The sequence below is a fragment of the Silene latifolia genome, chromosome X, assembly GCF_048544455.1.
Source record: "Silene latifolia isolate original U9 population chromosome X, ASM4854445v1, whole genome shotgun sequence".
In the NCBI taxonomy this organism is placed as follows: domain Eukaryota; kingdom Viridiplantae; phylum Streptophyta; class Magnoliopsida; order Caryophyllales; family Caryophyllaceae; genus Silene; species Silene latifolia.
Window position 1 is genome coordinate 335672099 of NC_133537.1, and position 72089 is coordinate 335744187.

General features: G+C 40.2%; 2 protein-coding genes, 2 long non-coding RNA genes and 1 other non-coding gene across 5 annotated transcripts; 3 read left to right on the forward strand and 2 right to left on the reverse strand.

Annotated features, from left to right (window-relative positions):
- Window positions 1–5008: 5008 nt before the first annotated feature.
- LOC141622453 (uncharacterized) lies at window positions 5009–5655 on the forward strand. Its single transcript, XR_012532970.1, has 3 exons — window positions 5009–5162; window positions 5275–5394; window positions 5499–5655. It is a non-coding gene; the product is annotated as an uncharacterized LOC141622453 (long non-coding RNA).
- A 3380-nt stretch (window positions 5656–9035) lies between these two features.
- Window positions 9036–17519, forward strand: LOC141618990 (CBL-interacting serine/threonine-protein kinase 1-like). Its single transcript, XM_074436036.1, has 12 exons — window positions 9036–9500; window positions 9660–9722; window positions 14833–14904; window positions 15056–15163; window positions 15375–15455; window positions 15558–15737; window positions 15845–16057; window positions 16165–16269; window positions 16360–16476; window positions 16599–16661; window positions 16922–16996; window positions 17105–17519. The coding sequence occupies exons 1-12, from the start codon at window positions 9312–9314 to the stop codon at window positions 17207–17209; spliced, it is 1371 nt and encodes a 456-aa protein (XP_074292137.1). The 5' UTR covers window positions 9036–9311; the 3' UTR covers window positions 17210–17519.
- Window positions 17520–18833: 1314 nt separating this feature from the next.
- On the reverse strand, window positions 18834–20841 carry LOC141622454 (putative pectinesterase/pectinesterase inhibitor 21). Its single transcript, XM_074438493.1, has 2 exons — window positions 19783–20841; window positions 18834–19599 (listed from the first exon to the last, which is right to left on the reverse strand). Exons 1-2 carry the CDS (start codon window positions 20807–20809, stop codon window positions 19385–19387), a joined length of 1242 nt encoding a protein of 413 aa, XP_074294594.1. The 5' UTR covers window positions 20810–20841; the 3' UTR covers window positions 18834–19384.
- Window positions 20842–39080: 18239 nt separating this feature from the next.
- LOC141622455 (uncharacterized) lies at window positions 39081–41593 on the reverse strand. Its single transcript, XR_012532971.1, has 3 exons — window positions 41100–41593; window positions 40848–40931; window positions 39081–39438 (listed from the first exon to the last, which is right to left on the reverse strand). It is a non-coding gene; the product is annotated as an uncharacterized LOC141622455 (long non-coding RNA).
- Window positions 41594–70868: 29275 nt separating this feature from the next.
- On the forward strand, window positions 70869–70974 carry LOC141625110 (small nucleolar RNA R71). The gene has a single exon (XR_012534907.1). It is a non-coding gene; the product is annotated as a small nucleolar RNA R71 (small nucleolar RNA).
- Window positions 70975–72089: the final 1115 nt, after the last annotated feature.

The following is a 72089-nucleotide window of genomic DNA, read 5'->3' on the forward strand; positions in this document are numbered from 1 at the left end:
CTGCTTGAATATTAACCAATATGTAATGTGAACTTATATTATACTTGTTTGCTGGCTAGCTAGACCAAGGTAATAAACTCAAATTCAAAAGATACATGATAGATGTTGAATACATAAATCAAACTTGTATAATGTGATACTTTTATTAAGTTTTAATATGGAGTAATTGAAATGCAACCGAAATAAATTGAAGAAATGTTGGAAAATAAGGCTTATAGTACCCAAATGGCGATGATTTGAAATAAAACAACTTAAACTTGATCTAAATGACGCATTTAGCAGGACTAGTCACAAAACTACTATCGATGATGACATAGCTAGAGACTTCGAAAGCTTAATACGCTAAATAATAAATTCAGGTTACATCCATATTCCATACTCGACTATGACCTTTTGTTATGATTTCAGGACTCTCCAATGCAACACCACACATTCAAATAAGTCTCATATTTAGATAGAGTGATAGACCCAAAATTAAATTTTTGAACAAGAAAGCATGGCTTAATACTTAATAGCCATCGAATGACTTCATAACACAAACCGCCATAAATTGCAAGACACTTGTAACCTTCAACCTTTATGAGGAAACAAAATACCATACGGAGTCATATTTTATATCGAGTTAGAATATTAAATTTAGATAATTTGTAGAGTTCTTATAAAATAAAATACGAGATTACAGTAATAATATAAATAAAGGTCGATTAATGTGAATAAGATGATGACTTAAAAAACCGATCCCATAAACCTAAAAACCTTTTAGATAATTTGTAGAGTTTCTTTCTTGTATTTCTCTCTAGTAAACGTGTGTTTGGTGCATAGGTATGTGACATAAGCTCCAACAAATGGGGTGGCATTGACAAAAATGTATGCCAAATAATTAACTACCAAGTCTAAAACTCTATTTGTTGATGGACAATTTTATTTCATTTTCATATAACTTTTCTCACTAACTTCTGGCTTGTGAGCTTGTCTCACATAATATGATCATGTGTATGTAGAATAAATAATTCTAAGTGAAAAAAATATAAAAAATGTGTTAGATACCACATCAACTTTAACCACATCAACTTTAGAGTAGGAAATGGGCGGTGATGGGCCGGCCCGCGTGCCGGCCATCGTGCCTTCCTCCAAAATTGACCCGGCTCAGGCATGGATATTGGGCTCCTCGGGCCGTGTCGTGCCAGGCCCACTGATTCAAAACTACGCCGCGGCCCGCTCAAGGCACGGTCATTTTCGTGCTCGGGACGTGCCTGGCCCATGGGCTTTTTGTGCCTTATTCGTGGGCCGGACCATGTGCTTTAATATTTTTTTTATTTAAAAAGAAAATTGATATAATTGATATATTATTAGTACTTTTTGTTTAATAAATGATAATTAATGGTTTAAATATATATTTTATTAAATATTAATGTATTTTTTGTTTAATAAATGATGATTAATGGTTTAAATATATATTTTATTAAATATTAGTTTGCTTTTTGTTTAATAAATGATGATCAACGGGCTATTCTTCGGGCCGGGCCGGACCAGGCTCGCCGTGCTGGGTGCGTGTCGGGCTCCATCGTGCTTGGGCCGTGCCGTGCCTGGGCACGGATTTCTGAAGAAAATCGCGTCGGAGCCCGTCTCAAGCCTAGTCGTGTCGTGCCCGTGTTTCCTCGATTTTCTCACCGGGCCGGGTCGTGCCTGGCTGTGTCGCCCACCAGCCCGCAACCCTTTATGCCAACTCTAATCAACTTCATGTTTTGGTCAAAATTGTGATTTGTGTTCTTAGTGATACTTAGAATCAATGAGGAGTTTTAAAATTTGGTTGATTTTTTTTTTCTTTTTTTTTATGTAAAAGGAGTCAAAAGAGCGATTTTGATGCGGATGAAATTTGAACTCAGGTTATAAGCACTACTTTTCATGACTTCTTCAACTAAACTAGTTGACATTTGCTTATAATTTTATTGGTGAAAAGGGAATTTGATGTTTTTTGGGGAATAAGGAGATATAAGGATAGTTATGATACTTTGTGCCTCAAAACAAAGGTTTTTTTTTGTTGTGCAAGGAGGGTCATAAGTTTATTTGATGAACGAAATTTAAAGACATGTTATAATTTGTGAGTACTGTCTTTGCTATTTTACCAACTAAATTAAGGGTGGTCCTTAATACACTTAGAAAATATCTTGGGACACTAGATTTATATTGTATATGACTGATTTGTCCTTTAATTTCTAACTTGTCACTATAATATAATTAGGGGTATTATTGTTCATTACATATAATTCTAGTGTTTCAGTAGTTTTTAAGAGTGTATTTATATGCACCCATTGACACTAAGTTTGTTTTAATTTGAGACCCACATTAAACATAAGTTGAATGAACCTTCTACATATTCAAAACCTGCAAACAACCAATGTTTTACCATCAATTTATGTTTCACTTATACTCACTCCCTCCGTTCAGTAGTTTATATTTACTTTGTTTTGTGAGGCGGAAATAAAGTAAATTTAAACTATTAATTGAGACGGGGGAAGTAGTAAAATCTTATCTTAAATAAAGACGAATTTTTAATAAATCATGTAAATATTTGTCTTACCTTTTTATGTTGTATAAGTGACCAAACGACTGGCAATTTTCACCTATATCTAGGGGGTGTTTGGTAAACGGCGGATTGAAAAATTTTCAGCATATTCAAGGCTTTTAGCATGTTTGACTCACCAATCTACTATTTTGAGTGTTTGGTAAATGGCATATTGAAAGAGTAGATTGGAGCTCAATCTACTGTTTTTCAATATGCTACTCTACCCAGCATATTCACATTAGTAGATTGTGAAATATGAATCCGTCAACAATCTACACATAGATACAACATTCTATTAACCAAAATCTGCTAATTACCAAACACTTCTACTAAATCTGCTAATTGAAATATACTAGTCAAACCTGTTAATCCAATCTGTCATTTATAATCTGCTTGACCAATCTGCTTCTGCTAATATCAATCCGCCATGTCTTAGAAGATGTATGAAAATTCAACTTAAACCGATGATGGACAAATGATGAGATTGATTAAGGCTAATCTCACTCGTCATCCAATCCTAATACACAAATTCTTAAGAGAGCGTCTCTCATTAGGCTTAATTATTATTTTTATTTAAAGTTTCTTTTTTTAGTTATTTTTTGGTTTATTTATTGATTGTCTCTCACTAATGTAGTAAAAGACAATTTCTTAGGAGACTTACTGATCCTAGTCATACCCCATTAATTGAAGATGTTCTTTGACTTTAAACGGATTAAAGATGTTCTTTGACATTAAAATGGGTCACAAGGACAAATCTGTTCCTCATGGAATTCGAACTCATCAACGTCATGAGTGTCTAATAAGGCTCCGTTTGGCACGATACTTTTGGTAGCTTATTTGACCAAAGTAGCTTATTTGACCAAAATTTCAGCTACCTGATTTTTTTTACAAGTGTTTGGCAAGTAGCTTATTTGGTCAAATAAGGTACCTGAAATGAAATGTTACTTCAGGTAGCATTTGAGAAATCAGGTACCTGAAATGACTAATTTTCCATTTTGTACCCCTTTATTCTATAATATTAAATAATTTTCACATCTTTTTACGTCATTTTACCAAAATCAGCTACATTTTCAGCTAGTTTGTCAAACACATTTTTATATAATCAGTTACCTTATCAGCTCCTAATTTTCAAATACCTTTATCGATTCCTTTTCGTTTTGATTAGCTTTTTCAGTTTTCAGCTACCTTTTCAGGTTTCAGCTACCTTTTCAGGTAGTTTTGCCAAACAGAGCCTAACTTTACCAGTTAAATTAATCTTTTTTAATCAATCCAATCATCTCAATTCCCCTTTTTCTTGGGTGGTTATTCTCATTTATCTTCACTAGTAGCCGAGCCATATATTTAGTCGAAAAGTATTGATTTATATTAGACTTGGCTAGAGGTGGCAATCGGGTCACTCGGGTCGGTTACGAGTTGGGTTGAAGCGGGTCGAGTCATACCGGGTTCGGGTTGTGTCGGGTTAGCAACGGGTCGGGTCGGTTACAGTTTATGTCGGGTCATCTTCGGGTCGGGTCATCAACGGGTGGCAAGTTGGGTCGGGTCAGTATCGGGTCAGATTATAAGCATATATTTTCTCTTGTATATTTAGTTTTAGATGGGTAATTTTATTTTTAAACAACATGTAGGTGTATTAATTGTAATTTTAAGTGAAAATAATTAAGATTAATGTCAATTTGGTCTTATTTACACCATTATTAAGCTAATTCATTATCCGGTCATCTATCGGGTTGAGTCAATATTGGGTCACGGGTCGGGTTCGGGTTGGAAAAAATAAGGATGTTATTGAGTCGGGTTGGGTCGGGTCGGGTCGGGTCGGTTTCGGGTCACCCAACTTTCGGGTTGTATCGGGTCGGGTCGGGTTCCTCGAGTCGGGTCATCTTTTGCCTCTAGACTTGGCAAATAGGTCTTGTACTCTTGTTGTGTTGGGTTCGTGTTTTGTCCCATATATGAATGGGTTATTAATCCCTCTACCGTAACCCACACTACAAGAATAACTAAAACAGGCGACCGAAATTTGGCGACTGATACTGGTAGTCGCCAAATTGGCGACCGATTTACAATTTGGCGATCAAATCGATCAATTTGGCAATTTGGCGGCTCGTCTTTTTAAAAAGGGAATCTAATTTGGCGACTGATATATCAGATTTGGCGACGGATTTTAATGTAGTCGCCAATTTGGCGACTGAACATCAGTCGCCAAATAAAAATTCAGTCGCCAAAATTTTTTATACAAACCAGACCCCCCTCTCTCCTACTTTACTCTTTCGAAACCAAAAAAAAAAAAAAAAGGCGATTGCAGCGACGACGACGAACGGCGACGAGACTACACTACCACCACCACTTCCACCGCCATTTCTACCGCTATTTCCACCGCCACTTCCACCCTCTTTAATAATATCAGTAACTTATTAGTTATGATTTCATATGTGTAATTGCAGGTGACAAGTATGAAGGCTTAATACAGCATACCAAAACTCCCGCTTTTCAGAAGAAGTCTAAGCAAGCATCCCTCAACAAAAGAGGAGGAAAGGAAGACGCCGTGAACGAGCCTACTCATTTCGCGGGTTCACGATCGTTCTGGAATCGTATGTTGGGGGTAAGTTTGTCTATTATTTCACACTTTTTTTTTGTTTTCAATGCAACATGTTTATTTTATGTTACATTTTTTGTTGATTTTCTAACATGTATGTTTTTTTTTTTTCATTCAGAGAGGAAAGAAGAAGTCACAGCCGATTGCGTCGGTACCAGAACTGTTTCTGGACACGCATTCCAGGGTTGACCACAAAGGGGTTAGAATTTGGACTAAGCCAAAAGACAAGCAATTATATGTAAGTTTCCGTAACACTTAATTTTTGTTAATTTACTCTCTTTTAAAATGTCGTATATAAGGTGGTTACCATATTAACTTACAACCATTTGTTTAATATTGTAGGAAGCATTTGAACAAGAAAAAGCCGCCAATCCAGAAACTCCGGATAATGACATATGGTATAAGTTGGTGGATGGCTTCAAGAAAGGGAACGTGTATGGTACCGGAAGTTCAACACCGGCTTTTTATGAGAAAACGCGTAGGAGATCGACTTCAACAATTCCCAAAGAACACGTATCAACCAGGAATTATTAGTCAACTTCAAAGTCAAATAAGAGAGCGTGATGAACGTGATACCAAACGTGATGAAGAAGATGCCAAACGTGATGAAGAATTGCGCCAAATGAAGGAAAGAATGGCAATGTTTGAGACTTGGTGGCAAGGTTGTAACCCCGGACCTAGACCCAACTACGATCCAAATAATCCGCATGGTCCACAAGGGGGGAGTGGAGCCGGTGTTGGCTTCCAAGTATGATGATTTTAGCATGTAAGTTTGGTAAAACTTGAACACTTTAGACTTGAACATTTAGAATAGCTTAGCTTGTAAAACTTTCATTTTCAATATATGAAATGAAGTTTGAGAAATTGGGAGGTGTTGGGTTGAAATGTATGGTGTTGTGTGTTGAAATTTGGGATGTATGGTGTTGTGGAACATCGGTTTGTATGCAGGTTGTAAATATTTGGCTAGCAATGAAAACGAAAAAAACCACCAAAACTTACGAAGAGCTTTGGCGATGATTTGTGTTTTGCGCGTCGAAAGCGATCGCCAAATTGGCGATCGATTGACAAGGTAGTCGCCAATTTGGCGACTGATTGACAAGGTAGTCGCCAATTTGGCGACTGCCTTTCAGTCGCCAAAACACAAATCAGTCGCCAAAATTGGTCAGCCAAACTGGCTACGTCACCCAAAAAAGGCGACTGAAAAAGCATTTGGCGATCTAATCGATCGCCAATTTGGCGACTACTCATGTCGATCGCCAAATTGGCGACTACCCTATCAGTCGCCATTTTTGACATTTGGCGACCGACTTTAGTCGCCAAAGCTAGAAAAGGCGACTAAGGTCCGCGACTGACATTTGGCGACTGATTTCAGTCGCCAAATTGATTTTGGCGACTGATTTCAGTCGCCAATTTCAGTCGCCTGTTTTAATTCTTTTTGTAGTGCCAATCCATTTATTTAAACAGGTCATACAACTCAACCCTAACCCAACCCATTTAACATTCTTATAACCCAACTCGACTTGTTTAACCCACTTATTATTATATACCTCCTATTTAACATTCTTATAACCCAACCCGACTTATTTAACCCACTTATTTTAATATACCTCGATTTTATCATACTCAACCCATTTAAGTATTTACCTCATTTAGGCTCTGTTTGGCTAATAGCATATTGGCCAAATTTCAGCATATTGGAGAGGTTTAACATGTTTGACTTACGAATATGCTAATTACAACGTTTGGTTAATTGCATATTGAAATAGCATATTGGGGTCCAATATGCTATTTTGCAATATGCTGCTCCTACCAGCATATTGGGTTAGCGGATTAGAAAGAAAAAAAAATTGTCTTATTTACCCCCTCAAAAAATACCAACCTTCCTTTTATATATTTAATAAATAATTTATTCTTATCCTTATTTGTCATTTTACAAAGGATCTAAACAATCTGCTAATCTAAAACTGTCAATTACCAAACACCCTAAAACAATCCTGCTAAATAAATCTGCTAGTCAAACCCGCTAAATCATTATGCTAGTCAAATCTGCTTTCTAAATCTGTTTCTGCTAATATTAATCCGTTGTTTACCAAACATGTCCTTAACCCAAAACGAGTAAACGACCTAGTTAACCTAAATGACATGTTTAAACCCTTTCACAACTAAGAAAACTTAAAGCATGTTTGGCCCCGATTCTCAAAAATGAGTTTTTGTTTTTCAAGCTTAATTTTTTAAAAGTGTTTTTCAAAAGTAGAAGCAACAAATTGATGCTTCTATTTCTATGGGCAAAAATATGGAATTTTAGCTTTTGAGAATTTTTTGTTTAACTTTTAGAAAATGATGTGTTTGGCCAAAAAGTGTTTTTGAGTCCAAAAACACTTTTACAAGCTAGACCAAATACACACTTAATCAAGTGTGAAAAATAAAACTAATACTTTTCTTTTTTAAAATGTTACTCATATGTGGTAGTTTAGTAAAAAATGTGAGATTTCAGCATATCATTTCGATATTTCTTAAACTTGATCTAGCATTGTATATGATATAAGGTTATATGGGTTAAATAGGTTAACAGGTCAATCCAACTTCATTTTAACCATTTAGATTAAATTGGTTATTCTTATCGGGTTCCTGTTGTAAGACTCTAACCTTAACTCTACTTATTTAACTTTTGTGTCGATCCAATTATTAAATAGTAAGTCTCCTTTAAGACGACACTATCTGTCTTAAGTTTAAGCCCGGTCAAGTACATACCACGTGTGTATATAAGAATGCATAAGAAAAAAAACAATATTATTATCTTAGGGATATACACAACTACACAAGTGGTATGATACTTAATCCGTCTTAAATTTAAGATAGATAATGCCGTCTTAGGCTCCGTTTGGCAAGACATTTCAGATACATGTTTTGACTAAACTAGCTTTTTTGATAAAAATTTTAGGTAGCTTATTTATGGAAGTGTTTGTCAAGTAGCTTATTTGCCCAAATAAGATACCTGAAATGAAATGCTACATAGAGTAGCATTTCACATTTCATGTAACTGATTCTTGGTAATATTACTTTTTTACCCTTCAAATTTATAATATACTCCCTCCATTCAACTCCACTTTGCAACTTTGGTTTTTACACGGATATTAAGGAGCGGATTAAAAAAGTATTAAAAGTACATGGGGAAAGAGAAAGAAGAGGTTAAAAATATTAAAAAAACATAAAGGTGGGGTTTTATGGTGGGTTAGTGTGGGGTTTGGGTGGCATTTTTTGTAAATAAAGATTTTCAATAAGGATAGAATTGTCATTTTTTTAGCCAAATAAGGAAACCTGTAAAGTGGAGCTGAATGGACGGAATTGGAATACATGTAAAGTGGAGTTGAATGGAGGGAGTATTAAATAATTATGATATCTTTTTACGTCATTTTACCAAAATAAGCTACCTTTTTAGTTAGTTTGCCAAACAATTTTTTATATAATCAGTCACCTTATCAGCTCCTAATTTTCGATTCCTTATCGATTCCTTTTCGTTTTCGGTTAGTTTTACCGCCCTAATTTTCGATTCCTTATCGAGTTTCGATTAATTTTTCGGTTTTAGTACCTTTTCAACTTTTCGGTCGATTTTTTCGTTTTACCAAACAAAGTCTTAGATGAGAATCTGTGATTATTAAATAGGTGAAAATCTCAATCTAAACCCACTAACTTCTTGTCGGATTCGTGTATTGTTACCCGACTGGGTCACAATTTGCCAACTAAAAAATGTACTCGTAACACTATTTTTTTTAAATAAAAAAAAAAATAAACGGAAAGTCCAAAGACGTCGTTAATCTCGTGTGCCGTGTTGGCCAATAATTCGTAGTACAAACATCCAACCTTCCTTCAACTCTCCCCATCATTCTTCTCCTTATTTATACCCCTCACTCCACACACCAATTCTTCTCCCTAAATTCCTCAAAACAACATTGATCATCAATTAAAATAAACAATTCAAAAATCAAATATACCACACATTTATTTTTATTTTTTGTATGCATTCATCCAAAAAAATCAAAAAAATTCAACATTTTTGGGGGATCATTTTCATTTAATTTTTATTATTTCCTCCAAATAAATTTTGCTTGAAAATTCACTTGTAGGTAAAAAAAAAAAAAAAAAAAAAAAAAGTAGATGGTGAAAGAAGTCGAAGAACATAGAGGAGGGAAAGGTATGCGTTTAGGTAAATACGAGCTTGGTAAAATTCTTGGTGAAGGTAATTTTGGTAAGGTTAAATTTGCCAAGGATACTGAAACTGGTAAATCTTTTGCTGTTAAAATTTTGGAGAAGAAGAAGATTCTTAACCTTAAGATTACTGATCAGGTAGGTGATCATTTATCAATTTGATTGATTACCCATTATTTGTTTTCGTGTTAATTTTAATGGGTATTTGTTATTTTTTTAATTTAATTTGATTTTTTGATAGAATTTTTTAGGGTAATTGGTTTGCTTTAATGGTGAAATTGGTGAAATTTGTTGCAGATAAAGAGGGAAATTGCTACCTTGAAAGTTCTTAAGCATCCCAACATTGTTCGTTTGTATGAGGTGAGAAAAATTAAAAACTTCTCTTTACTCATTCCGTCATTCTTCTGTTTCATTTGGTTGTATACGTTTTTTAAGTTACGTGTTACGGAGGAGTCTTATATCCAAAATACTGAAGATGTCTTAGCCTAATGGTTAATCGAAAGGTATCGTTGACATTCGGTCCTAGGTTTGATTTTAGTCTGTTCCATTCGATTGTATACGTTTTTTTAAGTTACGTGCTAGAGATTTATTAAAAACGTAGATGTATCCAAAATAATGATGAACTGGTTGATCATATTATATGATTTAATATGCTTTTCTTGCAATGGTGGGGGTTGATCGAATCCTTGTAACCGATTGTCAGAAAAGTTTTTAAGTTTTAAATTATGGGAAAAGTAACGCCTTTCTTATCCACTATGTGTAACTTCAATCAATAAGTATGAATTAGGTATCATAATAATGTTAAAATTAATTAATACTTTATGTAATTAGTAAGTTATTTTTCAATTTTCCATGTGACCTTGCTTAGATTTTTGTGGGAGTAAATTAAGGGAGGTAGCATAAATGTTTGTGTCTTTGTGCCATAGAAGTTTGAGCTTGTATGTGAAAATTATGGCATTTTCGGATAGCGAGTCTTGTGTTAAACGATTATATGCGTATTACCATTTCATACGACTTTTAGTAATGAGTCACGGACAAAGCTTATGAAAATCGGTATTCTTCTATATAAAGATAGCAAATTTCTAACGTTTTGATTGTGACGTGTTTTGAACTAGTATCTCTCAAGACTTTATTAGCTAAACCGTCCAAACAATGCTTAGGGACGGTTCTAAAAGATTGATTTATGTCAGCCAACTCCAAATCAATTTAGGATTAAGGCTCTGATGTCGTTGTTGTATTAGCTAATCCGTTTGGTTACGCCTAATATCTTGTTATGTACATGTAGATATTGTTGCTTATGGTGCAAACCATAGTCCATGATTTGGCTATAAACGTAATTGTCACTAGTGGCATATGTAAGTTTTAGGCCCCCACCCCATGTGGTTGTGCTTACTTGTTGGAAACTCTAATTATCTCACAAATCAAAATTACTCTTCATTATTATCTAAAAATAATAATTAGGAAGACTATTTCGCGGTCCCTTATTAGTATATACTTTGTTTTTTTATAGGTTAATTGTGATTTATGTCATCTTTTGTTGAAATATTCTTCCACTTTTTGTCTAATGAGAAAAATGACCTTCTCACTTTTATATGTCATTAACTCATTAATGATGTGTAAGGCCAATTTGATATATATTCTTAATGTTTCTTAGAGAATGCTTTGTGAATCATTTATCATACTCTTTTTGCTTTCTTTACAAGGAAATTATCGTATTTAAGACGTACTAATTAACACTCTCAAGACATTTCCGAAGATATAATTTGAAAATCAAAAATGTTTTCTTAGAAATAAAGGAACTTGAACATTTCATCACTTTTTCTTAAGTAATACTTCGAAAACAAGATTTTCTCAAGATCACCGTGTAAAACATTTAAACATGTTTCTTAATCCCTCCGCCCCAGTTAATAATATACCCTCTCTTTATTTCCCTCTCACAAAATAAAGCAAGTATAAACTATTCACTGGGATACAGAAAGTAATATTTATCAAATAATTAGAGCCGAGTATGAGTCGTCGCTAGGACACGGGGACAATAGTACTTGGTGACTGTTGTCATGTCCTTTTTTTACATGCTTTACACATTTTATTTTCATGGCTTAAAATAATGTTGGGTTCACACTCTGACTTAGTCTGCCAATTAATTTGGAGTCATATGTATGATAGACAACTTCAACCAAATGCCCAGCTAAGCTTAAACTTGTGGTTAACACTTAATTGCAGGCTTAAGGTATATAATATTCTACTTTTAGCCGACCCACTATATAATTGTCAATGTTTTACACTTAAGATTAGATGAGATTATATCACCCTTCATTTTATTAAATATCGTCTCATCCCTTTAACAAGTGGTCAGAGATTCGATTGCTGACTCTTGCGAATAAATAAATCAACTTGGGAGGTGTCTGCCCATTAAATAAACTTTAGTATACCGAAGAAGATTGTCCCAAGTGTCGGTAGAGAATAATCCTTGTTAACACCAGAAAAAGAATATTGTCAAGGACAATACTCTTGAAAAGAGAACTTTATTTAAGAAATAGGACCAACCAAATGCATATATTTAATACTCTTTTTAAGGATCTTTGTTGATCTTTTTGTTGCTAAATAATGCCAAGAGAGTTGATTGCTTGATCTTAGCTGACATGATCATGAGCACTCCATGTCATCTTACTCATACTTGCTCTTTACTAATTAGTTTGTTCAATTATTGGTTTTCGAAAATTATTTCTTTAAGTTTATGAGCTTTTAAAACGGAATTGGACTAACATAAAAAATAAAGGGTTTTTGCAGGATGGTTCATTTAGTGTGGTGTATATCTTAACTGATTATTTGTTCAATTATTGGTTCTCGAAAATTATTTCTTTAAGCTTACGAGCTTTTAAAAACGGAATTAGACTAACATAAATAATAAAGGGTTTCGGCAGGATGGTTCATTTAGTATGGTTTATGTCGTTTTAAGCATGATGTTAAACTTCCGACACAATTTATTAGTATGGTTTATGTCGTTTTAAGCATGATGTCAAAAGTCGATCACAGTTCAGATTCAAAAATAATTATCGCGGCCCGTCTAATCTCGGATACAATTTCGTGTCCTAATTGTATACCAGATTTTTATGTCACTAATTGACAGAAGGTTAGTTAGGAGTAGATTGTGCAGGAATGGTGGAAATAGATAACTGCAGGTCTGCATGTGGGTTGCTGGGAAATATTATAGGGTTATTTAATGAGAATACTCTGAACTATGGAGGTGCTTCTCAAATTACTCTAAACTATATTTTAACTACCAATAAAACAAACAATTACATCCTTTCTCTTATACTAGAATTAGTTAACCGGCTACCTATAAAGCAGGTCAACCATTTTTTTTACACCTCTTTAGTCTTTAACCCTTCTTTTTTAATTCTCTGTTAACCCCTTTTTAACCCTTCCCTTACATCTCATCTAATTGTCCATTTACTCTAATTGATTTTACTCCTAATAACCACTACCAACTCCATCTCCATCTCCATCTCCATCTCCAACTCCCTCTATTGACCCACCATTTTTCACATCTTCAGCCTCCGACCATATTTTTTTATGAACAACCACCGACCCGTCTCATTATTGACGTTCGTCGTTCTGGTCGGATCAGTGTTGTCCTCATTATATCGTAAAAGATGTGATATGTGATAGATTGTTAGTTGTTGATGTTTGAGAGAGAGAGATTAAGGGAGATATACCATAGACGGAAGCCATTAATTCCGAATCCAAATTAAATAGTTAGGGGAGATAAATTACAGTTGAAATAAAAGGAAGATTAATTTGCAGAAAAAAAAATTACAGTTGAAAGAAGGATGGGGTTACAGTTGCAATTTGAAGTTGATGATGGAAATCAAAGAGGAACTTGGCTGTTAGATTGAAGTTTGGTCATAGTGTACCGAGTATGACGAAGCAGGGGGTTTGGATTTTAGCAAAAATCAATTGTCAAATTTTACTTCGTCCTTTGTGTATTCAATCCATTTGACTTTGTTTTGACCCGTCTTATCACTGTTTTATTTGTCTCCGCTTCCCTTAGTACTAACTTAATGCATTTATTCCGGTTAAATAAGAGATAAAATATGGGTTTAAAGTACGTAAAGTATTTAGTTATCAATGGGGGCAAAGGAGGAAGATGAATAATCATAAAAGGGGAAAAAGTGGGTCCCGTGCTCATACTTACCTGCTACAAGAAGTAAAAGAAGCACCAATTCTATTTATAGAGAAGACGTACAATTGTTTGTTTTATTGGTAGTTAAAATAAAGTTTGGAGTATTTTGAGAAGCAACTCCATAGTTCAGAGTATTCTCATTAAATAATACCATATGGCAAATTATAGTTGCATGGCTCTAGGTTGGTGATGTGGGACCCATATGGGCCTTGGGTTTTTTGGCTGGAGTATGACTTGTGAGATTGAGTGAACCATGGTATTTTGTTGAAAATAGATTCAAGAAATTCTGATAAAAAACAACAGAGTTGGATTCTTTGTGTTGTTTTGAGAAGTTGCCTATCATTGTTGTGAATTGTAATAGATGGACCCCATTAATGCATCATAAGTCATACGGTAACATACTCCAACCGTCTCGGTCAATAATTTACGTTTGCTTTATTTACTGGGACAGATGGAGTACATAGAACTTATTTGGCAATGGTGAAATGATCTACTTGGGGTATTAGGTGAAATGATTAGGTCCATCTACCCATACAATTGGGAATAATCGGTGACGGAATGGGTTGGATTCGGGTTTAATTGTATGGGCTCAAGGTTGGTGATGCGGGACCGATATAAGCTATATGGGTCTTTGGCTAGACTGTGACTTTGAAATTGAGTGAACTATAATGTCTTTCTGAAAATAGTTGCAGTCTCAATCTTGATAATAAATACAAAAGGCCTTTTATTTTGTGATGTTTCAAGAAGCTGCATATCATTGTTGTGATTAATGGGCTCCATTAATGCCAGTCCACACATTACTAGGACCCTCCATGTTAGAATGCTTGAATTTTGACATCAATTTATTTGATCTTAATTAATTGAGAAAGCTGTAATGTTCTACCTGGGGGAAGCTTTATTTGTCTAGGCTAGCATACAGCATTACAACAACCATATCAATTATGAAAGCGGCGTAAAACTGAATATATATTCCGATCTCTTAACTTGGTATAAACAATTTAATTGACGATATGTCGAGATTTCGACATATCTCAGCACCTGGTATAAACAATTATTGAATGAGGTTCATTGACATTCTACACAAGTGAATAATGCTAGAATTTAGAATGTGTTTTTTTTATGAAGTCTTCGTATGCTGTGATTATCTGTCAAGTCTTCGAGTTGATATATCAAAGGCTTGCCTCGAAATCTTTAATTTTTTGACTTTGTGATTTCCAAGGTTTGGTTTATAGCTACAAGCCTACAAGTACTAATGGACTCAATCTTAACATTGTAAAAATGCAGGTCTTGGCAAGCAAATCGAAAATTTATATGGTCCTAGAGTATGTGCATGGCGGAGAACTGTTTGATAAAATCGTAAGTGTCCTTAACACCGCATGCTATTTTAAAGGACCCCTTGAAAAACTAATAAAAAATTGTGAATGTGCCAGAGGTTATTGGCTACTCATAGTCAACCCGTATATTATCGAGGATTTTGCTGTTCCTTATGCAGCTGATGTTCTTGTAGGCAACCAGAGGAAAACTTCCAGAGAAGGAAGGTCGGAGGCTGTTCCAACAGCTTGTTGACGGTGTTGGTTACTGTCACGATAAGGGCGTTTTCCACAGGGATTTGAAGGTTAGGTTTTGTCTAACATTTTATCTCAATTAGATTGGTTGATTTACAGATATGGTTTGCACAACTGATCCATAATGAAACAAACAGTCATTTAATTTGCTGATTTGATATGTTTTATCATATGATGCTATTAGTGAGTCACTGGCACCGTTAGAAACGGAAACAACCAGTAATTGTATTTGTGCCTTATTCGTCTTGCTTATATTTGCAGCTAGAGAACATTCTCATAGATGGAAAAGGAAACATAAAAGTATCTGACTTTGGCCTTAGTGCATTACCTCAGCATTCCAGGGTAAGGAAGCTACAAGTTCTCGTCTCATCATGTGGTCGTATCATCTTCTATTTATTAGTCCATCCCCTAAATCCTTAGTATCTTTTTCATTCTTTTTTCTAGAGTGATGGCTTACTACACACGACTTGTGGAAGCCCGAACTATGTTGCTCCTGAGATTCTTGCTAACAGAGGATACAATGGGTCGACAGCCGATGTTTGGTCTTGTGGTGTAATCCTTTATGTGATTCTCACAGGTTATCTACCTTTTGATGACCGGAATCTTGCTGTCCTCTATCAAAAGGTCTTAATTTCTTTAAACTCAATACTTCTGCATTCCTCATTTAATTATAAGGTTAATGAGTTGCTCTCACATATAAGATCGTCTCATTTAACCTTTATATGATTCAGATTACGAGAGGGGATGTTCAAATACCAAAATGGCTCTCTCCAGGAGCGCAAAAGATGATAAAGAAAATCCTCGATCCTAACCCTGTCACACGGTTAACTATTGCTGAGATTAAAGTAGATGAATGGTTTAGGCAAGGGTATATTCCTTCGAACCCTAATGATGATGACGATAATGTATACGTTGATGAGGAAGCCTTCTCCTTAAAGGATGTGGTAATGAGAAAAGATTTTGGTTCTGTCGTATGATTATGATTATGATTTATATTCTTCAGCTTTTTCCATGTAACTAATACCCGCATTGTTTTCATCATCTCTATCAGCAATCTGAAGGGGAGTTGAGTCCCGGACGTCCTACTCTTATCAATGCTTTTCAGCTAATTGGCATGTCCTCATTCCTCGACCTTTCAGGGTTCTTCGAGAAAGAGGTATGTGAAATTTAAATGTTCAAATTCTTCTACTGAATCATTTTATGGAAAGAAAACCGAGAACAAATTGTCTTTGGGGAATGATTTCAGGATGTTTCAGAACGGAAGATCAGATTCACTTCTAACCTTTCTCACTCAGAGTTATTAGAGAGAATCGAGGATATTGTGACGGGTATGGGATATCGTGTTCAGAAGAAAAATGGAAGGGTAATATTAAAAATCCACTTCTCTGATTCATAATTTCATATAATTACCTTTTAACTACATTATATTTACCAGTCAATTCAATAAGCATGTTTTCTAAGATTTCTAAATGATGTCTTTTTCAGCTAAAGGTGGTGCAAGGACAAAAAGATCAGAAATATTCCGGAAACCTTTCAGTTGCAGCAGAAGTAAGTCGAGTCCTTTCTTAGGAAACAAATTGCTTGTCAGTTGTCACCTATCACCATCTTTCGAACTGTTTCTCTGAACCAAGCTTTAGCTTGGTCCGGCAATAAGGCTTAGACCCTCCCTAACCGGGCACTGGGGCCCATAATCACCTAGAATTGTCGCCTATGGCGAGATTAGAGCTGATCAGATATACCCTTTTTACCCGTCTAGAAAAAAAAAAGTTGTCGATCTTTCTGTAACATTGTTCAAATGATCGTTGCAGGTATTTGAGATTAGCCCAGCATTATATGTAGTTGAATTAAGAAAATCATATGGAGATTCTTCAGTTTATCGACAGGTTAGCATCGATTATTGGTAGTTTGGTACTCAATTGTCGATCATCATGTCGTATATAAACATTTAGTCCTTGCCAATATAACCTAATTCAAGTTTCGATTATTTGCAGTTGTGTAAAAGGTTATCAAACGATTTAGGCGGATCAGGAAGCCAGGAGTTGCTAACGCAACAATGTTTAATTCAGGCTGCAGAAGCAGTGCCTGAGGTTTGTTAGTTTATACAACAAATACAAATACTAGATGATTATATTGTATAAACTAGTATTATATACGGAGTTACGGAGTATATAGGTTTATTCAGGGTAAGAGTAAAGTAAAATCTCCTTTTGCTTGGAGTTTAATTTACTAGCAATTTGTAATTATTATTATTATTATTATTATTATTATTATTATTATTATTATTATTATTGTATTTTCTGAATTCAGTTCAGATCCCCCAAAAAATAATAGAAAAGTTGTACAAAAGAAATGATAGAATGCAATCAGATTGAGCTTCAAATTTTTCCTATTTTGAAGTTACATTAACTTTGTCCCACTGCTGTCAAAAAAAAAAAAAAAAAAAAAAAAACCAAAAAAAAACTTTGTCCCACGAAACGTTTAATGGTTCATGTTAGCCGGCCTTGGACATCGGACTTGTGCCGTTTGCCCATCCAAATTTTTTTTGGATTGCAACCTTGTCTTAGAGCATCAACCAATGCGCGGAGCTTTTTCTTCATGTGTTTGTTTTTTCTTATTCTTTGTATTTACTACACCTCATCTGCCCGTCCGTCTACCTTATTTCGATTATATTTATGTAGAAATTCTCTCGTAATATGATGATTGTCATAAGACTGATCCGTCAGGAAAAAACATACATCGTACGGATGTCTACATCCAACTTTTTTATTTTTGAAAGATATATGTATTTTTCTTTTTTAGAAACATACGCCTCAAACTTTATTTGTTTTTGAGCATATGTATATTTCTTTGAGCATATTAAGGTTTATAAGTTAGATTTTAATATTTTTTCCGTCAAAACTCAAATTTAACTAAACTAATATGTAATGTTTTTGAGTTTTATTGTAATTTTTTAGAGCTTAATTTTTAAGTGAATAAACTCAGAAACTTTATATTGAAACTCAAAAACTTTAAAATAAAACTCAAAAACTTGATTAGAATACTCAAAAATTATAGAATTGGAGGTAATACATCAGATGTATAATCCTCTTACTGGACTGATCCATCGCTCCCACATTTCTGATTTCTCCCCGATCCGTCTCCTTTATCCATCAAAGAACTTCATCAGTCATCCGAAAACCCAACCCAAGCACCGGCGTCTCCACCAGAGTCCTTCGACAACCCGTTCCCTATTTCCCATCACAAATTCTTTCCCCTAGCCAATTTTAAAATATTTTTTTTTGTGAAGATGTTGTGAAGGTAAACAATATTTAGAGCCTTAATCCCGAATTGATTAATGTTAGCTAAAGTGAAACAAAAAGAGAAATTGTCAAAAAGATATTGTGCTCTGTGCCCCTCTATCTATACGGGGAAGGAGGCTGTTTCCGAATGATCCATGATGAAAATTGCGTATACTGTTATTGTAAATAATTGAAACTAAGGAAGTTCCCGAATCGATTAACTTCATTAGTTATATTGTATATAATTGAAACTAAGGAAGTTCGAGTTTGAAATAGAGTGTGAAATCATTTGGGTGATTTAAGGACACCATGGTGAGACTAAGAAAGTTCGAGTTATTGTCATTATCGTATACAGTTATTGTAAATAATTGAAACGATATCGATTGCACCTCTATTAAGCATTAAATAAAAATTAATGAATAGATGATGACAACAAGAATATGCAAATGAAGTTAAAATGTTTCATTAATTTATGAGAAACTTCATAATCAAACCATCATAATCATAAAGTTTTCAAGGCTTCAAGCTAGGAAGATACGGAGTACCCGTAAATCGAATCCACATATTTCCTTGGAGGAACGGATCGACTGTAAATCTCAATACCTGATTTCTATTTGTAAGAACGTGATATCCTTTCCATCTAACCCTTCTACTTGTAATTGCACCGGGACCTCGATTTTCGAATTCCGCGTAAAACAATGTATCCAATGCAAAGGTTCCGGCCCATGGCATCCACCCGGCCGGTTGGATAAAATCAGCGAGCATGGTTTGCATAATTACTGTTGTTGAGTATTCTTTCCATGGGCGTCCTAGGAACGTGTTAATTTTGAATCGGAGAGGAAAGAGTAATTGTTCGGGTACAATTCGACAATTGTGTATAACAATTCCGGTTGTCTGACGCTTGTCTTTTTTACCTTGGGCGATTCTGTGTTTTTGTTGTCCGTCCATCGGTTTACGTACGATTATGAGGGTGTTTTGAATTATGCGTTACCGTCACCAAATATGAAATCGACCGTGTTCAAACCACGCGAGCTTGTAAAATTGGCGATGTGCTTGTGTGTAGAGTGTGTCTTGGTACCCGTCCATTCTACAATTGTAGAAGGTTGACATATCGGATTGGACTCGTAGTGCTACGGCTTGGTGACCTTCAGGGCCTGCTGTGTTTCGGAATCCCATCGATTTTCCCACGAACCCGTTTCCAATTACCGCTGTTCGACAACAAAATAAGAATTTTTGATGTTAGTATCAATCTTGTACTAAACATATACATGTATTACATTAGGTCGTAATAGATGACATAGGCGATGTGTGTGGCGTGTGTGTTACACGTGCCACAATCATCGCTCCATGACATTTTTTTGTGCAAAAAAAAAAAGGTTGAACAAACTTACCAAATGTAGCTGATTGATAAGTAGTAGTTTTGGTACCGTTAACGCTTTGTCTTCCGGTGACAATGGTTCGACGAGGACCGTCACCAAACATGAAAATATTCACCTGGTCTTTTGTGATAAGAACTTGTTCATTATATATTCCCGCTTTCACATATATAACATATCTACCGCGTAAGCCCTTTGGATATGCTCTAAGGGCCGCGTTAATTGTCCTAAATTGACCACTTCCGTCTTGTGCCACTATAACATTAGGCCTCGGATTATTCATGTTAATTCTTCGCAATAATTTCCGATCTCCACTAGGAAGCCAAGACGGATAACCCTCATGATCGAGATCATTATCATTATCATTATCGTTCTTAGGCACATGAAGAAGTCGACGATTTAGACTCACATTACTTGTTTGAAGCCCAAAACTATTTAAAACCGGAACAATTTCAGAAATAATAGCAAGTATATTACTACTTAGATGAGATGCATCCTTAAGATTAATTGCCATTTTTTCCTTTAATTCATCCTTATTAATACCATCAATGCATGATTCTTGATAAGCTATAGTGGCACTTAGCCAATTTTTCAATTCATACTCCCTTTCATTTATAGTATGCAATTGATCACTAACAACGTTATTAAACGCGTCGTTTAACTCATCAATTGCAAATTGCAACAATTCCTTGCAATCATTGAAAGCCATTTGATTAAGAGGGTCATTAGCCTCTTTACTCAAATCTTTCGAGTGCTCGATACTTTGAATAATGGCATTAATAGTCGCGTTGATAGCCCCTTGGATATAATCTTTAGGGCTTGCAGTCTTGTTATAAGCAATAGGGGTAAGACTACGTACACACGCTTCTTTGTAATCTGTAGGATTACATATAGCTTGAATCGCCTTCGATGTCGTAGAAAGTGGGTTATTAGGGACATGATGAGCATTCTTATTAGCACCTCGAACTGTGACTACTAGAAGAGCACCTAAACCAACTAGAACTATTATGGAAATTACTAATCCAATTAACTTTCCTTTCATATTGAAAATATTGAAAATTGCTTTCTTAAGAAACTTTCTGATTTACTATGTAATTAATGGTTAATTCACTCAATGGAGGAGAATTTATTCTAATTTTTAGATTTTTAGATAAGATTAAGGTGACCATCCAATTCATTTATCTAAATTTAGTTTTATGTTCCTAATTATTTGGATTCTATGTTTAAACATATAACTAATATTGACAATTGTGATGATAAAACTATGGCTTAATTTTTGAATAAATGTGTGTGATTTGGCTAACTACGGGTTAAAAGTTATCTATGGGTTATCATAGTGTTGTTAGTGATTTGTGATCACAAAAGTTAGCAGTGTTAGTGATTTGTTTTATTTCTAAATACAGAAAAACGTCTTCACATGTTGGGAATTGGGATATATACCAAGGACTCTAGTGGCTAAGAATATATGCTCTTCTTGTATCACATGGAGTATTACAAATTGTATTACAAATAGTATGGGATAACACTCATAGAGAGCTAGTAATGAATCTCTCTTAGCCTCTTAGGATGGGTATATTCGTCACAAGTTTGTGACGGGTCAAATATCACATATATGGGTAGATAAAATAAATATTAAAGTGCCTAGAAAATCACAAATGATTTGTCTTATTTACCCATATGGATTTTACTTGACCGTCAGAAGCTTGTGACGGATATCGTCCGTCATAAATGAGAATTTGTGCCTAGAGAAAAAGTAATATACATCGGATGTATTACTTTAGACTTTTTTTTTTTAGCATATCTGTATTTTTTTGAGCTTATTATCTCAATGTTTATTTGTTTTTGAACATATGTGTATTTTTTTTAGCTTATTATAATTTATAAGTTAGATTTTAAAATAAGTTAGATTTTAATTTTTTTTTTCCTTCAAAACTCAAATTTAACTAAACTTATATGTAATATTTTTGAGTTTTATTGCAATTTTTTGAGCTTAATGTTTGAGTAAGTAAACTAATAAACTTTATAATAACTCGTAATTTTTAAAACAAAACTCAAAATTTTTATTATAATTCTCAAAAACTATAAAACTCGTGGTAGTACATCGGATATATAATCTACTTACTGCACTCGCTATTCCAAATTTTAATAGGTAGTTAACATTATCAATTTTGGCGATTTTAAAATTTCATTGTTGGCTATTTTAAAATTTTATTTTTAGCTACGTCTCTGTTAACTCTAATGATGGCTTAGACTTGACTCCTGAATATAGTACTATTTGGTTCGAGTTCTGCGAGAAAGAGTTTAATATAGTACGTACATTATAAGAAGTTTGTAAAACAATTTTTTTGGTTTCGAACTTCTCATTTAATGAGTCATAAATCATAACATTGATTTTAGTAGATTTGTTTTACACAAATTTTCTCTTAGGCGGCCTTATAAAAGAACAACTACCTTAGTAATTTGATGTCATTGAATGAGAATGAATGAAGTTTTCTCTTGGTGGTGATTGAGCCAAGTTATAGATTCTGAATTCAGATATGTTGTTTTGGTCCACTACTTTTAAATCGAGTTTATAAAACATCTACTCCATTAGAAATGGTATTTTTTATTTCCGCCTTCACTGATTTCAAGTAATAAGCTTAATTCAATATGTTTATAATCATCAAAGTTTATCTACTTCTCCATACATCTCTTGTCTCGGTCATTTATTTACTTCTTTTATTACTGATGGGGCATATTCTGCACCACTGACCAAGTCAACATACTGAGCAAGGTCAAGGGTATCCGCAGCAAAGTCAACGACTTGGACAGCCTAGCCGATGAAGCCCATCGACCTGTCACACCTGGGTCTCGGCCGCAACTAGGCAAAATGGGACACATATCCGCGTACTCATATCCAAGACCCCTCGGCCACTGCGCATAGGTCCATCGGCCGAGGGTAGAACTGTCTTTCCACCGCCACCACTTGGCCACTTGGCCACTACGTGACAAAAGGTGAAAGTCTATAAATACTCCTCAACCTTCATTGTGGAAAGGATCCACAAATTAACCTAATAACCACTATTCATCCTGGTAATATCTTCCTTATCTCTACAAATACACGTTTAGTCAAGTAACAACAACTTACCTCTCTAAGTTTATTGACTTGAGCGTCGGAGTGAGTACGCTCGGCAAAAGCCGAGCCCTCGCCTTGTTCATCGTTTCAGGAGAGATCAAAGGAGGATTCAAGCAAAGACGTCATTCTACAAGCTACGAGTGGTAACAAATATCTCGCTTTCTGGAATTACACCCTAATAATTGGCGCCGTCTGTGGGGGAAAGACACTAGAAGCTAGTCACATTCATTCCCAAACAAAAAAAAACAAACACAAAAACCCACCCAAAAAGCTAAGAAGATGTCGAAACAACAAGAAGTAGTCGCGACCGACGAAACCGCATTCTACCAAGACGATACCTTTCACAATTCTGGAGTGGTACAGCCCTCCACCGGTGGAGTAATCCAACCGGAATTCGGGATGCCAATAATACCGCACACGCCGCGCCCCCAACCAGGTCACCATCATGGGACATGTGGTTGACATCTAAAATCAAGATGCTCCTGGACCCAATGGGAGTACGCCGGATGACGCCGTCACGCCGACAAGGGCGGCGGTAACCGTCCCAGAGACCAAGGCCGAACGTGACTCCCGAAATTTGAACGGAGCACTAGGAGAAGCCGACCACTAAGACACCGGAGGAGCCCAGAGTGCTAGTGGTAGACCCGAGCCCTCCCCGTACTCACGAGAGGACAGCGTCGCCGCGCGACCGACGAGGCCTGCCACGGAGAAGCCGAGAAGTCCGACTCGGCGAGTCGGAGAAGAAGCCCGAGTCGAAGAAGAAGTCCTTTCCGTTACGAGGAGAGGAGCCGGACCAGAAACGCGGGGAGCCGATCGCCGCGTGTCATTCGACACGTTGTCAGACAGCCCCTCAGTGCATTCACATACAAAGGAGACAGTGATCCCACCGACCACGCCGAGGCTTTCGAGTCTTACATGTCGGTATGGGAGCAGCCCGATGAGGTCTGGTGCCGAGTCTTCCCAACGACTCTGCATGGGATGGCTCAAAATTGGTATAAGGGGCTTCCCGACGGCTCGGTATACTGTTTCGCCGACCTAAAGGATGCCTTCATAGCCCAGTACTCTTGCAACAAAAGGAGGGCCGTGGAGACGTCGGACCTTCTAACTATCAAACAGGAGGAGGGCGAGTCTCTACGAAGCTATGTGAAGAGGTTCGACGGCAAGGTTCAGCAAATTCGGGAGATCAACCCCGAACTGGCGGCTTTCGCACTGATGAAAGGCCTCCCAAGGGGAGACTTAAAAGACGAACTCATCAAGTACGGAGGTTTGGGCCTAGATGCCGCTAGGAAGATGGCCGATCAGGCCATCAAGGTAGAGGACTACCACAAGACCTGGGTAGGCCCCAGCGAGGCCGAGCCCTCAGAAAAGAAGAGCCGCCGGGATGACAACCCGGATGAAAGACGCCGTGACAATAACGGGTCACGGTCCGATGAGAGACGCCGTGACAATAACGGGTCACGGTCCGATGAGAGACGCCGTGACAATAATAAGTCACGGTCCGACGATCTGCCCAGAAACGGACTCGACGGGCGCTGGGGGGAGTTCGGGAACGTTTTACCAAAGGCATTACCATGATAAAACCCCTCCGGTCATAACGGCCGCCGAGGTCTTCGCCCGAGCAAAAGGAGGGGCGGACATGGGAAAGGCCCCCAAAAAAAGGAGACGGTGACACGAGCCAAGATCTGCGAGTACCACGGTTGCACCCGCCACCTCATCGACAACTCACGGCATCGAAGAATGCCATTGAAGAGCTAATCCGGAAGGGAAGCCTCGACAAGTATGTGGCCAAAGGCCAAAAGACTGACGCCAGCGGTTCAGATAAGAAATTCGTCTTCCAACGGATAGGAGTGATCCATGTGGTCATCGGGGGAAATGAGAACGGCGGGTCAGCTCATGGGCACAAAACGGCACCTAAACGAGTCATCGGGCCATCAACTTTGTGCCCAACACAACGATCGCCCCTGACATTCCCGATATGACTATTGAGAGGAAGTACTACGAGGGAGTCATCGCCCCTCACAGCGACCCGCTTGTAGTCAACTTGGACATATCCAACCACCTGGTGAAGAGGTGCCTGATTGACACAGGCGCTTACACAAACATCATGTTCAGGGAGTGCTTCCTTAGCCTCGGCCTGAAAGTCAAAGACCTGAGCCCCTGCACCAACCCACTGTACAGCTTCTCCGGGGCTGGCCTGGTACCCCTGGGTTCAATCAGACTGCCAATGATGCTCGGCGAGGGGAATGCGGCTAAGAATGTCCTAGCTGAGTTCGTCGTCATTGACGGCTCGTCCGCCTACAACGTCCTCATAGGCCGGGTTACTCGAGCGAGGCCGACGCAGTGATGTCCATCCGGCCCGACACTAATGTATGTCTCGGACCGGGGGGAAGCGCAAAGCTCGTCTCCAAGGACGAGAAGGACGAGGTGGTCAACGCGTCCGGATATCTCGCCGGAGGATGCAACATGCAATCCCTCAAAGTGGCAAGACAGTCAGAGAAGGGGAAAAGCCCATCCTTACAACAGGAGGTCGACCTCATGGATGCAACTGACGGCTGACGAGGGAGGTGTGCCTTTAGTGAGCCATTAGGACACTGGCGATTTTGTGAAAACATTGTATAGCGGCGGAGGTGCCCAAAACAGTTGTGGGCACCCCGACGCATATTTGTATCTAACGTAGAATAATCTAAGTTTTCCCATCAAAGTGCTCATTTTTCCCGCAGTCTCTACCAAGAAGCCGACGCTGGCTCACACTGTCATCCCGACAAGAGCGGCAGTCGTTATGAAGAGGCGACGCCACTCACACTGTCATCCCGACAAGAGCGGCGCTCTCTACCAAGAAGCCGACGCTGCTCACACATCATCCCGACAAGAGCGGCAGTCTCTACCAAGAAGCCGACGCCGCTCACATCATCATCCCGACAAGAGCGGCGGTCGTTATCCAGAACAGACGCCGGCTCACATCAATCCCGACAAGAGCTAGCGATCTCTACCAAGAAGCCGACGCCGCTCACATCATCATCCCGACAAGAGCGGCGGTCGTTATCCAGAATGTACGCGGCTCACACTGTCATAGACAAGAGCGGTGGTCTCCATCAAGAAATGTAGCGCCAGGAGCGATCACCCCAAGTAGTAGACGTTACGGCAATCACCCCCGAGGTGTGGCGCCGTCGCGATCACTCCAAGTGGTAGACGCCGCGTAACACGCTATCCGAGAATCGACGCCGCTCACACTCATAGACAAGAGCGGTGGTCTCCATCAAGAAATGTAGCGCTGTGGCAGTCACCCCAAGTGGTAAACGCCGCGCAACACGCTATCCAGAAAGCAGACACCGCGACAGTCGCGGCCGGCACAGTTGATACTCGCAAAAATATTCAAAATACCTTAGAAGCGTTAAACACAGTTGAGATACACACTCTAAACTGCCTTCGCCAAGCCGAGGCGGAAACAAAAAAGAGACGCTCAATTAATAACGTAAGAGGGCAACTCAGACAAAAACGAGAAAAGACCTCGGCCAAGCCAGAGGCAAAGTGGAAACGCTAAATACAGTTGAGACGCTCAACTTTTAAAAAAGCGCAAGTAAAAAAAATAAGGTAAAGGCCTCGGCCATGCCGAAGGCAAAAGAAACGAACTCTTATTAATAATAACAGGTTACAGGTGAAAAGAATGCAGACGACGGCCGTCCCCATTGGGATAAGCCAAAACACAACCTACCAAAGTTGTACAAACTACAAGGAAAGAAAAGCAAAAGTTACAAATATATCATTTGAAGCACCAAAGGATGGCAGGGAGGAAGGGCTTAATATTTGGCTCCCGAACAGCTGAAGAAGATCTGCTGTAAACTTGTTCTCATCAAGCAGCACATGGTAGTGTGTGAGGGGCTGAGGCTATCCGAGACGCCGGGTGAGCCTGGTGACAACCGCCCGTCTCCCTATGCCTATTGCTGCTTGCCATCAGCAGCGGTAGCCGCATCTTCTTCAATAGGCAACCAAAGACTTTCCTAGCGACCTCGGCCTTGGCCTCGGCGGATCGGTGCCTCATCCTCTCGGCTTCCTCCTTGGCCGCCTTAGCCTTCTCAGCAAGAGCTGCTTTCTCCGCGGCCGCCTCCTTCTCCATCTTCGCCCTCACCGCCTCCTTGGCCTTCTCCGTCACGGCTTTCTCCTTAGCCTCGAGCTTGTCATCAAGCAGTTCGTCAAATTGACCCCACGGAAAGGAACCATCAAGAGGGAAAAGCTCCCCGATCACTTCCCTAGCAGCTTCTTCGGCCAAATCCCGGAATTCAGCGCACAGTTTGGGGAGCATGACGGTTTGGAGCATCTCAATATCCTCCTCCTTTTGCCTAATGATGGCCTCTTTGCCCCGAATCACCTCCGCCTGGGCCTTAAACAGGTCCCTGGATTCGTTCCTCTGCTGGAGATAGAGGTCGGCACGCCTCTGAACAAGGTTACATTTCTCCAAAGAGCTTCGCGATTCGGCCGCCGCGGCCTCGGCCTTGGCTCTCTCGCAAGGACCTCCTTTTCGGCGTCCTCCCCGAGTTTTCTCTCGGCAAGAGCGCCTTCTCGATCTACCCTAAGCCTCTCGCTCATTGAGGAGATCCAGCTTCGCCGACGCAGCCACCGCTTAGTGGCATTACGCTCAAAAACACTCGAGCCACGGCCTTCTTCTGCTCCATGAGACGAGCACCGGTAACCACGTTCCACCTCGCCTCCTTAATCGACTTCGTGCCTTCCTCTATAAGGCCGGGAGACGGAAGCCTTCTGGATGAAGGGACGGTGGTGACACTTTGACCACCAGCCCACCAGTGAGAGAGGAAGCCTTAGGGATGAAGAGTTGACGGTGACGCCTTGATCACCAACTGCGCAGAGATCCCCTCCACTTGCGCCCAATGAGAGCGAAAGCCGGCAGCGGCTGGTCTACAAAATTTAATAAAGGCATCAGTATCAACATATTTCGACATATCAGAAAGCCTGTCATCAGGAGCACCTAATGACCCGGCTAAATTTGAGCCACAGGATAGATAGGTACCATGTTTGGCCTTCTTGGCCGGAGGAGGCACTTCCTTGCCAGCGGTAGAGGCTGTCTCTTTCCTCTTACGGATAAGGGGAGATCCCTCCGCATCAGAGTCCCCCTCATCGGGAATATCAACAATCTCCACCTTCTTAGGGGGGGGGGGATGGGAGGTGGAACCGGTGTCGACGCCGTCGCCGCTGAAGACTTTGTTTTCCGCGTCCGACGCACTACGCCGCTAACAACCTTCGCCTGGGCCTCCTCCCTGCTCAAGCCCTTCAGCCGTTGTTCCATAAGATCATTCGGCGACGTCCTGCAGTCATGGGTTAGAGCCTTGGGATGCAAGTTAGCAACAGTTTTATCTTTGTGCAGCCCCATTCTCCGGAGGATATCCTCAGACAGGTCCGGTCCAAAGTGGTCTGCGAAAGAAACAAAGCAAGAGTTAAGTAGAGGAAATAAATCGAAATTCGAGAAACAGGAACATTGAGGGCGGTGATGGGCCTCACACCGACCCCACTCACCCCGTGCTAGGGCCGGTATGAGGCCGACATGGCAAAGCGGCTCATCCTGAAGAATGATCTGCGTCGGGGGAATCCATCTTTTCGGCACCCCACTCTTGTCCACCTCAAAGAGCCTCATTGCCAGCCTCTCATCCTCCTTAAGAAGGACCTTGCTGGCATCCATTTTAAGATGCTTCCGGGTGACCCATCTGTCATGCTCCGCCTTAGTCTCACACCGCAAATTAACTTGGTGCTGGAAGGAGCGGGGCAGCGGATAGTCATCCGGCACCTTAACGTACACCCACCGATCTTGCCAGTCCTTGCAAGAAGAAAGTTTGTCAACAGAGACATAACCCTGCTCCATTTGCACACTGTACCATCCGACGCGGCCAGAGATTGATGGTTTGAGATGATGAAGCCGGCGGAATAAATTCACCGTTGGAGCCTCTCCCTTGAAGAGACAAAGCCAGACAAAACCAATTATGGTTCTCATAGCCAACGGGTGCAGTTGGGCAACGGCAACGTTCATGGCTCTAATTATGGCCATAACGTACCCATTCAGCGGAAACCGGAGCCCATACTCCAAATGCCGCATGTACACGCCGGTGTAGCCCGATGGAGGACAACAAACGGCCTGACCCTCCTCAGGGATAACAATTTTGTATCCCCTACCAAAGAAAAAATGGCCCTCGAAAAGTTTCTCGCCGGAACAACTGGCAAGCTTATGGGACCAAGCACGGTCAAGGCGGACCTTACAGGCGTCGCCGTGATCCATGACGTACTGTCTCCCCTCATTAGGACGAGACCTTTCCGCATCATCACCGAAATCATCACCAAAATCACCAAAAGAATCGTCATCCTCCCATTCCTCCAGAATTTGAGGATCAACTTCAGGAGAAGGAGACCTAGGGCCCCCGACGCAGTTTACTAGGTCCAAGATCAGAAGAAGACATGTTCACAACAAATTACTAGCAAGATAAAAGAAAAATTTGTTTGTTTACCTCGAAGAAAAACACTCGCCGGATCAAAGACTCTGAAGATTGGAAGAAAAGGAAGCTCTTGAAAGTTTAGAAAGATGAAGATTTTGGAGAAAATTTAAGAAAATGAAATTGGTGGCCAAAATCACGGAATAACTGCCCTATTTATAGGAAAAAGCCCATGAAGGACCAATCAGGGAACAGCCCATGAAGCGTCAGCCAATCAGCGAGCAGACACGTGTCGGACATGCAACCACGGAATGTCAATCGTTGCAACAGTTGAACGTCAATCAATGCAACAGTGACCAAGCGTCTTCAACACGCCCATTCACATCTCTTCGCCTATTCATCTTCCTCAACAAATTCCTAGGTATCTGGTCTCCGCCGGCCACCTGATCAACCAAGCTAGGAAGCACGGCCGGGGCAATCAAAAACAACCGCACTCTCAGCCCTGGTCTCGGCCAGCGTCATATTCTTTTCCACATCGGATGCCCTTTACGCATCCATGTGGAGGGGGGATATGGTACGGCCTAACAAGAACCACGCTGATGCATCAGAAGAAGCCGATGCCAAAAATTTTGCAAAAATACTTGCGCAGAATATACGCTCAACATACATCGGAGCTCATACCACGGCATAGACTACGCTGGGGGCAAATTGATGGGGCATATTCTGCACCACTGACCAAGTCAACATACTGAGCAAGGTCAAGGGTATCCGCAGCAAAGTCAACGACTTGGACAGCCTAGCCGATGAAGCCCATCGGCCTGTCACCTGGGGTCTCGGCCTGGCAACTAGGCAGCCGGGACACATATCCGCGTACTCATATCCAAGACCCCTCGGCCAGCCTGCCATAGGTCCATCGGCCGAGGGTAGAACGGTCTTTCCACCTGCCAGCCACTTGACCACTTGGCCACTACGTGACAAAAGGTGAAAGTCTATAAATACTCCTCAACCTTCATTGAGGAAAGGATCCACAAATTAACCTAATAACCACTATTCATCTGGTAATATCTTCCTTATCTCTCTACAATACACGTTTAGTCAAGTAACAACAACTTACCTCTCTAAGTTTACTGACTTGAGCGTCGGAGTGAGTACGCTCGGCAAAAGCCGAGCCCTCAGTTTGTTCATCGTTTCAGGAGAGATCAAAGGAGGATTCAAGCAAAGACGTCATTCTACAAGCTACGAGTGGTAACAAATATCTGCTCTGGAATTACACCCGGAACAATTACTTTTTAAAATGGTATTTTAATCAAAAATTAACAAAGGATTAAAACATAAGTATTACCGAGCAACACTTAATAAAGTTAGAAAAATTGTTAACCATTTTGCATGTCATTAAATTCCTATATATGATACTGAAGAAATTTAGCCTAGTGATCAAAGATGACTGAAATATATAAAGACTAAATCAACTAAAATTCTCGTTATCACCCTTCAAAAAAAAAAAATTCTCGTTATCAAATATTAAAATAGTATGGGATATTTCTTTGAATCTCAATGATACCGGATAATTTTAAATAATCTTGACAAGGAAAAAGAAAATACTAAATTCTTATTCTCCATCATTTTTCTTCAATCTTAGACCCTATTCTTTTGGACTTAATGTCAGCTCATTTCAGTTCAGTTCAGCTCTTCTTTTCATAAATTAACTCTTACTTCAGTTCAGTTTAATTCAATTCAATTCCACTAAATTCAGTTCAGTTCAGACAGTTTCAGTTCAAAAGAACATGACCTTAGTCGTTAATGAAACACGGAGAAGAGTTTGTACTACTATAAGAATGATGTCACCTAGAAAATAATAGTCCTAGTTCTTAGAGTGTTAACCCAGTAATGAGATAAAGCTAATCCATAATGAAATATACTTAGTAGCTAATTAAAACATGAAAAGAGTCTGATTTGTTGGGATGATAGCGCTAAGACAATGGTTTTAGGTCCACATATGATACGAATATGGTTGAACATGTGAAGTTGATTCGAAAAAGAAGAAAGCAAAGACAAGATCGACAAAAGAGGTATGCGGACTTACACGTCGGGACATTGAGTTCCAAGTTGGGGACAAGGTTCGTTTAAAAGTGTCACCTATGCGTGGGGTGATGCGATTTGGTAAGAAAGGGAATCTAAGCCAGAAGTTCATTGGTCCTTATGAGATTTTGGATCGTGTGGGAGTGATGCGCATTTATTTGGCCATTTTCCCTCTTCATTTTCATGCATTTTGACTCCTTTTTGAGACGGTTTTTGCATATCTTTGCTCGTATTTTGTATCCCGGTTCCCTAGTTTAGGTAATCGTACAAGTCTTACAGGATTTGGGGAGGAAGTAAAGGAATAGGAGCAAATAAAGTGTTGAGAATTAAGAGCTAGCATGAAGAGAAGAAGGGGAAAAAGCTGGAAGTGCATTTCCAGGCGGTAGGCCAAGAATGCACCGAGAACCCCATCCCTTAGAATACTTGAAGTTTTGGTGAATAATTTACAGAGAACTCCCAGCCGGGTAGTCTACCGGCAGCCGGTCCAACGGCTGGGAATGCATGAAGAAGAAAGAAGTCAAGAAGAAGTCAAAGGAGCTCCCAGTCGGCACCCCACCAGCGGCCGGTCCGCCGACCATGCATACCTGACGACTTAAATTAATTCACAGACTTACAGAGAACTCTCAGCCGGGTGGGGCATTGGCAGCCGGCCCACCGACTGGGATGGGACACCCCTTCCGCATGTTTGACCTTCTTTGTAATTTTTGACCTATTTTCTTGTAAATTATAAATACCCCCTCTCTTAATCATTTGTAGACATTAACCTAGATCTAGAATTCTCTCCAAATTTATGCAACCATCCTTAATCAAAGTCTTAACTTTTCCTTAATCAAACCTTAATTATCTACTTAATTAGCTTAGATTTACTTAGTCTCATTAGTTTACTCTTGAGTATTTAGGTTGTAAATGAAGTAGATTGAAAGATTTATTCCATTATTAATACAAGACTCAACCTTTCTTCATTGTTGGTATAATTATTTCTCTTGTTAAGTTTATTTATCAGTTGTTTACATTTCTAATTTCATCTTTATTGTTGTTTCAAGTATTATCATTTTTACCATCATGTTTGTTTGCTTCCTTTCAATTGTTTACACTTGCTCTTTAAATATGTATGAGTAGTGACCTCCTAGATTTTATGGGGAACCAAGGATTAAGAGATGAATTTGGTGTGTTAATGTTGGTAATTGGGTAAAATTATTTGTTTTTTGTTAACATGCATAAAAGGTGTTTGTAGGATTGTGTGAATGAAAGTTCATGTTTTTCTCCATCATATGCTTAGTGTCTTGTAGAATGAAAGTTTGCATAGATGCTTGCTAGTGTGTTTACATCAAATTTGGATGCTTTGTGAGAGCTTTGTGTCCTTGTTTAGAAAAGTGTAAGAAATTAACTTTCTTGACCAATAACTACCCATTACCCTTCAATATCGATTCTTACCTTGTCTTGCTTACGGGAACCCGACAACCCTAGTTCTTTAATCGATAGTTTACATATCATCATCTTATCTTGCTTGTTTTTCGGTTGTTTAGTCCTAGCTTAATCAATTTCATCAACCTCTTTATTGTTAGGCTAAACTTAGACTTAGACAATTTAGGTATAAATCCACCTCATCCTTGTGGTTCGACCCCGATTATACTACTATAGTTGAGTTAATTTTTTGGTGCAAAAATCGACGACTAAATTCCGTTCATTAGGGAGAGGTTGCTTATCGGTTAGCTTTGCCATCAGCTTTGGATAGTGTACATAATGTGTTTCATGTATCTCAACTACGGAAGTATGTGAGTGACCCTTCTCATGTGTTAGAGGTTGAGAACATTGAGTTGGATGAATCCTTGTCTTACCTTGAAGTGCCAAAAGAGATCCTAGATCGCAAGGTTCGCAAGACTAGAACTGGGGAGACAGTGTTACTAAAGGTTTTATGGTCCAACCACAATGTTGAGGAAGCAACTTGGGAGGCGGAGGAAGCTATGAAGGAACGCTACCCGTCTCTGTTTGATCAGGTATGTGTGGTTGCGGGGACGTAACCATGTTTCTTTTAGGTGGTAGGAGATGATCGCATAAGGTTTTGGTACGGTTTTATATCAGTTTTGGTAAAGTTAATGTTTATTGGGACATAGTGAGTTGTGTTTGAGTTTTGTTTTTGAGTTTTAGTTGTGTCGTTGAGTTATCGTTGAGTTAGTAAGTTTGTTTTTTTCGGTATGGGTTTGAACTTCGGGACGAAGTTCATTTTAAGTAGAGAAGACCGCAATACCTCGATTTATGAGTTGTTGGGTACTCTATCGAGTAGGGCTTACTCGATCGAGTAAGTTAGTTTTGCGTTAAAGTGTGTTCTCGCTGGTGGATACTCGATCGAGTGAGGGCAACTCGATCGAGTAGGCGGTACTCGATCGACTACCTCGATTACTCGATCGTGTAAGTCGGGTTATATGGGTTTTTGGCCGGGTTTGATAGCAACCCGTGAAATGTTATATAAAGTTTTTCCGTCAGTTCTTTTTACTTTTTACCTAAATTCTAAACCTTTTTACAAAGAAAGCAAACAACGTAAGTTCTTCTCTCGCATTGCTATCAAATCCAAGGGCTAGAGTCGTCGGATTTCGGAGCTCTTTCTACCGTTGAGATCGTCGTATTGTGGGTAAGGTCCTTGTACCATTTTTATGTCAATTCGTTAGTTTTGTTTAAACCTAATTGAGTGAATTGGGGATTATTGGGAGTATTGTTAATTATAGATTGTAATTGTATGATTATGTGATTATAGGAGGTGATTTTGTAGAGGAACACTTTTGATCCGCTTCTTGTGTTGATTTTGGCGATTGCATTCCGGGTAGGGTTTTCCTACTCGCTTATTGTGTAAATGATTATAAGATGGTTGTTAATTGATTGGCATGTGATTATATCGTAATTGGTTTTGGTATTGTTGGTATTGTAATTGGTTGTTGTTGATTGTCTGTGGTTCGCGAGGTGCGCCTTCGGCTGAATGGAGTCAGTTGCGGGAGTGGCTTCACGCCTTTGATTCGCCTCTTGTGGTTCCCTTCACAAGAAGGATGTACACATTAATTGACATGGGTTATTCGCTCGACGGAGATGAGCGAGGCTTAGGTGGGAACGGCTGCGGTCCCCACTTGGCGGTGTTGAATATCTATTGCGATGGATACTCTGCGGGGGCTACACACTTTAGTGTGTAGTCAGATGATTGCTGATGTGACGGTATTGGAGATTGTGATTGTGTAATTGTTGTTGTTGTTTTATCTTATATTATTTATGCAGTAACTGACCCCGTTTAAATGTTTTGAAAACTGTGGTGATCCATTCGGGGATGGTGAGCAGTTGTTTAGCAGGTATGGCTTGGACACGCGCGGGTTAGCTAGGGATGGAGTCACCACGAGTCAGATAGTAGTCTTCCGCTGTTGTGTCATGACAATTTATTTATTTTAGTTGGTTTTGGTTTGGAACACTTGTATCGTACTTTCAGTTTCTATTTTGATGTAAACACTTTAAATTTATTTACTTAAAGTACGTTTCTTGATGGTCACTTTTGATTACTATGTCTCGGGTAATCGAGATGGTAACATTCTCATGCACTAGGTGGACTTAGTAAGGCACCTTAGTGTATGGGGGTGTTACAACAGTAGTATTCCGTGGATGTCGCCTTTAAATGTTGTTGCTGGATTACTTTCGTTATGCTCAGAAATACAATCACAAATCTAATTTATTCCATACAAATGCAAATAATCACATAAAAACATCTTGTTGTGCTCAGATCTGGTTGTTTCGAAGTTAACCCTAATTCCGATTTGCTTCTGCTATCTCGAAAGTCAGTAGCTTCCATATCATTAGAACTCTCTTAGCCACTCATCTTGCCTACCATACCCACAGACTCCATATATAATCCATTCAGTAGCTCCTTCTCAAAATTCCTTATGACATTCTCTCATCTTATTTGCCTTTAATTAATTTTATCTGTTTTTTTTCCTTAAAATTTTGAGATTAGACCTGATCTTCATCATTATAGGTACATACGGATCTACTCTCGCTCCTAAATGCGTCGGTTACTCGGTTTTGCAAGGGCACTGGTAGAAGATTTTTTTGTTAGGTATCTTCATTTTTTTACCCTCTCTTTTTTAAATTTAGTATGATTACTGGTTGATTTGGTAATTTGTTTGATCAATTAGATTGTCCATAGTTTATGATGTTTGAGCTGTTTCCAATTTAAGATTATCCATAGTTATTTGATTTTCTTGTTTTTTGATTGATTGTTGATAATTCTAATGGTTAGGTGTTGTCTATCGTATTAAATATAGATTATGATGAGACCCTCACATATAAAAATTAGTGAGCAAGAAGATGGGGGACTTCTTTTGTTCTTGATGGAGGTGGGAAGTTTAAGTATACTGAAACTTGACGATATTTGAGTAGATATCAGTGGATGAAGGTGTTCCGTATTGTTTGTTATAAGAACTGGCTCAACTATTGCCCGATTTTGTGAATTGACATGGTAGGAATGTTAGAATAGGTCTTAAGGTACTTAATTCTATGTCTCATAGAATTGCATGGTAGATAACTATCTAGTGTAGATGGATGTGGCAGAACTAGAAATAGCCATTGGCGCATTCCTGTATTTTAGAATGATAAGAAATTCCTTTCTCTTTGTTCCAGATATCGTGTGATAATAAACTGGACTCTAAAGAAGTGTATTTCTAGGATTAAGCACTCATTAAATTAAACAGAATATATCCTGCTTGAATATAGACTCGGTTATCGGCCTTATGCAACCTTTATGTATAATAAATAAATACAATAACTATTGAGAGTGGAATTAGTGTTCAATTACGAAACATATTTAGTTTTTTTTTTTCATTTTTAGTTTGTTGAGCATTTGGGCTTTTTCACGACTAACAAGTTACCTGTGACTTTGAGGGTGTGAGTAGTCTAAGTACTATTATGATGTGGCTAAAGTGAGAGTTCCATACTTTAGTGGACAAACCTCAAGAGTAGGCGGTATGATAAAAGAGTGTTCTGTTGAACTGATTCGCTGATGTTTTGCTTGCGCAAATATATATAGTTCTATTAATTTGACTCATGACAGTTAAGCTGTTATGCTCTCCTCTGTCATCCATTTGTTTACATATTCCATCAAAGTCCTTTATTTACGTTTCCTATTTAGGCAAATTTTTTGCGTTTGAAAGACTACTTCACAATCATTTTTTCTTGAGTTGTACCGGTGGACCGTCGTGTCATCGGACCTGTAAATACTTTGAGAATTATGTACATAACTCGGGGATGAATAGTACAGTGGTGGAGCTAGGGGGGGCTAGCAGGGGCGGTCGCCCCCCCTGGCGGATGAAATTTTCGAAGTTTTTAGTTAAATTTTTCGAAATTTTTTTTGGGTGCCTTATGAAATTAGTCGTTCGCCCCCCCTAAAATTTTTCGCCCCCCCTAAGTTCAAATCCTGGCTCCGCCACTGGAATAGTATTTTAAACTAATCCTTATATACATGTAGGTTAGGGACTTTCATATAGCCCAAGAAGAGGCGGATGCAGGGTATTATGATGGTTTTGTGGGTAAGTACAATCCCTTCTCAACTATTTTAAGTGTAAGAACTTGTCCACCTTACTGTTTCGCTCATGTGAAATATGTCGAAGGATTTATTCTTGGAAGGACATTGACATCTTTTTATGGGGGGGGGGATAATTGTTGATCGATATGGTAGAAAAGATCATTATTATCTTCGGTACAACATCTGTGTTTGTATTCTGCAGTTTCTTTTCTGAAATCTGTGTATATATTTCTGAAAGTTATCATTGATTTTTTTGGTCAACTATACGGAGTAAATTCTCTTATATGTTATTGTAATTTTCTAATTTCAAAGTTTTTCTTAACGCACTTTCTGGTCTAAGTACAAAAGTTTGGATGATAAAGTGATGAAGTTTTTTTGGAAAATTTCAATGGATTATTCGGGCCTGTCAAGGTATATAGGCAATATCGTAATTACTGAAAAAAATATCGAAGGAGTGAAGATTCATTGTTTTATTATCTAAATATGTTCTATTACTGAATTACAACTTCATTCACCCATACGATTTTTTGACTTTCATATTGTCAGGCATATATATTTGAGAATTGTCGGGAGGAACATCAAGCTACATGCATGTCTATGGTAAGCGTTTGACTACTATGTTATGCAGACTTTATATTATCTGATATTTGGACACTTGACAATATGACATAGGCTTGACACTTGGGCATTACAATCAAGCAAAAAAACACTAGGATTACATAAAATAGTTGAGTTGTGACACTTGGACCAGCATCATATCATACTTCTAGCCGAATTTGCACAACATTGTTCTGATAGTAATTAGTATAAAATAATCAGTTCCAAGCTTTCCAACTGATTATTATCAGAACAACCTTTCCAACTGATTAGTCCCAACATCATGAACTGATTAGTCCCAATATCATGAACAACATTTAATTAGTTTATAACTTATGGGCTTTTCTCCTTCTCTCTCTCTTCATAAAAACCTACCACGAAACCTTCACATCTTCATCTCCTTCATTATTTTTCTGAAATTCTCCTCTCAACAAACACCATTAACACTCATCTTCCATCAAAACCTAGATTCATCATATCTCACTCAATTATTCACCAATTGGAATTATTTTCGCACCATTCTTCTCCTTATCTCGTCCTCTTTCTTTCTAGGTAAGAAAGGTGCAACCTTTCCAAGTTTATCTACAAATACGTCTTTCTAGGGTCAGAACTTTTCACTCTTTTCCTTGGGGTTTTTGTTGGGGAACAAGGTTTGAGGACTCGGGTATGGCTATTTGATGATTTAAAGTGCTAAAAGGTAACAGTGATAGGTTACTCGATATTATGTCAAAATTATGTGCTTAATTGTTGTAATTTACTCTTATGTTTATTAAAGATTGAATCTTTTCATGTTTTTTTTACATGTTTATTATTGGATAAGTTGGTGTGTGAATCCACCATATGACTGTTTGATGAATTTCTAGTCTTTTGCTACATGAATATTCACATGGATGAAATGGGTTGTTTACACATATTAAACTAGTTTAGAACCCGTGCAATTGCACGGGGACATATATAAAATATGTTCTCTTAAAATATTATGAAGTAAATTTTTTAGTGCCTGTGTATATAAGCTCAGAAAATTGATGTCTTATAAAATTATGGTCATTGTATTGAGTTATTGTTTAAAAAATGAATGTGATGACTAAAGTTAAAAAGTCGTCATCTCACTTAAACATATATTTGAAAATAACTACATAAACTAAGTAGAGATGTATAACTTCGAGCATTGTTTCAATAATAGGTACAATATTTAGATAATTAAAGGTATAGCTATCCACACACAGATCAAATGTAGTATTTTATAAGATAGCAAAAAAATTAACGTTATTGCTATGGTACCTCGATGACCTTAGACACAACTCAGATTTAGTCAGAGGCATAAACCCTTGCTACGACTAAGGGAAAATATTTCAGATTTATAGATTAAAATTGATTAGAGGATACGAATTCGAATTAGTGACTAATAGCATCAATTGAATCATCTGAATTAGCATGAGATATCTAAGAAGTTTATACCATAAAGAGAACTAAATAAGGGCATAGTATATTTTATATAAGGTAAACTGTAAATTATTTTTGTACCATATATGCCAAGCAGCTAAAAAACCTCAAATTTACACTATCTACTAAGAGGGTGAAAAAAGAAAAAAAACATGAGGTAATTTCGTCTTGCTATTTTGTGACGCGCCAATATGGAACATAAAGCTTGAGAAGACTAAATTGTTCTATAATTTTGGAGAAGGCAAATACAAATTGATGTGTCAGGTGTTCTTTCAAATGTTCCATACAACCTGTGTCATAAAAAGGACTCAAGTGCTCAACAAAGTCTTCCATAAAACAATCTTCCCAATAGTCTTGCCAAATTTCTAGACTACTACGTGTAATAGACTAATAGTCTAACGCTTCTCAATCGTCTCAAATATAAATCCAAACCCTCTCCAAAGATACGCTTATATCTGACGAAAAAAAAGATAAAACAAATCAAACATTGTCCCAATAAAATCCATTCAAAAACCATGCATTAAATAAGCAAGCAAAATAATAATAAGACAATAACCTTAAATATTTCTTCTATGTAATGAGACTTATGCTCTGTTATTTTGAACTTAAGTCATACCCTTTAAATTATCTTTAAGTTCAGTTTTGCTCTTATAAATTCAGTTCAATTCAATACCTATTTTTCTATAAGTTCAGCTTTTATCAGTTCAGTTCAGCTTTTATAAATTCAGTTCAACAAAATTAAGGCCAAAAGAACAGACCTTAATGTCACTACACTTCCTCTAATAAACAAAATCACATAAGTTCTTTTAGATCGAAACTAATGTTTAAGGTTTTGTACGACAAAGTAAGATGAAGATTAGAGGAAGATATGGTAGGATGCATAGGTAATGTTACTTCAACTCTTTAATTTTTGGATTATACTCCCTCTGTCCCGTTCATTTGTTGTCCTTTTCCATTTTGGGGTGTCTCAGTTATTTGTTGTCCTTTCTATTTTAAGAATGTATTTGATGAGTAATTTGATCATTCACACTCAATTTATTCCACTTGTCATTTAGTGATTGACCCTCTCCTCTTTCCTTAGTCTTTGTGCCAAAATCAAAGGACAACAAATGACCGGAACGGAGGGAGTACCTTTTACTCCATACATATTTTCAATTTATTACGGAGTATATGCTTTGAAAATATGTCCCCATTCTATATCCTATCGTTTTGTGACAGAATTCTCATGCCTCAAATTTTGAGTCAAGGTGTCAAACGCTTGGATATGTATATATGTTCAATACCCGTATCTATGTCTAAGTAAAATAAACTATGATTAACGACTCGTAAATATCAATTACTGTAAATGTTGCTCTTACCCTATATACACCGGTTCTAATGCTCTTACTCTATAAAAATCAAGAAAACTTGTGTGCCAACATCATCTGACGCCTACATGATTAGACAGAGGTAACAAAATTACATTTTGGGTTAGTAGAACTATGTGAGTATGTGTTAGTCATATTATCAGCTGCTACCATTTCAGTCCCTTTATGTCACCTATTTTCCTAACTAATCAAACGATTAGTCCCTTAGCATTTTTCTCTAAATCCCCAATGCGCATAGAGTAAATCATTTTATCTACAACTAAACTAACAGTTAAATTAAATCAGAAGTACTACATTAAAAGTGAACCAATTATTAAGAAAAAGAATTATTACAAAATTAAAGCCTAAATAGAAAGACGAGATCAGGTAGTTTTATATCTAATCAACTACTCCGTAAATGATAACACAACAGTAACAGTTGATATACACAGTATATTAGTAGCATCAATGGCAATATAAGAATAACGTCAATAAGCCATCAGTTAAGAAAAACGTACTTCATAGATGTTCCCCATATGTTTAAAGGGTCGACTCATCAATCTCCCCAGAAGTAGGCAAATCTAAATTACCAAACTTTGAATCTGAAAGCATTCAAATATCAAATTAGATGCAGGGAAAAGTTATTTAATGATGAAAACTAATATAATCGATAATGAGATAACAATTACAAAAAAAAATATAAAATTTGATGAAATTTTGTAAACCAATTAAGGAAAATTGACGGAGTCTAAACGATAAATGAAACATACCAGTGCAATGATGCAATGAACTTAAACTCCAATAGTGCACGATTCTGTAGAAATTGTGGGAACCGAAGCATAAATCAACAAAAGTATGACAACAATAATAATGATAAAAAGAAAGTTCAATGATTTACCCAATCCAATTAATCATAAAAGCAAGTAAAATGAAACAATACAAAGGTAAGGGATGTCACAAACTCAAAACTCCATCGTCATATAGAGTATTGTTCAGGTGCTAGTAACGTTAGCACATTAATGGAAAAACAGATGTAAATAGAGGAAAATTAGGGGGTGTTTGGTACAACTCATAAAGGTATGAGGTATGGGTTTGGAATGAGCCAAACCCATACCAAGTGTTTGTTTGGCAAAAATAGGGGTTTTATACCCATACCTCAAACCCATGAGGTATGGGTTTCTCATACCCAAGGGGGGAGGTGGGTATGAGATTGATACCCATGGGTATCAAGTATTAAAACCAAAAAACATGAAAAAAACTTAAATGGAACATTTTAAATGATTTTTTTTTTTACATTTATTTGATTAACTCTTCATTTTCATGATTTTTTAGTATCAAAAATAATTATTATCAATGTTGTATTTTAGATTTTTTTTAACTTTGATGAAGTTCGATCTCATTCCACCCGAAATTGAAACAAACACATGATATGAGGAATCAAGTTCCAAACCCATACCACCCGGGTATGATTTCTGATTCCAAACCCATACCCACGCGCGAACCAAACACTCCCTTAATTGCATAGGAATGATAGGAGAGTAGTGGGTAGACTAGTGGCTACAAAGATAATGTCGATTTACATAATTTTAGGGTTAGACGTGTGTAGGGCTTCAGGCATTGGGCGGGAAATTTTTTGCTGTGGGAAGGACACGTGTCCAGAAGTATAGATAGTGGTTATTCTTTTATAATTATAATAATATAGATTAAAGCATATTCCGTCTTAATTATGTCATGGTAACATGTTTAGTTGGGTCATGAGAATTTATTGCTTGGAAATATTGATATTTGGAACAATTGGGTAAAGTTGTTATGCTGGATAATAATTTAATTGATTGAGTTTGAATCAAATCTTGTGTTTCAATCCATCTTTTATGTTTTAATTTCACCCTTTATACTTGCATGAAGTTACTTGGGTAATATATAATGGAATTGGGATTGAAATGATAAGATAAAATTTATTTAGGGATGAACATGAATTTTGTTGTGTTGTGAGAATCAGTCAATTGCGCAGGTTGCGCACCTCTGCGCAGGCTATAGCTGGACCAGTTTTCGTAAAACGGCCATAACTCCTTCATTACTCATCTGTTTGAGGCTTATGACCTACCATTATAACCTTAAGAGGATAATCTATCACCTTCAATTGGTTTCACCTTATTCTCGTGTCTAGAACTAAAGTTGTGACCGTTTGAAGTTGACCCTTGTTGTAATCGAGTTCTAAACTTATTGTTTCGAATTGGGGTTTTGGTTTCTTGTTGGGTATGCTCCTTAACCTTGGCTCTAATACTTATACATGGTATATTAGCACTTTTTTAACATTATAATGCCTTAACTAAGCCTTATTCACATGTTAAATGACGGTTTTGATTGTTTGGCTTAAGTGTGACATTCTACATGGCGTGTCTAACTTGCTTAATTTATTTGTTATCGTATGTTTATTCTTTATTCGAGTAACATGTAAATGTGAAATATAATGCTTATTCATGTTATAAAAGTATGAAATGACGTTGTATAATTTATATTCGAGTTCTTACTTATTCATCATCGATACTTTATCATTTGTCAAGGGAGAAATGCTTATCTTGAATGCTTACGTATGTTGAGTCATATTCTCATGGACATGCTATTAAGCTATTCATTTGAACATAGCTTCTTATATATTGAATTTCATTCACTCATATGTCAAATGATGTGGTATATTTCACATTTGAGTTCTCATTTGTTCATTATCGATTCCCCATCAATTGTCAAAGGTGAAATGCTTAACTTGATGACTATTTGTGTTGAGTCGTCTTCTCATGGAAATGTCATTATGTTATACTTTCTTTCTTGACATGTATTTACGCCTTCTCATGCCGTTCCGCCGAGATTTGGTTAACTCATTCTTTTTCGTCTCATTTTGGGCCTCTGGCCATGTTGTGTGGGCCATTTTTCCAATTTGAGATTGTAGTGTTCGTTTGCTATGCTATGCTTGCCTAGAATTGCTTATCCGCCTCATTTTGGACCTTTGGTCAGGTTGTGTGGGCCATGTTGCCAATTTGAGGTTACTCTGCTTTTGGTCAGGTTGTGTGGGCTATGTTTTGGGTCTCGGATGCGATATGTTTATGTTTGTCGAATTGGGAAATGTTCATTCCGAGAGTCTGGCCCCAGGTTTAGACTAGAACCGTCTGATATGATAGACGGCTTACAGGGAAGATTGAGTCTTGTCTTGTTTTGTCTTGTCTTACCTTGCTTAGTTTCATATGCTTTATATATGTCTTTTACCGAGTTGTTTATGTCTTGGAATATTTGGATGGTAAGAGTCGTTTGGTCCTATTGAGCACTAAGGGTGAGATGCAAGCCACCTAGTATCGATATGATTAACGGAATTGATGTTCTCATAGGTACTTATGGTGAGATGCAAGTTATAGGTATGCATGTGACATTAGTAGCCACGTCCCGTTCATTGTATGTTAAAATGACTTTCAAGTAAATGGCTACGATTTTTACCCACATGTATTGTATTGTTGGCCTCTAGTTTATCTATGTTACATAGTGTTTGTATTGACTTAAGGTTGTGTTATCATTGGTGGATTGATCGGATTATCTCATATGAATGTCTCTTATGCCTTTGTTCATGGTTGATTTCACATGCATTGAATACTATTCTTATTTCATAGTGCTTATGTCAATTGGTTATGTTTGTTTTGACATAATATGGCTGGGAGAACCTTGAGTTACTCCTCACTGACTGTGGCGTTCATGTTTACATGAATGACAGTAGTCGGTGCTACTTGGGGTGAAGACTAGTGTGAGCTAGCGAGCGTTGTGCTTACAACGAATGACCTTCCTCGTTGTATTTTAGGATCGTACTTAGTTTTATAATTGTGTTTTTATTTAGGGATTAAGATCCCACTAACCTAGCTAAGTTGTATTTTGTATAAAAGCTTTATTTAAACTCGACTTTTCGGTTTAGATAGTGACTCATGCGTTTTCAATATCAAAGTTTTTAAAACATCGCTTTTTCCGCTGCAAAGTTTGCATTTTCTTTTCATAGTAATCCGGGGGTGTCACACTTCTTGTAGGTGTTTTTTTAGACTTCTTGTTGTATTGTCAGATTCTCCATTTTTTGTAGACCAGATCCTTGTTTACATAGTAGTGTTAGATGAAATACTCCAGATGATTAGTTGATTACTTTTGGGGTTTAAGTATCTTTGCTTACACATTAGATTTGTAGGCTCGAGACTTGGGGAACATAAAATCTTGCTTTGGGTTAGAGGAGACGAAAAGAGACTTGGATAAGAGTGATAGAACATGATATGAGATTTCTTGGGCTTGAAGAGGGTATGGTGACGGATAGGGCACAATGGAGGCAAGTGATAAGTGTGCGTGGATTTTTAGTATATGCTCTTATTTGATATATTTATTATTTTGATTTTAATTTTTTTAAAACTCATTTCTTCTTTTCGGATTTATTAACCGTTTTACAAAAAAAACTTTCTTGTACAATAATACTTGGTATACTTTGAAGGTATTCCGTAACATTGATTTTTATTTCGATTTTCCAAAAATCATTTTAATTTTCCGCCGTAGTTTTCAATTCCAACTTTTATAAAAGAAATCTGAGTTTTGATTTTCAACCTATAAATTTAACTTTGACTTTTTAATCTTTTCACTCTTCTTTTTCTATATCCTCGCATTTTGATGGCCCTAAAAGATGAATCATGTCAAGGTGTCAGGCGATCCCAACTCATTTTGGATTAAGGGTCTGATGATGATGTTTTATTTTAGTTTTGTAGGTGCATACATTAATTGGGACAAATCACGATTCTCTTTACATAATTGTGTTAGTTTTGCCAATTTAGTTAGTATGATCAAACAGCAAGGTTCTCGAGGTAGTGTGATCAGTTCGGATAGTGGTTGCCTTATCACAACTAGAGAGTGAAAACATGTATTCATGGTGATCGTATAGCCATATTGATTTTAGTGAGTGATAAATGAGATGTGTTTAAGAAGTTTGATGCATTGTTGCTTGTTAGGCAGCTAAGTCTAGTTAAAGTTGATGGATTCGCAGGTTATGGAACCTTTGGATTTTAAATGAGATTAACTTGTCGTATTTAGTCAAGTATTAACATTAGTTTTACCTATTTATTTTATGGGCCTATGGTTGGAGTTGATGGAGTCACAGGTTATGGAACTTTTGGATTTTAAATGAGATTAGCTTGTCGTACCAGTCAATATTAACATTAGTTTTGCCTATTTATTTGATGGGCTTATGAACACTACTTCCGTTCTATTATTTGAGACAGATTTAATATTTGTTGTTTTATGAGATTAAGGGTGTTGACCTAGAGTTTTAATGAGGATTGGATTTTTTTTAGGGGAAAACCCGAAGGTTTACTGCATTAAGGATAAATAAAAAGAAACAGCATTGTTCGCGACCGGTGGCAGAGTATCTGACCACTCGACTCTACCGATAACCCTAGGAATTACATGAGCTAAAGCATGAGCTACACTATTGTTTAAACGACTAGTATACGATCAAATAATAGAACCAAACGAATTGCTAAAAGCTAAAATGTCTTCAATGACTAATGATGGAATACTTCGTCCTTTGGCTTTCCTCTTCAGTGCCTCGATAACTTGTAAGCAATCACTTTCAATGATAACCTTCGAGTGACCTTTTGCCAACGCTTCACGCACCCCTTCAAGAACGGCAACAGCTTCAGCGACTTACGGCTCCCAACATTGTTCCTGCGCACAAGAGATGCCCCACAGAACTCGATCACCAACATCACGACAGACCACCCCGAGGCTTCCTCCTTCTCCCTCTTTAACCTCCGCATCCACATTGACCTTCACATATCCTTCTGGTGGGACCACCCAGCCCTCCACTCTCTCGCACACCTCTCTTCTCCCCCCTGCATCTCGCTGTTCCAGCTGCCTAAAACCCCGATATCGATCTCTTCCATAACATGTAAGAAGTATTAATTCTCTATTATGTGGACCTAATTACTGATGTTAGTCACTTTAATTAGAAACGGTTAGAAATAATGTTTCGGGTTTTTATTGGGAGTAATAGAATAAGTGGATTACGGTTAATGTTTACAGGCCATTAACATATTAGGCCCACTTATCTATTTAAGCCCCTTCTGCCACCTATATAAATAGATCACACCTGTTTATGGTTTTTAACCTAATTCATATTAATTGAGTGAAAACACACAGAAAGAGAATTAGAGACTAAGGAAGGCAGAAGAAGGCAAAACATTAAGATTCATCTTCTTATTGTTCTTAAGAAACCTCCTCATCAGATCTAATGACTACTCCATGTATGTATCTATCAGTAATTATCGCTGGAATCAAGATCCTATAATTATTGTTTACATGTGGTATCAGAGCAGAATTATGATTGCAGTTATAGTTATGATTAATGTTTTAATTATGTCTTTTAATTTGAATGAAATTAATGTTTTAATTATGATGTTATTATTTTCATTCATGGTTGATTATATATCCTTTGATTATGATTGTTTCCGCTGCCCTAATCGAATTATTTCGATTCGTATGATGTTTTTGATTGTTGATTGCGTTTCGTCTGTCGCCTGTTTTTTTTTTTTTGAGGAGTACTCGATCGAGGGAATTTTTTATCGATCGAATTAGTGCGTCACTCGATCGAATTAATGTGTCACTCGATCGAGAGACATCAAGAGTGCACATCACGATCGAGTATTAAGGTCACTCGATCGAGGTGTTTTATTGATAATAGTTCTCGATCGAGCTAAAGTTTCACTCGATCGAACATCTTCCGCATGAATAGTTTTGTTCTCGTATTATAGTTTACGATACCTCATGATTGATTATGTATGCTCGTATGATATTAATATTATTATGTCAGTTAAGTTTATATAAATTATCACATTATTGTTGTAAGCATACATACTAATTATGTATATATATAGTTTTGGTATCGAATGAAAGAGACATTCGCATTATGACGAGTTGAAATTCACCACAGTGATTTCATCTCGTACGCGATCAAGTCTCATAAAGGAATCATATTGGACATTCACATTAGGTTGAGGTTCACCACAGTGGACTCAAATTATGTAGTGAATATCCGACTAAGCATCTAAAGGGGTAAATTAACTTGTATTAAGGTTTTACCCACAGGTAACCTGACATTAAAGTGAAACACTCATTAAGAAGAGTATATTCGATTATGCAATTAAGCATGTGTAGGTTGTCCACAGATATTATACTTGCCTAATGAATGTTTGTGAATTACTCATTTAAGTTTCAAGTCTTAGTCATAATTGATATTGTGTGTTAAGTTCAAAGCCTAATGTTTTGAGCATTGTTCATAATGCTGTACCGTTGCAAAGCTCTCTCAATAACTGTGTCCAAGCAGTTCCACAACTTGATGGTACTAATTACTCATAATGGAAAGAGCATCTCGAGTTCTATTTAGGGATCCTTGAACTCGATCAAGTGCTTATCAGTGATGACTCCAAATGAACCAAACTTCCGATGCGAGTAAAGAAGTACTTGAAGAATATAACTGGTGGAAGAAATCTGATAGTCTTTGCCTAAAGTTTTTACGTCTTACCACTGCACCAAACATTAAGTCTTCCATTTCGGAGACAGGCTGTAACACAGCCAATAAGTACATGGAAATCATTAAGGAACGCTTTCAGACTACCGATAAAGCGGTAGCAGGAAGACTTATGTCTGAACTTACCACTGCTAAGTATAATGAGAGTGTGACCACCATGCAGCAGCATATGTTACACATGATGAATCTGGCAGCTAAGTTGGGAAAACTGGGCATGAAAGTTGAGGATCCGTTCTTCGCCCAGTTTATCATCAACTCTCTGCCTAATAAGTTTGATGCTTTCCATCTTCATTACAACACTGTTAAAGAAATTTGGAGTGTCAATGAATTGACCAATAAACTGGTTCAGGAAGCAGCAAGAATCAAACAGAAAGATGAGGCTGATGCCTCAAGTAAGAGTACTGGCTTATCCCAAGCACATCATGTGCATCATGAAAGCGGAAAATCTAAGGGTAAGTTTGGAAACAGAAAGGGCATGAAGTCCGCCCTTCGATAAGTCTGTCTGCATCTGGCATAAAGAAGGATATTAAGAAGCAGGAAAGTTGCTTTTTCTGTAAGAAACCTGGGCACTTTCAGAATGACTGCATAAAGCGTAAGAATTGGTTCGAAAAAAAGGGTAAGCCTTTGGCTTTAGTATGTTTTGAATCAAATTATGCTAAAGTTCCTTCTAATACATGGTGGCTAGATTCGGGCTCTAATGTACATGTTTCGAATTCCTTTCAGGGATTCCTTACGACAAGAACCATAAAGCCAAATGAGGCCTCCTTATACATGGGGAATAAAGATAAAGCCTCCGTAGAAGCCATTGGAAGGTTTAGCTTGGAATTAAGCACTGGATTTAAGTTGAATTTGGAGGATACACTTTATGTTCCCTCTTTCGGACGCAATTTAATTTCAGTTTCTAAGTTAGATAATGATGGTTTTAGATTAAGTTTTGGACAAGGTTGTTTCAAAGATGTTTCGAGACAATGTTTTTATTGGTTCTGGGATTTTGGAAAACGGATTGTATCGTATTTATTTAGATAAATTGTTTTCGGAATCTCTTTGTGTTTCTCATAATGTTTCCCTGCATAATAATGTTAGTTCGAAACGTGGAAGGTCTAATGAAAGTTCCTCTTTCTTGTGGCATAAATGTTTGGCCCATATTTCAAGAGAAAGGATGAGCATGTTAGTTAAAGACAATATACTACCTTCTCTTGATTTTACGGATTTTGGGACGTGTGTGGAATGCATTAAGGGTAAGCAAACCAAACACACCAAGAAAGGGTCCACAAGAAGCACTGCTCTTTTAGAGATTATACATACAGACATATGTGGTCCATTTGATGTTCCCTCCATGAGCGGAGAGAAATATTTCATCACTTTTATCGACGATTATTCACGTTATTGTTATCTTTACCTTTTGCATGAAAAATATCAATCAGTAGACGCTTTAGAGGTTTACATTAAGGAGGTGGAAAGACAATTAGGAAAGAAAGTGAAAATCATAAGGTCAGATAGGGGTGGTGAGTATTATGGCAAATATGATGAATCAGGACAACATCCTGGTCCTTTTGCAAAACTCCTTGAAAGTTTAGGTATTGTCCCTCAGTACACAACTCCTGGTTCTCCATGGATGAATGGTGTTGCTTTGAGAGGCGTAATCGACCCTATTAGAGGTCAGTGAGGACAATGATGAGTAATACCAATCTACCCATGAAGTTGTGGATGCATGCCCTTATGATCGCTGTGTGTATGTTGGAAACCGGTTCCCAGAAGGCGCTTTCAAAGACACCATTTGAACTGTGGAAAGAGTGGAAACCGAGTCTTCAACATTTACATGTATGGGGATGCCCAGAAGAGGCACGCATTTATAATCCACATGAAAGGAAGCTTGATCCTAGAACCATTATTGGGTTCTTTATCGGCTATCCAGAAAAGTCCAAAGGGTATAGGTTTTACTGTCCTACACACAAGACTAGAATTGTTGAAACCGGAAATGCCAAATTCCTTGAGAATGGCGAAGTTAGTGGGAGTGATCAGGTAAGGGATGTCGTCGTCAATGAAGTTAGGGTGGCAATTCTAGTTCCTTTGCCCCCAATTTTTATTGATGAAGTTCCACATAATGATAATGTTGACTCAGTCGATATTGTGGAACCTAATGTTGATAACCCTTCACTCCAGAATGATAACATCGCCACTGAGATTGTTGATACAGCACCTGAAATAGTATTAAGAAGGTCCACAAGACCTAGAAGGTCAGCTATTCCAGATGACTATGAAGTATATCTACAACAATGTGAATTAGACATTAGTATGGATACTGATCCGGTTACGTTTTCACAAGCTATGAACGTTAATGATTCCGATAAATGGATTAATGCCATGAAAGAAGAGATGGAGTCTATGGCTAAGAATGAGGTCTGGGAGTTGGTCAATTTACCAATAGGTCATAAGGCTGTTGGCTGCAAGTGGGTCTTTAAGACCAAGCGCGACTCCTTAGGTAATATTGAACGACATAAAGCCAGACTGGTAGCTAAAGGCTTTAATCAGAAAGAAGGCATTGATTATAATGAAACCTTCTCTCCAGTTTCTAAGAAGGATTCTTTACGGATCATATTAGCTTTAGTAGCTCATTTTGACTTAGAGCTACATCAAATGGATGTGAAAACGGCATCCTTGAATGGGAGTTTGGAAGAAGAAGTCTACATGGCTCAGCCTGAAGGCTTCGTTATTGATGGCAAAGAGGACAAAGTCTGTATATTAAAGAAATCCATTTATGGGCTTAAGCAAGCTTCTCGGCAATGGTATATTAAGTTCCATAATACCATTACCTACTTTGGGTTTCAAGAAAACACTGTTGATCAGTGTATCTACCTGAAGATCAATGGGAGTAAGTTTGCATTTTTGGTCTTATATGTCGATGACATACTTATCGCGAGCAGTGATTTGGGACTACTACGTCAAACTAAAGATTTCTTTGTTCCGAGTGTAATTCCGGAGCAGTGTTATGACCACGTAAGCTTTGTTGAATGATGACTTTGCTTGACTCTTCCTTTCGGCCTCTCCTGAAACAATGAACAAATTGAGGGCTCGGCTTGGTACCGAGCGTACTCACTCCGACGCTCAAGTCAGTAAACTTAAAGGGATTAAGTTGTGTGTTACTTGGCAAAGTATATTGTAGAGAGATAAGGGAGTTTATACCAGATTAATAGTGAGTTTATGGATTATTCGATTATTTTCGGATCCTTTTCTCAATGAGAGAAGTGGAGTATTTATAGACTTTCACCTTTTGTCACGTAGTGGCCAAGTGGCAGAGCAGGTGAAAAGACTGTTCTACCCTCGGCCGAGGGACCCATGGCAGGCCGGCTGGCCTTGTTGACTCCATGCCGAGGGGTCTTGGATATGAGTACGCGGATATGTCTCCTACCGGGCACTTGCTAGCCGAGACCCAAATGACAGCCGACAGTCGCGCTTGTTAGGGTCATCTAATATGTTGACTTGCTGTGGATGTCTTTTACCTTACTCAATATGTTGACTCGGTCAGCGGGTGCAGAATATGCCTCATCAATTTGCCCCCAGTGTAGTCTATGCCGTGGTATGGACCTTCGATGAGTGTTGAGCGTATTCTGCGCAAGTTGAATTTCTTCCCCGGCTTCTTCTTCCTCGGCTTGGTTACTCGCTCGCTCAGCCGTATCATATCCCCCTCCACATGGATGTGTAATGGACATCAAATGTGGAAAAGAAAATGGCGATGGCCGAGACCGAGGTTGAGAGTGCTTGGTGTGCTTTCGATTGCCCCGGCCGTCTTTGCCAAGCTTGGTTGAACAGCGGGTCGTTTGGCAAGTAGATACCAAGGAGCGTGTTGAAGAAGATACGTCGTTTGGTATTCTGTCAAGGAGCGTGTTGAAGAAGATACGTCGATTGGCATTCTGTGCTGCATGCTTGACACGTGGATCGGTGTTGATTGGTTGACGCTTCGTGGGCTTTGCCCTGATTGGTCCGTTTCATGGGCTTTGCTCTATAAATAGAGCAGTTAGCCCCTGATTTTGGCCACCAAAAATTCATTTTCTCAAAAAAAATTTCTTCTCTCTAGCTTTCTTCGAAGAAACTTCTCTCTAGTCTTCAAAGCGTTACTCGGCGTAACACTTTTCCAAGGTAAACAAACAAATTTTTCAACTTTTATTTGTCAAATTTTTGTTGTTATTATGTCTTCTGCTGATGCTGGACCCAGTACTTCTGCGCCGGGGGGCGAACCGTCGTGTCCTGATGAAGAGGAGGCACTGGTTGTCACCCCGATAAGGTTTGGGGGTCCCAAGTCTCCTTCTCCCGAAATTGATGAGAGATATTTGGAGGGTATTGATGATGACGATGATGAGGCGACCCCTTCTGTCGTAAGGAGGCCGCTTATTTCGGGGCACGGTGATGCTGCCGATCGATCGTCGACCCGACCGTGCAGGACGAACAAGTTCGCCAGTTGTTCTGGTTCTGAACTTTTTGAACACCATTACTCCTTCGGCAGGGGGTATAGAATTGTTATCCCTGAGGAGGGTCAGGCCGTCTGTTGCCCTCCCGAGGGTTGTATCGGCGTATACAGTAGACACCTGGAGTATGGGCTCCGGTTTCCTCTGAATGAATACGTTGCTGCTATTATTAAAGCCATGAATGTCGCCGTGGGCCAACTGCATCCGTTGGCCATCAGGACGATTGTTGGTTTTGTATGGTTGTGTATTTTCAAAGGGGAGGCCCCAACGGTGAACCTCTTCCGCCGGCTCTACCATCTTAAACAGACTATCCTAGGCGGCTCGGGGTGGTATAGCATACAGACCGAGACGGGGTTCGTCACCGTTTCCAAGCTGACGTCTTGTAAGGACTGGAAGGGGCGGTGGGTATACGTTGAGGTTCCGGAGGACTACTCGCTGCCCCGGTCCTTTCAGAGCCGCGTCAATTTGCGGTGTGAGAACCAAGGGGAGCATGACAAATATGTCTCCCGGAATAAGCTTAAGATGGACGCCAGCAGGGTCTATCTTAATGAGGACGAACAACGGGCAATGAGGCTGTTTGAGGCCGAGAAGGATGGGACGCCGAAGGGATGGATGCCGCCGACGCAGATCGTTCTTCAGGATGAGCTGCTCTGCCACGTCGGCCTCATACCGGCCCTCGAACAGGGTGAGTGGGGTCGGTGTGAGGCCCATTTTTGCTTTTTATGTTTCTGTATTTTGAATCTTGGTTTATTTCTTTTGTTTAACTCCTGCTTTATTTCTTTTGCAGACCGATTTGGCCCGGAACTGTCTGTCTCCGTTCTCCAGAGGTTGGGACTTGACGAGAACGGGAGAGTTGTTAAGCTGCATCCTAAGGCCCAGTCACGTGATCGCCGACCGGCTCCTAACGAACTCATGGACCAGCAGTTGAAGGCACTAGATGTGACGGCGGCTCAGGCGCAGATTGCCGGTAACGTGCCGCGCCGCAAACCAAAGACAACGTCTACGGCGGCGACGGCGTCAACTCCGGCTCAGTCTTCAATCCATGTGGTCCAAAAGCAGCAGGTGGTCATCGATGTTGAGGAGGAGGTCACTGTTGCGGAGGCTCCTCCTTCTTTGAATAAGAGAAAAGAGACCGAGTCTGCCGCCGGCTATTATTCGAGGCCGGTAAAGAAAAAAGGGGCCTCCAACCAAGAAGGCCAAGGTGATACGGATCTAACCTATGGCTCGGTTTAGCTGGTTCACTAGGCATTCCCGATGACAAGCTTTCGACATGTCAATGAATGTTGACATGGATGCTTTGTCCGAATTTTTGTAGATCAACCACTCGCTGCCCCCTCTCACGGAACGGCAATCGGAGAAGCGGCCTGTGCAGACGGGCAATCAAAATGTCATCGTCGACTCCTCCTCCCTGAAGCCTTCCGCCGCTCAGCTTGTGGCGGAAGGCACAAGGTTGTGCAAGAAGCTGGCGAAGTGGAATGAACTAGCCGACGCTCATATTATGGAGCAAGAAACGGTCATGGCTCGAGCTGCCCCTGCGGTTGAACGGCTTAGGCTCGATCTTGCCGCTGCTAAGATGGAGGCCGAGAGGTGGAGGGAGGACTTCCAGGCCGTCAAGAAGGACCTCCTCGCTGAGCAAAAGCTTAGGGAGGACGCTGAAAAGGCGGTCCTAGCCGAGAGAGCCAAGGCTGAGGCTGCGGTGGCTGACGATGCTAAGCTGCTGGAGGAGAAAGCCAAATTTGAGGGCGGCTATAATGCCATGGTTGATCAGAGGGAAAAGTAGAAGTCCCTGCATTCGACTGAGGTAAAGGCGCACAAGAGCACAAAGGCTGTCCTTGCCCAGAGGGAGAAGGACATTGAGACGCTGCAAACCGTTGTCATCCCTAACATGTATGCCCAGTACCGGGACCAAGCTGAAGAGGCTACCAGGGAGGCGATCAAAGAGCTCGTTCTTGAAGGCTCCTTCCCGTGGCAAGAATTTGACCGGCTTCTGGATGAGAAGGCCAATGCTGCGGAGAAGGCGGAGGCGGCGAAGGCTGCTCAGGAAGCTGAGGCCAAGGCGGCCCATGCTGCAAAGGTGAAGGAGGCCAGAGAGGAGGCTGAAAGGGCAAGGGCACGTGAAGCTGCCAAGCCTTCCTCTGGGCCGGCCACCAAAGATGATGCTGCTGCTGCTGGTGGCGGGCAGCAACAAGCATAGGGAGACGGGCGGTCGTCACCAGACTCACCTGGCCCTTCGGATAGCTTCAGCTGTTCGGGGGCCAACTTTTGAGCCTTCTCTCCCTGCCATCCTTTTGGCGCTTCATTGTCTCAACGTGATACTTTTTGTTGTTCCTTCTTCTTTTTTTATAAAACTTTGGTAGGTTGAGTTTAGGCTATCCTTATTGGGACGGCCGTCGACTTCGTTTTGTATCACCTGTAAACATGTTTAATAAAGTTTGTTTATTGGCCCTCGGCTTGGCCGGGGCTTTGATCACAATCCTTCATTCAGTTGTCTTCTTTCATTAGTAGTTGAGCGCTTTTTTCTTTTCGTTTTTACCTTCGGCTTGGCCGAGCGGTTAGAATGCGTATCTCAATCAGTACTTAATGTTTTTTAAACATGTTGGCATGTCGGTCGCTTCCTCCTTCACTCTCGGTCTGGCCGAGGCGTCAGATTTGCGCTTCCCAACCGCCGTTGTGAACATGTTAGCGTATCGGTCGTTGTGTCCCCGTCACTCTCGGTCTGGCCGAGGCAATCGGGGTTACGGCTCGACAGAGTTCGTATCTTTAGACGTGTTAATCGCTTCCTCTTTCACTCTTGGTCTGGCCGAGGCGTCCGATTTGCGTTTCTCAACCGTACTTATACGTTCCTAAGCATGTTGGTCGCTTTCGCGAGTATCAACTGCTGTTGGCAAATCGCGTTTCCCTCGTCACTCCGGCTTTGGCCGAGGCAACCGAGTTTACGTTTCGACTGCTTTCCGTATCTATAGACATATTGATCGCTTCCTCTGCCACTCCCGGATTGGCCGGGGCAGTCAGATTTGCGTCTCAACAGTGCTTATACGCTTTTGTACTTCGGTAGTGACTGCCTGGCTTTGGCCGCGGCGTCTATTCTGGCATGACTATGGAGGGGACAAGTATTTTGATGGAAAACTTGGATCACTTTTTATAAGGTGTAATCACACGTTGGGGTGCCCACAACGGTCTCGGACACCTCCGCCGCTATATGAAATATTTCCTTAGGTTGTCTATGTTCCAGTGGCTCATTAGAGGCACTCCCTCCACGTCTGTCAGCCGGTATGTCCCCGGCCTCATCTCTTCAACCACTCTGTAGGGTCCTTCCCAGTTGGCCGTCATTTTACCATGGATGTTTCCTTTGTTGGTCGCGGCCGACTTTCTTAGGACTAGATCTCCTACTCTTAAGTCCCTTTTGTGGACTCTGCGGTTGTATGCTCTTCTCATCCGGTTTTGATATACTGCCAAGTTGAGCCGTGCCGTGTCTCGACTTTCTTCGACCAGGTCTAGGGAGACTCTCAGGCCTTCCTCATTTTCGACTGGGTCAAAGGTTTGCCTTCTGAATGTCGGCACCGCTGCTTCAATTGGTAGGACGGCTTCAGACCCATAGGTTAGGTGGAATGGACTACACCCCGTTGCTTCTTTCTCCGTGGTTCTAAGGGACCACAGGACGCCGGGTAGTTCATCAGCCCACCTTCCCTTTAGATCTTCAACCTTCTTTTTTAGCCCGTTTAGGATCGTTTTATTAGCTGCTTCCGCCTGCCCGTTGCTCTGAGGGTGGCAGACGGAGGAGTATGCGAACTTGATACCGAGCTCTTCTAGCCAGTTCATCACCATGTCACTCCAAAACTCTCGGCCGTGGTCAAATACCATGACTTGGGGTAACCCAAAATGAGTTATGATGTTCTCCCAAATCACCTTTCTTACGGCCGCCGTGGTCTTGGCAGGTACCGCGACAGCCTCGACCCATTTGGTGAAGTAGTCAACGGCGACGATCAGGTACTTCCTTCCTCCGGAGGCCGTCGGAAATGGCCCTAATAAATCCATCCCCCATTGTGCGAATGGCAGGGGACTAAGTACTGGTTGCAAGTCTCGGGAAGGTGCGTGTATCACCGGAGCATGCATCTGACAATTCTTGCACTTCTTGGTCTTAGCTCTGGAATCCTCAGGCATGGTAGGCCAGAAGTAGCCGGCTCGGAGAGCTTTGTGGGCTAGCTTTCTTGCCCCCATGTGATGTCCACAGATGCCTTCGTGAATCTCTGTCAGTATGAGCTCCGCGTCGGCTGGGCCGACACATTTCAAAAGTGGTCTTATCACGGACCTTCTGTATAGTTCTCCTTCGAACACCAAGTACCTAGCGGCGATCCTTCTTATCTTCTGGGAGAGACTGCGGTCCTCCGGTAACTCTTTTGTTAGTTTGTATTTCATTATCGGAGTCATCCAGGTAATCTCGGCTTCTATGTCGCCCACCATGCCGACGGTCTCAGTGATGCTTTTAGCATTCCTGATATCCACCAAAGACGGTTGGTGACATTCTTGATGGTTGAACTGGCAAGCTTTGAGAGAGCGTCGGCTCGGTTTTCTCGGACACAGGGATGCATTGGATTTGGAAAGATTTCAATTTTGCGGTGTCAGCTTTTACCCTTTCCAGGTATCTTACCATCCCGTCGTCTCGAGCCTCATACTCTCCTCTGATTTGATTAGTGACTAAGAGTGAATCTGTTTTCACCACAACATGCTCCGCCCCGGCAGCTCTAGCTAGCTCGACTCCAGTTATCACCGCCTCGTATTCGGATTCGTTGTTTGAGGCCCAGAAGGTAAACTTCAAGGCGTACTCAAACTCGTCCCCGTTTGGGCTGATGATAAGGATGCCGGCTCCTGAGCTGTTCGTCGTGGAGGACCGTCGGTGTATACTTCCCACACTCCGGGATTTGGTTCTTCTTAATATGTGCACTCGGCCAGAAAGTCTGCAAGTTCCTGCCCCTTTATCGAGGGCCTCGGCTTGTATTGAATGCCGAAGCCGGATAGCTCTACTGCCCATTTGATGAGCCTGCCGGATTTTTCGAATTTTTCCAATGCTTTCTCCAATGGTTGGTCGGTTAGGACCGTCACGGAATGTGCGTCGAAGTAAGGTTTTAGTTTCCTTGCGGCAACGACGACAGCAAAGGCTGCTTTTTTGATCAGTGGGTAATTTCTTTCGGCGGCCAACAGTGTATGGTGGAAAAATTGGATTGGTTGTGCCTGGCTGGCTTTCTCTTCGATGATTACGGCACGGCCCTGGGCGAGGGTAACTGCTATGTATAGATATAGCGTCTCCCCAAAGATCGGCCCAGACGGGTTCGGGAGAGTTAGAAGATGAGCTTTCAGTTGCCTGAAAGCTGTGCTCTGTTCCTCCCCCTAGCTGAAGTCTTTATTCCCCTTCAACACTTTGAAGAATGGGGTGCTCTTGTCGGCTGACCGAGAGATGAAACGGGCGAGAGCCGCCATCCTCCCGGTCAACATCATAACCTCTTTTCGATTCCTCGGCTCCGGTAGGTCCAGTATCGCTTGGACTTTCTCTGGATTGGCATCAATTCCCCTGGCGCTGACAAGCACGCCGAGGAACTTACCTGCCCGGACACCGAAGTTGCATTTCATTGGGTTAAGTTTCATCTTGTATTTTCTTAGTGAACAAAATGTTTCGCTCAAGTCGGCCAAGTGCTCGCTATCTGATGGTCTCAAGTTAAACCTCGCAAGTGCACGATTTTATCGTTGTACACTCTAGAGGGTCGATCCACAAGGAGTAGGGGTGATTACTAATTGTCTATATTCTTGAGCTTAGCTAAGTCGATAGATAACAAAGAGGGGAGTAACAAACTAACGCTAAACTAACAAATTTAAAGACAAACAACAAGATAAGGTAAAAACAAGCTAAAGATAGGAGATAGATCAAATAAAGAGAAAGACTAGAACTCGGTCCGACCATGAATATGAGTAATTCCACATACTAATCGTCTCGGCTAATCAAAAGGGGTAGAAAGGTAAGGGGGAGATGGCTCTAATTCGCCTAGAACCTCCCTTCCGGTCTCGCACTAGGACACTAGCTACTCCGACTAACCCCCCTCCCGGGTTCGAAAGCCGGTCTCCCTAACTCAAAACCCGACAACCCCAAGAACATGCATTTTCCCAAGGAGGTCAAGTAAATGGTCAAGGTCATTAAGCCCTCATCATATTCCGGGTCATCCCACTCCCCCTTCCGGAGGTCGATTTCAAACACTAGCCTAGAGGCACCCTCCCTCGGTTCTCCCTTCCGGTCTCAACCTTAGTTGGTGACAAGGGTCGGTCCCCAAATACTCGACTAACAACCTAACCAACTTCCGTTGGTGGACAAGGGTCAAAAGCCGACACTACCCGGAAACCAAACCTTAAGCATGAAAATTCCCCAAGACTACCCTAACCAATTTTCCCCACAAATTAGCCTTAGTGACAATTAATTAGTGAAATTACCCATATCAGGCCAAACCGAGTCCTAGAAGGAGACTACTCACTAATCATGGTCCTAATTGCAAAATAAACAATAAAGATGGAAACTTTGGTCACAAACATGGTGAGGAGATGAATCTTACTACTAAACATGCAACAAATCAACAATAATTAAGAGAAAAGAGATTTATTCTAATAACAAGGTTAACTAATCTAAAAGGCACAATCTTTAACCAAATCAACTCAAAGATTAAGTCTTTAAGGACAACTATCCAAGCATGAACAAATGAAGGAGAATCAAAGCAAAGAGGAACAATGAAAAGATGAACAATGATGAAACAAACAAACAACAACAACAATTTTAACATAAACAATCAAAATAAACTTGAAGGAAGAACAAAATGTAAACAAATGGAAATAGGGAAAGAATTAATACCAACAAAATAGTGAAAGAGGAATTTGGATAGAAATAATAAAGAAGGAAATCCTTCAATCTTCTTACAAACCCAAATTTAATCACTAATTGATTGAATAACTTCTCTAATTAAGGAAAGATTAACAAAGAGATTAACAAAGTTTTAAGCTTGAAAGGGTAAATATTCTGGATCTAGGGTTATGTGTAAAAAAGGGTTTAAGAGGGGGTATTTATAGGCTTGTACAAGATTAGGAAGAAAAGGGGAAGAAAAGCCCAAATCCCGTGTGCTGCGTTTTGCCGGTCCACCGGCAGCCGGTGATCCTACCGGCAAAACCGTGCAAAGATTAAAAAATATCTGGCATCTGTGTTTTGCCGGTGGGCCGGTTGCCGGCCTGCCGGCAAAACACCTTCTTCAGGACTTCTTCTTCCTCTTTATGGTGCGTAATGTCATGGACGGCCAGGCTGCCGGTGCTCCTACCGGCAGCGAGGTCAAGCTTGTTTTTCACCAATTTCTTCAATTAATTCCACCTGCTGTGCTTTACCGGTGGGCCGGTTGCCGGCCTGCCGGCAAAACACTTTCTTCAGTTTTTCTTCAAATTCTTGAGTAATTCCTTGGGATGTGTTTTGCCGGTGGCTAGACCACGGTCTCACGCAAGAAAACACACTCTTCTTCATTTCTTCACCTCTTCTTCATGTAAAGGCAATGGGGTGCCTTTTTTGCCCCAATTCCTCCATACTTGGGCCGTTTCCTGCAAAAGGATGCACAAAGTGACTAGTACGGGCATTGGGCACAAAACGCAAGGAAAAACACCCGAAACCGACTCGATATGAGTCGGTATGCATAAAAGAATGAGGGAATTAGAAGTAAATTAATCGTATATCAAACCTCCCCACACTTAAGCCTTACTCGTCCCCGAGTAAGTCCCTAAACCAAATGTACAAAGCATTATGATAGATACGGAGAGTGGATGCACAATATAAGCATCACTCAACTAAACTACTACTAAAGCCGATCGAGTATTAGCGCACTCAACGCCCCTTCAACTCACAATTTGACACCCATGAGGGGAGAGTGCCCTATTGCAAGGCAAGTTGGGTCTTGCTACAAAACTTTTGACACATTCATCATGAAAGCACATAATCAACAAATAGAATGCATCTAACAAAATGATCCACTTTCCTCATCTAAGTGGTCGGATTTTTCAAACAACAAAACATGGTCTCGGTCGGGAGTACCGTCTCAGAAGTGCCAATTGAGGTGCCAACCCCCTAAATGTGACAAAAGCAACCCTTGTGTGACCAATGCTCAAGAAACAAATTCAAGAGCGGGGAAAGGGAAGAAAGGGCAAGTCCGCCGAGAATTACAAGGCCGACACAAGATTCGACCAAAGGACCCATGACTAAGGGGACCAAGGCAACGACATCCTCACGGTTTTCACTCGTCACTCAATGAAAGAACAAGGTGATTTTTGTGACAAAAAGTAACCAAAATCACTCAACTAACTCGACTAGCGAAAACGTGCCCGCAATCTAATGTGTAACACCGTCCTATGTCCAATGAAATGCAAACAACGGGAAAATGCACAAAACATGAAGCAGGGGTTACAACGGGGCTAAGGAGAAGGTCGAAACGGGATTGGTGCAAGCACCGTTTGGATATGTGGGGCTCAAATCAAGGATCGTCGACACATCACATCCCATCTCTTATTGCAACACATGAGACACGTCTATGCCCTAACATAGCAATGATGACCAAAACTATGCAAAAATTGCATAAACCCAACTCAAGTAGGAAAAATTCGATAAAACTCCTTTTATTTCAACAAATGGTAACGTCTACACCGTAACAACGACTCGGTTTCCCAAGCCATGCAAAAAATGTGTAGACCCGACTCATTTTTGGAAAAACATCAATTTGCCCCTTTTTATTTAGCAACGGCTTTTTCTACCCCCTTTAAATGATGAGTAGGGGTGTTGCTTGCCTTTTTCTCTCTGTTTTTTTTTTTTTTTTTTTTTTTTTAGTGACAACAAACAAATATATACAACATAACTCATTTTTCTTTTGATTTTTCATGACCTTTTCACTTTTCTATTTTGTTTTTTTTTTTTCATTTCTTTTTTTCAAAACCTCTTATTTATATATATAAAGCCAAACCATACCGAATTCCGACCCAAATGGATAGGTGTACTATCCATCACTATCCCCCAAATCACCTCCTACAACACAACTACAAAAACCGACCAATTCTTGATTAAGGGAGGGTGGTTATGGGAATGTAGCTATTTTGGTGGGTTTGCCAAATGAAAAGGCTAAGCTCAAAGGGGGTGAATAAAAAAGGGAAACAATGTAGGGAATAAAACAAGGCTATTTGGCTATGTGAGGTTCATATAAACTGATTTTTGCTTCAAATCATATGCACAAAAATGTAATGCAATTTCATGATCTAAGGACGATGCGACACACTTGTGCGTAATGATGTGACACGCCTCGCGAGGAGACCTACTCTCGAACCTAGATGAGGGCGGGGTATGAATGTACCCACCTTAGGAGGCTCTACCCTTAACTTTGAGTAGCTAAGTCGAGCCAAAGGTCTAGTCTACGGCCCTAGGTCTCACAAGATCGGTCTAGACTCATTGGTCAAGCCCTCCTTCCTCGGCTAACTAAGAGGCCACGGGTGCGAGTCACGAGGAGGGTAAAGGCACAATAGGGCACATTAGTTCATCATGGGGGTACTTGGTTCCCTTCCTTTGACCATGTTCTTCCTTAAAAACTTATTTACAAACTCAATGCAAAAGAAAGAAATACAACAAGTATTTACATGTGAACAAATGCATGCGGAAATTTAAACAAACACGAAATGAAACATGCAACAAATTGGCTAAACCTAGCAGCACATCAACACCAAAATTCCAAACGGTCTCCCAAGGAGACACCCAAAGCAACAAAATTCCCATTCTCCTTCAAAATATCCAAGATACCAAAAAGAAAGAATAGTAAAAGGAGCAAGAGATAGGAAGGATTATACCAAGCGGTCTTCTAGCTCCTTTTTGCCTCAAGTGGTCAATGTGCCATGCCAAAGGTTAGACAAAACATATATATACAATGCAAATTTTTTGAACTTTTCAGAAATTTTTCAATTTTTAGGCATTTTCTCTAATTTATAAACATTTACAATTATAAACAAATATTCACAAGAGTGGATATTTCCCTCCCCACACTTGAAATGTACATTGTCCTCAATGGACAAAAGCATAGGGAGTGAATAAGAAAAAGGAAGCAACATATTTTTGTATTTTTCAATTTTTGAAAAGAAAATAACATATTTTTGGTAATTTTTTTTTTTTTTTTTTTAAAAAAATGGAAAGGACATGTTTTTGGTGTTTTTGATATAAGAACTCCCTCCCCACACTTATTTATTTACATTATTTCCAAATTGAAATAAATGTGTGGAGGGAATTCAAATTAAAAGACATGTTTTTTTTTTTTTAGGCCCTCCCCACACTTATTTATAGACATGGGAGGGCAATTTAGTGAAATTAAATAACATGTTTTTGGTGGTTTTTGATTTTTTTTTCAATTTTTAGTTGGTTTTTTTTTTTTATTTTGAAAATGCAATGCATGCTCTATTCTATATGCAAAATTGAAATGACAATGCAAGTTATGCTAAGTGAATGCAATTACTACATGTGACAATATATTACAAAATTGAAATCTAATGCAATCCTAAATGATGCAACTAAATGAATTATCAACTAAATGCATGCGAAAAATTTAAACATGAATGAGAAATTTGGATAAAAGGGAGAGATCGTACTTGTCATTTGGATTGAAAAGGGAGTAATAATAGGCCATCAACTCGGCCTCTTGGGACTAAGACCCCATCACATCATCAAAATCTTCATCATTGATATCATCTCCGGTATTCAAGTCGGAGCCTTGAACTAAATCCTCGGGGTTGAAGGTGAAGTTACCTCCACTTCCGCCGGCACCCATAAGACCTCCCGTGAAGTCTCCACTCATGTTCATCACACCGCCATCACCTCCCGTGAAACCACCGGATCCCGACGCACCCGCATCACTAGCAAAATAGGGCCGAACTCCCCCCAACCATTGGGCATCATGCCCCTCCGGTCTAGACTCGGGCATAGGCGGGAAAACGGGTCGAGCAAAGTAGTCTGGTTGGAGGTTAAAGCCTCCGCGGACCATACTCCCATCCTTTGGGTAGTTCCCATCGGGCCAAGTGAAATAAGAGGGGTGAGGGTCCTCATAGCCCACGTAATCCCGTCGACAAAAATCATCATAGATGGGATAAGTACCGGTAGCTTGATCATAGTATATCCGGTCCAACTTTCTCCCCAACACGTCCCTCTCACTAGCGGCCTTCGCCGTGGCAATGTCCATCCTCTCCATCCATTCGGTGAGAGATGGAGGTAAGGGTGGATAAGTAGGTTGACCCGAGGAGGAGGCCTCCCCTTGTTGAAATTGCCATGGTGGTGGTTGGTGAGTTTGAGGTGCGGCGTATCGTAGGGAGGAGGGAGTGTCGCGTCTACGGTCCCTAGAATAAACCCGTGGAATATTGGGAGGAGGTTGGTCGGTGGGAGGGTCTTCTTCAATATCAAGGAGATAGAACTCCTTGTCCTTTTCAATTTTTACCGCGGTAACATTTGGAAGCCGGATTGAGTTCTTGTGATTGATTTGCCAATATTCAAGATCGTCAAAGGGGCTCACCTTGAACCACTCAAGCTTGGTGGCCATGTAGTGCTTTGTCAAGTAGGTGTCCCCGGGTATCCAATTCATCGTGGAAAGGTCAACCGGACGGTCCATGTTACGGGCAATTCGGGTGATCATGCCACCCACATGTATCGGGACCTTGTGCCCCGGAGAACTTGCAATTTTGGATAGGTTAAGGGCGAGGTAGTGAGCCACATTAATTCGGAAGGGGGTGGGTTTCGTGAACAAGTAGGACCCTAATATTTCAAGCTCGTGGGTCCTAAACACCCAAGGTTCATCCACCGCAAGAACGGTGCACCCCATACATCTATGCCACACCCGAATGACGGGATTGTGGCAACTTGTCGCGGGCCTTTTCACCCCAACTTGATCATCAATGCCCGAAATCGCCTTCCAAACACGGGAGTAGCGAAAATCAGCGGGTGGGGTATGCGACGCCGCATTTTCTAGCCCAAAAATTTGAGCCAACCGACCCAAAGTGATGTTGTGTTCCCGGTTCATGAGTCTAAAGCTAAGGGTAGCCACCATCCCAGATTGCCGGTGTTTGTTAATCTTAAGACTACTCAGAAATTCCCATGTGATCCGAGGGTAAGTATACTCATGCATGGTAAATATCCCCCTCATACCGCACCCCGTAAATAAAGCTTCCGTCTCCCTAGCAATCCCAAGGGTAGACAAAGACGGATGATGAAGGAACTTAGTAGGGGTGAGGGGACGATTTTTAAAGAGAATAAACTTACCCTTCTGCGTAGGTGTGGTAAACTCGACAGTGGGAAAGTCCGGATCGGGGTAAGTATCGGTCGCCGCTTGAGCAATCAATGCCGCTTGGTCCCTTGCTATGTCGGCCCTTGTTCTTCTTCCGGCCATCTTGATGATTGGAGGAGATTGGTGAAGGTTGGAGGAAGTTTGATTGAGTTTTAATGGAGTTAGGGTTAGAAAGGGGGAAAAATTATGGAGGAGTGAAGGAGGAAGAAAGAAGAAATGAAATGAAGAAAAGGGATTATCGCGTGTTTTAATTTGGTCTGATGGTGCGTTTTGCCGGTTGGTGAACCGGCAGCCGGTCTGCCGGTAAAACGCACTCCCCCTTTTTCTAATTTTTTGAATTTATCCCCCAAAATTTTGACCTCGCTGCCGGTGGACCAACCGGCTGCCGGTCCACCGGCAAATCACTCACCTCTCTTTATTTTCCCATAAACCAGGTGTGTTCTGCCGGTGAGCCGGCTGCCGGCCTACCGGCAAAACACACTCCTACACAAAAATCAACTTCCCAGCTTCAAGGAATGAGTGTCTTGCCGGTGAGCCAGCTGCCGGCCTACCGGCAAAACACTCCTCTTCACCAATTTTTCAAATTCTTCTAAGTCATCAGTTGTGTTCTGCCGGTGGGCCGGCTGCCGGCCTGCCGGCAAAACACACTCCTCATCATCAATTCTTCAACTTTTCAGCTTAACCAGGTGCGTTATGCCGGTGAGCCGGCTGCCGGCCTACCGGCAAAACACACCATTTCTTCAATTTTTCAACAAATGAGTTTGGCCTCGCTACCGGTGGACCAACCGGCTGCCGGTCCACCGGTAAAACACAACACTCAGCCATTTTTCGTTGTCTTCTTCCAATTTGCTCAATTTTTCTTCAACTCGGGATTCGAGCTTTTTCATTGACCCCGGGATTCTTGTTTTCCACAATTACTCCGACGCATGATGTCGGGATTTCGGGTCAACGAAAATAAAGCTTGTATTCTTCAAAAGTGACCTCCGTCACCAATCCAAATAGACAAAATACGACTCCAAATCTCTCACTACTAGTCTAGAACGCAAGTTATATACAAAGATGCATGGGTTGCCTCCCATGAAGAGCCCTTGTTTTATGTCGTAGGCTCGACCAAGTAAACAAGCCAACAAATTTTCATGATGAGGATGGAAAAGAACCTTAATTCACTAGAAAGGTTTCAAGGGTCTTCATTTCCTTTTGGACGGGATTGCCAACGTGATAGTGCTTTAGTCTTTGACCATTCACTTTGAAAGTCCGGTCTCCTTGGCTTATTTCCACCGCCCCATGAGGGAAAGATCGGACCACGGTGAAGGGTCCGGTCCACTTCGACCTCAATTTTCCGGAAAAGAACTTCAAACGGGTATCGTATAGAAGAACCAATTCCCCCTCCTTGAACTCCCTTCTAATTATGTGCTTGTCATGAAATCTTTTCGTCCTTTCCTTGTACAACTTAGCATTCTCATAGGCTTCTAGCCTAAATTCTTCCAATTCATTCAAGTCAAGAAGTCTCTTCTCACCGGTCGTTTTCAAGTCATAGTTTAGATGCTTGATGGCCCAATATGCCTTGTGTTCAAGTTCAACCGGCAAATGACAAGCCTTGCCATACACCAATCGGAATGGTGAGGTACCGATCGGTGTTTTGAAGGCCGTCCGGTAAGCCCACAAAGCATCATCAATTTTCAAGGACCAATCTTTTCTTGATTTGTTCACGGTTCTCTCAAGTATAGTCTTCAACTCACGGTTGGAAATCTCGGCTTGCCCATTAGCTTGAGGATGGTAGGCAAGACTCTTCCTTTGTTGCACTCCATACTTTTTCAACAAAGCTTCCAATGCTCTCTCTCCGAAATGAGTACCACGATCGCTAATGAGGACTCTCGGGACCCCAAACCTTGGGAAGATGACCTTTTGAAGTAGCTTGATCACTTCCTTAGCATCGCAAGTCTTGGTTGGGATCGCCTCAACCCATTTGCTTACATAGTCGACCGCCACAAGTATGTACTCATTTCCGAATGATGATGGGAAGGGACCTTGATAATCTATCCCCCACACATCAAAGAGCTCAACCTCAAGCATGAAATTCATTGGCATTTCATGTTTCCTTGTGATATTTCCACTCCTTTGACATTTGTCACATCCTTTAACATAAAAGGCAACGTCACGGAATAGAGAGGGCCAAAAGAAACCGCATTGAAGTACTTTAGCGGCCGTTTTCTTTGAACTTGCATGGCCACCACAAGGTAAGTCATGGCAATGGCTCATTATGGAGGTAGCTTCCTCTCTTGGAACACACCTTCTTATCATCCCATCGGCACAAGACTTATACAAACATGGGTCATCCCAATAATAGTGCCTCACATCATGAAAGAATTTCTTTTTCTTGTGATAGTCATAGTCGTGTGGTATTATCCCGGAGACCAAATAATTCACTATATCCGCATACCACGGTGCTTCACCCAAACATAGGGACAACAAGTGGTTATCGGGCAAGTGATCATTGATAGGAAGCCCATTGTCAACATTGAGGTTGATGAGCCGGGATAAATGATCGGCCACCACATTTTCAACTCCTTTCTTATCCCTAATTTCCATGTCAAACTCTTGGAGAAGTAATATCCATCTAATCAACCGAGGCTTGGACTCTTTCTTGATGAGCAAGTGTCTCAAAGCAACATGATCGGTGAACACAATAACCTTAGCTCCCACCAAGTAGGTCCGGAACTTCTCCATTGCAAAAACCACGGCTAAGAGCTCCTTTTCCGTTGTTGAGTAATTTGTTTGGGCATCATCTAGAGTTTTGCTTGCATAATGAATTGCATGCACCTTTCCATTCTTCCTTTGGCCTAATACCGCGCCCAAGGCATGATCGCTCGCATCACACATCAACTCAAACGGCAAGCTCCAATCCGGAGGTTGTATAATTGGAGCACTTGTCAAAGCTTCCTTCAACCTATTAAAAGCATCAAGACACCGGTTAGAAAACAAGAAAGGGGTATCTTTGGCTAACAACTCGGTCAAGGGTCTCGCGATCTTAGAGAAGTCCTTGATGAAGCGGCGATAAAAGCCTCCATGCCCAAGGAAACTTCTCACCCCCTTCACATTGGTGGGGGGTGGGAGACTAGCAATGACCTCTATCTTAGCCTTATCAACTTCAATTCCACGATTGGACACTATGTGTCCCAACACAACACCTTCTTGTACCATGAAATGGCACTTCTCCCAATTAAGCACAAGGTTAGACTCTTGACATTTACTCAAAACTTTCTCCAAATTCATCAAACAATTTTCAAAACTTTTCCTAACAACCGAGAAATCATCCATGAAAACTTCCATTTCTTGTTCAATGAAATCGGAGAAAATTGACATCATAGCTCTTTGAAAAGTAGAAGGAGCATTACATAGCCCAAACGGCATCCTCCTATATGCATAGGTGCCAAAAGGACAAGTAAAGGTGGTCTTTTCTTGGTCGCTTGGATGGATGGGGATTTGGAAAAATCCCGAATAGCCATCCAAGAAGCAAAAATAGTTGTGTTGAGCTAATCTTTCTAGCATTTGATCCATGAACGGTAAAGGAAAGTGATCCTTCCGGGTGGACTTGTTCAACTTCCTATAGTCCACGCACATCCTCCATCCGGTTACCGTCCTTGTAGGAATCAATTCATTCTTGTCATTTCGCACTACCGTCATGCCTCCTTTTTTGGGAACTACATGAACCGGGCTTACCCACCTACTATCCGAAATAGGATAGATAATGCCCGCGTCAAGTAGCTTAAGGACTTCTTCCTTACTACCTCTTTCATGATGGGATTAAGCCTTCTTTGTGGCTCTATTGAGGATGCGTCCTCATTTTCAAGAAGAATTTTATGAGTACACAAAGAGGGACTAATCCCCTTGAGGTCACCAATAGTGTACCCAAGGACACCCTTGAACCTTTTGAGCAAAGAAATGAGTTTTGAGGTTTGGGTGTCATCAAGTGCACTATTGATGATGACGGGAAAAGTGGAATTATTTCCTAGAAATTCATACTTCAAAGAAGAGGGAAGAGGTTTAAGTTCAACCGTAGGAGGAGGCGTGGAACTCTCCTCCTTCTTACCGACTTCCAACACTTCAAATTTGGGAGCTTGTTCATGAATAGGAGCCGAATCCAACATCCATACATATGCAAGAGTCTCAACATCTTTGTCATCGACCTCATACCCACTAACAAGACAAGTCTCCAAAGGATCCATAGAGGAAGCTTTCGGGTCATGCTCCTCCATGGGATTCTCAAGAATGTCAACAATGCAACAAGTGTCACCTAGAGAAGGAGCTTCCATGGACTTGTGGAGTTCAAATTCCACTCTATCTTCACCCACTTGTAAAGACAACTTGCCACTCTTTACATCGATCATAGCTCCACCGGTAGCAAGACAAGGTCGGCCTAAAATAATAGGCACATTGTAATCCTCCGGCATATCCATAACAAAGAAATCACATGGTATGACAAGCTTCCCAACTACCGAGGGTACATCTTCAATCACACCAATGGGAAATTTGACCGACCGATCGGCAAGTTGAAGTGAAACTCTAGTAGGTTTCAAGTCTCCCAAATCAAGCCTCTTGAATATAGAAAGTGGCATGAGGCTCACACTAGCCCCCAAATCACACAATGCTCTTTTAATAGCCAACCCTTGGATAGAACAAGGAATAGAGAAGCTACCCGGGTCTTCTAACTTGTTTGGTAGCTTGTTGGTGTGAGTAAGAATAGCACTACATTCCTTGGAGAGGTTGATGGTTTGCACCTCTCCATTCTTCTTCTTCAAGGTGACAAGTTCCTTAAGAAACTTGCCATAAGATGGGATTTCGGTAATCATATCAAGGAAAGGAATAGTCACATTCATTCCCTTCAAGATCTCAACAAACTTCTCATATTTCTTTTCAATTCTAGGCCTTGCAAGCCTTTGTGGAAAGGGTACCGGTGCTACATACTCCCTTGGTGGTGGAGTACATTCTTTGGCCTTAGTTGCAATAGGCTCATCTTGCTTTGGAGGATCAACCATCTCCACCTCCTTAGACTTCTCCACCATAATCTCATCTTCTTGCACAACTTCACTCGGGTGCTCTTTCACAACTTCATTAGTCACCCTCTTCCTCTTCCACTTAGGAGATTTCTCAACCTCCTCCAATTGCTTACCACTCCTCAAAAACACCGCATTCATCTCCCTTGGGTTAACCGTATTACCCGGAAACTTCCCCGGATTTTGAGCCAATTGACTCAATTGTTGAGAAATTTGGGCCACATGAGTTTCCGTAGCCTTTTGTGATGCCCGTATTTCATCATTCACCCGGCTTTGTGAGGCAATGTGGTTATCAAGCTTTGAGTCGGATTTTTGATTTGCAATAACCAATTGTTCAAAAGCTTGTTCCCAAGATGGTTTTTGAGGGGTTTGGAAGTTTTGGTTTTGTGGTTGGAAATTTTGGGTTTGTTGTTGATTGAAATTTTGCCCCTTGAAACCCCCAAATGGTTGTTGGTTTTGGGTGATGAATTGTTTCCCTTGGAAACCGGGTGGAATTTGTCTTTGGAATTGAGAGTTTTGATTGAACCTTGGTTGTTGTTGAGGTTGGGAAGTGGTGGGATTTTAAATGTTTTGTGAAGCATAAGACAAGAAAGGGTGAGTTCTTTTTCCATTGACAAATTGGTTGTTGTTATTATTGTTGAACTCTTGTCTTGCACTCGTGGACTCCCAAATCCCATTTACTTGCTCATAGCATTCCTCACCTAGGGGTGCAATCAAGGGACACCCAATGGGAGTGTGCCCTTGTTCACCACACAACTCGCACGACAAGACTTGCCTCATATCGGAGCCCTTAGGTTTTGAATTTAGCAAAGCAACTTGTTGGGTGAGTTCATCTAGCATACCCTTAACCTCCACATTCAAAACCGAATTAGAATCCTTGCTCTTGCCCTTCCTCATTTGCCTATCACTTCCCCATTCCATAGTTCTTGAGGCCATCTCCTCAATTAGTTCCTTTGCCGCCTTATGCCCCAAAATGTCTAAGGCACCTTTCCCCGATCCCGCATCCAATGAAAGCCTAAGGTCTTGAGTCAACCCTTTGTAGAAATTGTTCACTAGCTCGGCCTCGGAGATGCCATGGTGTGGGCATAACCGTTGGAGCTTCTTGTACCGTTCCCATGCCTCATATAAGGTCTCTCCTCTTCTTGAGTAAAGCTTTGTAATTCACTCTTGACTTTGGCCGTTCGTGAGGGCGGGAAATATTTGTTCAAAAATGTCGAAGCCAACTCATCCCATGTCTTGAAGGAATCCGGGTCACAATTCTTCAACCAATCCTTGGCCGAACCCCTAAGAGAACGGGGGAACAACCTAAGGCGAACCGCGTCATCGGAAACCCCATTTGATTTGTACATATCACAATTTTCAAGGAAATCATTTAGATGATCATTTGGGTTCTCCAAGGGACCTCCTCCAAATTGGTTGTCTTGAACAAGGTTGAGCAAGGCATTTTTAATCTCAAAGTTATTAGCTTGAATTCGTGGCCTTTGGATGCTTGGATTCACTATGTGCTTAGGAGCCATAGTGTCTCTTATCGGAACCGGTTCAACCATGGTGTTAGGTTCTTCTTCTAAAACCCCAAAAGGATTTTCAAACACTTCGGTAGCTTCTTGGTGATTAACTTCTTCAATCGGTGGAAAATCAAGTAAACCCCTTCTTCTTAATGAATTAAGTCTTCTTGCCGTGGCTTCAATTTCGCGGTCAAGTTGATATGTCGGTTGACCTCGTCTTCGTCGCCTACTCATGCAAAAAACCTAAGCACTTGAAATAAAGGATTAGTAACAAAGGACTTAGTCTAAACTAGAACAAAAACGATTAATATCAAGCCGTACTCCCCGGCAACGGCGCCAAAAACTTGATGGTCTCAAGTTAAACCTCGCAAGTGCACGATTTTATCGTTGTACACTCTAGAGGGTCGATCCACAAGGAGTAGGGGTGATTACTAATTGTCTATATTCTTGAGCTTAGCTAAGTCGATAGATAACAAAGAGGGGAGTAACAAACTAACGCTAAACTAACAAATTTAAAGACAAACAACAAGATAAGGTAAAAACAAGCTAAAGATAGGAGATAGATCAAATAAAGAGAAAGACTAGAACTCGGTCCGACCATGAATATGAGTAATTCCACATACTAATCGTCTCGGCTAATCAAAAGGGGTAGAAAGGTAAGGGGGAGATGGCTCTAATTCGCCTAGAACCTCCTTTCCGGTCTCGCACTAGGACACTAGCTACTCCGACTAACCCCCCTCCCGGGTTCGAAAGCCGGTCTCCCTAACTCAAAACCCGACAACCCC

Excerpts from the sequence above, each read along its gene's own strand:
- LOC141618990 (XM_074436036.1), top strand. The coding sequence starts at position 9,312 with ATGGTGAAAGAAGTCGAAGAACATAGAGGAGGGAAAGGTATGCGTTTA. Across the intron at positions 16,270-16,359 it reads CAGGGTTCTTCGAGAAAGAG|GATGTTTCAGAACGGAAGAT; the intron begins GTATGTGAAATT and ends GAATGATTTCAG. Across the intron at positions 16,477-16,598 it reads TTCAGAAGAAAAATGGAAGG|CTAAAGGTGGTGCAAGGACA; the intron begins GTAATATTAAAA and ends TGTCTTTTTCAG.
- LOC141622454 (XM_074438493.1), bottom strand. The coding sequence starts at position 20,809 with ATGAAAGGAAAGTTAATTGGATTAGTAATTTCCATAATAGTTCTAGTT. Across the intron at positions 19,600-19,782 it reads TTATCAATCAGCTACATTTG|CGGTAATTGGAAACGGGTTC; the intron begins GTAAGTTTGTTC and ends GTTGTCGAACAG.